Below are 72089 nucleotides of genomic sequence, written 5' to 3' on the forward strand. Positions count from 1 at the left end.
GAGCATACGCACTAAACAATGTTTATATAGAGTATGCACACTAGACAGCGTTTATGTAGAGAGCATGCACAGTAGACAGCGTTTATGTAGAGAGCATGCACACTAGACGGCATTTATGTAGAGTATACAAACAAGACAGCATTTATGTAGAGTATGCGCACTAGACAGCGTTTATCTAGAGAGGATGCACACTAGACAGCAATTATGTACAGAGTATACACACTAGACAGCATTTATGTAGAGAGCATGCACACTAGACACCATTTATGTAGAGAGCATGCACACTAGACAGTGTTTATGTAGAGAGCATGCACACTAGACAGCGTTCATGTAGAGAGCATATGCACTAGACAGCATTTATGTAGAGAGTATGCACACTAGACAGCGTTTATGTAGAGAGCATGCACAGTAGACAGCGTTTAGGTAGAGAGCATGCACACTAGACGGCATTTATGTAGAGTATACAAACAAGACAGTGTTTATGTAGAGTATGTGCACTAGACAGCATTTATGTAGAGAGGATGCACACTAGACAGGGTTTATGTAGAGAGCATGCACACTAGACAGCATTTATGTAGAGAGCATACGCACTAGACAGCATTTATGTAGAGAGCATACATACTAGACAGCAGTTATGTAGAGAGTATGTGCACTAGACAGCGTTTATGTAGAGAGTTTGCACACTAGACAGCGTTTATGTAGAGAGCATGCACACTAGACAGCGTTTATGTAGAAAGTATGTACACGAGACAGCGTTTTTGTAGAGAGTATGCACACTAGACAGCGTTTATGTCGAGAGCATGCACACTAGACAGGGTTTATGTAGAGAGCATGCACACTAGTCACCATTTATGTAGAGAGCATGCACACTAGACAGTGTTTATGTAGAGAGTTTGCACACTAGACAGCGTTTATGTAGAGAGTATGCACACTAGACAGGGTATATATAGAGAGCATACACACTAGACAGTGTTTATGTAGAGCGCATACACACTAGACAAAGTTTATGTAGAGAGAATACATACTAGACAGCATTTATGTAGAGAGTATGTGCACTAGACAGCGTTTATGTAGAGAGCATGCACACTAGACAGTGTTTATGTAGAGAGTATGCACACTAGACAGCGTTTATGTAGAGAGTATGCACACTAGACAGCGTTTATGTAGAGAGCATGCACATTAGACAGCGTTTATGTAGAAAGTATGCGCACTAGACAGCGTTTATGTAGAGTATACACACTAGACAGCATTTATGTAGAGAGCATAGACACTAGACAATGTTTATGTAGAAAGCATACATACTAGACAGCATTTATGTAGCGAGTATGTGCACTAGACAGCGTTTATGTAGAGAGTTTACACACTAGACAGCGTTTATGTAGAAAGTATGCGCACAAGACAGCGTTTATGTAGAGAGCATGCACACTAGACACCATTTATGTAGAGAGCATGCACACTAGACAGTGTTTATGTAGAGAGTATGCACACTAGACAGCGTTTATGTAGAGAGTATGCACACTAGACAGCGTTTATGTAGAGAGTATGCACACTAGACAACGTTTATGTAGAGAGTATGCACACTAGACAGCGTTTATGTAGAGAGTATGCACACTAGACAGCGTTTATGTAGAGAGCATGCACACTAGACAGTGTTTATGTAGAGAGTATGCACACTAGACAGCGTTTATGTAGAGAGCATGCACACTAGACAGTGTTTATGTAGAGAGTATGCGCACGAGACAGCGTTTATGTAGAGAGCATGCACACTAGACAGCGTTTATGTAGAGAGTATGCACACTAGACAACGTTTAAGTAGAAAGTATGCGCACTAGACAGCGTTTATGTAGAGTATACACACTAGACAGCGTTTATGTAGAGAGCATACACACTAGACAGTGTTTATGTAGAGAGCATACACACTAGACAACGTTGATGTAGAGAGCATACATACTAGACAGCATTTATGTAGAGAGTATGTGCACTAGACAGCGTTTATGTAGAGAGTTTACACACTAGACAGCGTTTATGTAGAAAGTATGCGCACAAGACAGCGTTTATGTCGAGAGCATGCACACTAGACAGCGTTTATGTAGAGAGCATACGCACTAGACAGCATTTATGTAGAGAGTATGCGCACTAGACAGCGTTTATGTAGAGAGCATGCACACTAGACACCATTTATGTAGAGAGCATGCACACTAGACAGTGTTTATGTAGAGAGTTTGCACACTAGACAGCGTTTATGTAGAGAGCATGCACAGTAGACAGCGTTTATGTAGAGAGCATGCACACTAGACGGCATTTATGTAGAGTATACAAACAAGACAGCATTTATGTAGAGTATGCGCACTAGACAGCGTTTATCTAGAGAGGATGCACACTAGACAGCAATTATGTACAGAGTATACACACTAGACAGCATTTATGTAGAGAGCATGCACACTAGACACCATTTATGTAGAGAGCATGCACACTAGACAGTGTTTATGTAGAGAGCATGCACACTAGACAGCGTTCATGTAGAGAGCATATGCACTAGACAGCATTTATGTAGAGAGTATGCACACTAGACAGCGTTTATGTAGAGAGCATGCACAGTAGACAGCGTTTAGGTAGAGAGCATGCACACTAGACGGCATTTATGTAGAGTATACAAACAAGACAGTGTTTATGTAGAGTATGTGCACTAGACAGCATTTATGTAGAGAGGATGCACACTAGACAGCGTTTATGTAGAGAGCATGCACACTAGACAGCATTTATGTAGAGAGCATACGCACTAGACAGCATTTATGTAGACAGTATGCGCACTAGACAATGTTAATGTAGAGAGCATGCAGACTAGAGACCATTTATGTAGAGAGCAAGCACACTAGACAGCGTTTATGTAGAAAGTATGCGCACTAGACAGCGTTTATGTAGAGTATACACACTAGACAACATTTATGTAGAGAGCATACATACTAGACAGCAGTTATGTAGAGAGTATGTGCACTAGACAGCGTTTATGTAGAGAGTTTGCACACTAGACAGCGTTTATGTAGAGAGCATGCACACTAGACAGCGTTTATGTAGAAAGTATGTACACGAGACAGCGTTTTTGTAGAGAGTATGCACACTAGACAGCGTTTATGTAGAGAGCATGCACACTAGTCACCATTTATGTCGAGAGCATGCACACTAGACAATGTTTATGTAGAGAGTTTGCACACTAGACAGCGTTTATGTAGAGAGTATGCACACTAGACAGGGTATATATATAGAGAGCATACACACTAGACAGTGTTTATGTAGAGCGCATACACACTAGACAACGTTTATGTAGAGAGAATACATACTAGACAGCATTTATGTAGAGAGTATGTGCACTAGACAGCGTTTATGTAGAGAGCATGCACACTAGACAGTGTATATGTAGAGAGTATGCACACTAGACAGCGTTTATGTAGAGAGTATGCACACTAGACAGCGTTTATGTAGAGAGCATGCACATTAGACAGCGTTTATGTAGAAAGTATGAGCACTAGACAGCGTTTATGTAGAGAGTATACACACTAGACAGCATTTATGTAGAGAGCATACACACTAGACAATGTTTATGTAGAGAGCATACATACTAGATAGCATTTATGTAGCGAGTATGTGCACTAGACAGCGTTTATGTAGAGAGTTTACACACTAGACAGCGTTTATGTAGAAAGTATGCGCACAAGACAGCGTTTATGTAGAGAGCATGCACACTAGACACCATTTATGTAGAGAGTATGCACACTAGACAGCGTTTATGTAGAGAGTATGCACACTAGACAGCGTTTATGTAGAGAGTATGCACACTAGACAGCGTTTATGTAGAGAGTATGCACACTAGACAGCGTTTATGTAGAGAGTATGCACACTAGACAGCGTTTATGTAGAGAGCATGCACACTAGACAGTGTTTATGTAGAGAGTATGCACACTAGACAGCGTTTATGTAGAGAGCATGCACACTAGACAGCATTTATGTAGAGAGTATGCACACTAGACAGCGTTTATGTAGAGAGCATGCACACTAGACAGTGTTTATGTAGAGAGTATGCACACTAGACAGCGTTTATGTAGAGAGCATACACACTAGACAGTGTTTATGTAGAGAGCATACACACTAGACAACGTTGATGTAGAGAGCATACATACTAGACAGCATTTATGTAGAGAGTATGTGCACTAGACAGCGTTTATGTAGAGAGTTTACACACTAGACAGCGTTTATGTAGAAAGTATGCGCACAAGACAGCGTTTATGTCGAGAGCAAGCACACTAGACAGCGTTTATGTAGAGAGCATACGCACTAGACAGCATTTATGTAGAGAGTATGCGCACTAGACAGCGTTTATGTAGAGAGCATGCACACTAGACACCATTTATGTAGAGAGCATGCACACTAGACAGTGTTTATGTAGAGAGTTTGCACACTAGACAGCGTTTATGTAGAGAGTATGCACACTAGACAGCGTTTATATAGAGAGCATACACACTAGACAGTGTTTATGTAGAGCGCATACACACTAGACAACGTTTATGTAGAGAGAATACATACTAGACAGCATTTATGTAGAGAGTATGTGCACTCGACAGCGTTTATGTAGAGAGTTTGCACACTAGACAGCGTTTATGTAGAGAGTTTGCACACTAGACAGTGTTTATGTAGAGAGTATGTGCACTAGACAGCGTTTATGTAGAGAGCATGCACACTAGACAGTGTTTATGTAGAGAGTATGCACACTAGACAGCGTTTATGTAGAGAGTATGCACACTAGACAGCGTTTATGTAGAGAGCATGCACATTAGACAGCGTTTATGTAGAAAGTATGCGCACTAGACAGCGTTTATGTAGAGTATACACACTAGACAGCATTTATGTCGAGAGCATACACACTAGACAATGTTTATGTAGAAAGCATACATACTAGACAGCATTTATGTAGCGAGTATGTGCACTAGACAGCGTTTATGTAGAGAGTTTACACACTAGACAGCGTTTATGTAGAAAGTATGCGCACAAGACAGCGTTTATGTAGAGAGCATGCACACTAGACACCATTTATGTAGAGAGCATGCACACTAGACAGTGTTTATGTAGAGAGTATGCACACTAGACAGCGTTTATGTAGAGAGTATGCACACTAGACAGCGTTTATGTAGAGAGTATGCACACTAGACAACGTTTATGTAGAGAGTATGCACACTAGACAGCGTTTATGTAGAGAGTATGCACACTAGACAGCGTTTATGTAGAGAGCATGCACACTAGACAGTGTTTATGTAGAGAGTATGCACACTAGACAGCGTTTATGTAGAGAGCATGCACACTTGACAGTGTTTATGTAGAGAGTATGCGCACGAGACAGCGTTTATGTAGAGAGCATGCACACTAGACAGCGTTTATGTAGAGAGTATGCACACTAGACAACGTTTAAGTAGAAAGTATGCGCACTAGACAGCGTTTATGTAGAGTATACACACTAGACAGCGTTTATGTAGAGAGCATACACACTAGACAGTGTTTATGTAGAGAGCATACACACTAGACAACGTTGATGTAGAGAGCATACATACTAGACAGCATTTATGTAGAGAGTATGTGCACTAGACAGCGTTTATGTAGAGAGTTTACACACTAGACAGCGTTTATGTAGAAAGTATGCGCACAAGACAGCGTTTATGTCGAGAGCATGCACACTAGACAGCGTTTATGTAGAGAGCATACGCACTAGACAGCATTTATGTAGAGAGTATGCGCACTAGACAGCGTTTATGTAGAGAGTATGCGCACTAGACAGCGTTTAAGTAGAGAGTTTGCACACTAGACAGCGTTTATGCAGAGAGCATGCACACTAGACAGCGTTTATGTAGAAAGTACGTACACGAGACAGCGTTTTTGTAGAGAGTATGCACACTAGACAGCGTTTATGTCGAGAGCATGCACACTAGACAGCGTTTATGTAGAGAGCATACGCACTAGACAGCATTTATGTAGAGAGTATGCGCACTAGACAGCGTTTATGTAGAGAGCATGCACACTAGACACCATTTATGTAGAGAGCATGCACACTAGACAGTGTTTATGTAGAGAGTTTGCACACTAGACAGCGTTTATGTAGAGAGTATGCACACTAGACAGCGTTTATGTAGAGAGCATGCACACTAGACAGCGTTTATGTAGAGAGCATACGCACTAGACAACGTTTATGTAGAGTATGCACACTAGACAGCGTTTTTGTAGAGTATACACACTAGACAGCGTTTATATAGAGAGCATACACACTAGACACCATTTATGTAGAGAGCATACGCACTAGACAGCATTTATGTAGAGAGTATGCGCACTAGACAAGGTTAATGTAGAGAGCATGCACACTAGACACCATTTATGTAGAGAGCATGCACACTAGACAGTGTTTATATAGAGAGTATGTACACGAGACAGCGTTTTTGTAGAGAGTATGCACACTAGACAGCGTTTATGTCGAGAGCATGCACACTAGACAGCGTTTATGTAGAGAGCATGCACACTAGACAGTGTTTATGTAGAGCGCATACACACTAGACAACGTTTATGTAGAGAGAATAAATACTAGACAGCATTTATGTAGAGAGTATGTGCACCAGACAGCGTTTATGTAGAGAGTTTGCACACTAGATAGCGTTTATGTAGCGAGTTTGCACACTAGACAGTATTTATGTAGAGAGTATGCACACTAGACAGCGTTTATGTAGAGAGTATGCACACTAGATAGCGTTTATGTAGAGAGCATGCACATTAGACAGCGTTTATGTAGAGAGCATACGCACTAGACAACGTTTATATAGAGTATGCACACTAGACAGCGTTTATGTAGAGAGCATGCACACTAGACAGTGTTTATGTAGAGAGTATGTGCACGAGACAGCGTTTATGTAGAGAGCATGCACACTAGACAGCGTTTATGTAGAGAGTATGCACACTAGACAACGTTTAAGTAGAAAGTATGCGCACTAGACAGCGTTTATGTAGAGAGTATGCACACTAGATAGCATTTATGTAGAGAGCATGCACACTAGACAGCGTTTATGTAGAGAGTATGCACACTACAGTGTTTATGTAGAGAGCATGCACACTAGACAGTGTTTATGTAGAGAGTATGCACACTAGACAGCGTTTATGTAGAGAGCATGCACACTAGACAGTGTTTATGTAGAGAGTATGCACACTAGACAGCGTTTATGTAGAGAGCATACACACTACACAGTGTTTATGTAGAGAGCATACACACTAGACAACGTTGATGTAGAGAGCATACTTACTAGACAGCATTTATGTAGAGAGTATGCGCACTAGACAGCGTTTATGTAGAGAGTTTGCACACTAGACAGCGTTTATTTCGAGAGCATGCACACTAGACAGCGTTTATGTAGAGAGTATGTGCACTAGACAGCGTTTATGTAGAGAGCATACGCACTAGACAGCATTTATGTAGAGAGTATGCGCACTAGACAAGGTTAATGTAGAGAGCATGCACACTAGACACCATTTATGTAGAGAGCATGCACACTAGACAGTGTTTATGTAGAGAGTATGCACACTAGACAGCGTTTATGTAGAAAGTATGTACACGAGACAGCGTTTTTGTAGAGAGTATGCACACTAGACAGCGTTTATGTCGAGAGCATGCACACTAGACAGCGTTTATGTAGAGAGCATGCACACTAGACAGTGTTTATGTAGAGCGCATACACACTAGACAACGTTTATGTAGAGAGAATAAATACTAGACAGCATTTATGTAGAGAGTATGTGCACTAGACAGCGTTTATGTAGAGAGTTTGCACACTAGACAGCGTTTATGTCGAGAGCATGCACACTAGACAGCGTTTATGTAGAGAGCATGCACACTAGACAGTGTTTATGTAGAGAGCATGCACACTAGACAGCATTTATGTAGAGAGTATGCACACTAGACAGCGTTTATGTAGAGAGCATGCACAGTAGAAAGCGTTTATGTAGAGAGCATGCACACTAGACGGCATTTATGTAGAGTATACAAACAAGACAGCATTTATGTAGAGTATGCGCACTAGACAGCGTTTATCTAGAGAGGATGCACACTAGACAGCAATTATGTACAGAGTATACACACTAGACAGCATTTATGTAGAGAGCATGCACACTAGACACCATTTATGTAGAGAGCATGCACACTAGACAGCGTTTATGTAGAGAGCATGCACACTAGACAGCGTTTATGTAGAGAGCATGCACACTAGACAGCATTTATGTAGAGAGCATACGCACTAGACAGCATTTATGTAGAGAGTATGCGCACTAGACAATGTTAATGTAGAGAGCATGCACACTAGACACCATTTATGTAGAGAGCATGCACACTAGACAGCGTTTATGTAGAAAGTATGCGCACTAGACAGCGTTTATGTAGAGTATACACACTAGACAGCGTTTATATAGAGAGCATACACACTAGACAGTGTTTATGTAGAGCGCATACACACTAGACAACGTTTATGTAGAGAGCATACATACTAGACAGCATTTATGTAGAGAGTATGTGCACTAGACAGCGTTTATGTAGAGAGCATGCACACTAGACAGTGTTTATGTAGAAAGTATGTGCACGAGACAGCGTTTTTGTAGAGAGTATGCACACTAGACAGCGTTTATGTCGAGAGCATGCACACTAGACAGCGTTTAGGTAGAGAGTTTGCACACTAGACAGCGTTTATGTAGAGAGTATGCACACTAGACAGTGTTTATGTAGAGAGCATGCACACTAGACAGCGTTTATGTAGAGAGCATACACACTAGACAATGTTTATGTAGAGTATGCACACTAGACAGTGTTTATGTAGAGTATACACACTAGACAGTGTTTATGTAGAGCGCATACACACTAGACAACGTTTATGTAGAGAGCATACATACTAGACAGCATTTATGTAGAGAGTATGTGCACTAGACAGCGTTTATGTAGAGTTTGCACACTAGACAGCGTTTATGTAGAGAGCATGCACACTAGACAGCGTTTATGTAGAGAGCATACGCACTAGACAGCATTTATGTAGAGAGTATGCGCACTAGACAGCGTTTATGTAGAGAGCATGCACACTAGACACCATTTATGTAGAGAGCATGCACACTAGACAGTGTTTATGTAGAGAGTTTGCACACTAGACAGCGTTTATGTAGAGAGTATGCACACTAGACAGCGTTTATGTAGAGAGCATGCACACTAGACACCATTTATGTAGAGAGCATGCACACTAGACAGTGTTTATGTAGAGAGTTTGCACACTAGACAGCGTTTATGTAGAGAGTATGCACACTAGACAGCGTTTATGTAGAGAGCATACGCACTAGACAGCATTTATGTAGAGAGTATGCGCACTAGACAGCGTTTATGTAGAGAGCATGCACACTAGACACCATTTATGTAGAGAGCATGCACACTAGACAGTGTTTATGTAGAGAGTTTGCACACTAGACAGCGTTTATGTAGAGAGTATGCACACTAGACAGCGTTTATGTAGAGAGCATGCACACTAGACAGTGTTTATGTAGAGAGCATACGCACTAGACAGCATTTATGTAGAGAGTATGCACACTAGACAGTGTTTATGTAGAGAGTTTGCACACTAGACAGCGTTTATGTAGAGAGCATGCACACTAGTCACCATTTATGTAGAGAGCATGCACACTAGACAGTGTTTATGTAGAGAGCATACGCACTAGACAGCATTTATGTAGAGAGTATGCGCACTAGACAGCGTTTATGTAGAGAGCATGCACACTAGACACCATTTATGTAGAGAGCATGCACACTAGACAGTGTTTATGTAGAGAGTTTGCACACTAGACAGCGTTTATGTAGAGAGTATGCACACTAGACAGCGTTTATGTAGAGAGCATGCACACTAGACAGTGTTTATGTAGAGAGCATGCACACTAGACAGTGTTTATGTAGAGAGTATGTGCACGAGACAGCGTTTATGTAGAGAGTATGCACACTAGACAGCGTTTATGTCGAGAGCATCCAGTACACACTAGACAGCATTTATGTAGAGAGCATGCACACTAGATAGCGTTTATGTAGAGAGCATCCAGTACACACTAGACAGCGTTTATGTAGAGAGCATCCAGTACACACTAGACAGTGTTTATGTAGATAGTATGTGCACTTGACAGCATTTATGTAGATAGTATGCGCACTAGACAGTGTTTATGTAGATAGTATGCGCACTAGACAGCGTTTATGTTGAGATCATGCACACTAGACAGCATTTATGTAGAGAGCATGCACACCTAGACAGCGTTTATGTCGAAAGCATGCACACTAGACAGCGTTTATGTCGAGAGTATGTTATGCACAACCTGTCAACCTCGATTACAATTTCCTATCTCTGTATTGGCCTAATTTAATGTTTTAAAGTCATTATTTTTTTTGACTAAAATGAATGACTGACTAAAACTGGACTAAAACCCTTTTAGTTTTCGTTGACTAAAACTAGACCAAAACTATCAAGGATGGAATTGACTAAAATGTGACTAACACTAATACCCATTTCGTCCATAAGACTAAAGCTAAATCAAAAATGGCTGCCACAAACAACACTGTGCTACAGCCACCCTTGTATATGTATATACTGTTTACCCTCAGAACATATTTACAAGAAAAAATGTCTAAAGACAAGGTTTTGTTCATATCAGTTTTCTCCTTCATTATGTTGAAACAATCATGACATATCATACATTTTTGAAAAGAGGGCATGACACAGAATACAAAAATCACTCATAAAGTTATGTTTCAACATTCACCAACTCACAGGTAGTATCTGAAAGGTGAGTAATACCTGTGTGAAAACCAATCTTCATATTTTACCTGAAGAATTCATGTCAAATGGTGTACAATAAATGATTACTGCAACTTTACAAAGATGCTTTATATAAAGTTGTTCAATTATCTTTTCAAAATTCATACATTTTAGCATAAATATTCACCTGGGATACCTGTAAAGGGTAAAATACGTATGTAGAGGCAAATTCAGAGTCGTCAAATGTCGTCATTATGGTGCATACACGCTGGCGTCATATGTCGTCATTATGGGATATACACGGGGCCGTCATATGTCGTCTGTGGCAGCGGGGGCATGGTCAAGCGCCGATCTGTGACAGGAGGGTGGAGTCAGGGAAGGTAAGTGGCAGAATCACTACACTTGACATCAATTAACCTGTGCTTGTGTGTGTCTTCTCAGTGACTGTGCCCTATTTAAAGAGGGAGAGCAGAGAGCAGAGAAGAGCTCATCCCCGTACAAGACGCCAGTTGTGTGTGTGTCTAGTCAAAGTAAAAATTGTTAAACTGAAAAGTGTAGCAATAAACGCTATTGTTAAACCCAATCTCTGTCCTGCCGTCCTCTGTGCTCCACCCACCAACACTGAACTACTACATTGGTGCTGAAACCCGGGAGAATTGGAGCACCAACGCCGAACCGCCCCATGGAGTCTTCCACGTTCGCCGACCTGGTCCACGCCCTCGCCACAGCCCAGCAAAGCCAGCACCAGGCCCTAGTCATGCTCCGTAAGGAGCAGGAGCAGCGCTTCGAGGCCCTGGTGTTGGCCCAGCAAGAGGACTGACAGGCGTTCCAGCACCTCCTCGCGTCGGCGGGGACAACCGACGCTTCCATCGCGGGCCTGTCCCCCCTCACCCTGACAAAGATGGGCCCGCAGGATGACCCCGAGGCTTTCATCACGCTCTTTGAGCAAGTCGCGGAGACCTCGGGATGGCCAATGGATCAGCGCGTGGCGCGCCTCCTCCCCCTGCTAACGGGAGAGGCACAGCTGGCTGCGCTACAGCTCCCCGCCGACCACCGGCTGGCCTATGCGGACCTTCGCCGGGCCATCCTCCAGCGCGTGGGGTGCACCCCCGAACAGCAGCGCCAGCGCTTCTGCGGTCTGCGCTTGGAGGAAGTCGGCCGGCCATTCGCGTTTGGCCAGCAACTCTGGGACACCTGCTGGCGGTGGCTGAGGGCCAACAACCACGACGCCGAGGAGATCGTCAATCAGGTGGTGCTGGAGCAGTTCATCGCGTGCTTGCCGACAGGAACAGCAGAGTGGGTCCAGTGCCACTGCCTGGCGCCGCTGGATCAGGCCATCGAGCTGGCGGAGGACCATTTGGCGGCTGTTCCGGTGGCAGGACAACAGACCGCCTCTTCTCTTCTCTCCTCTTCTCTCTCTCTCCCCCTCCTCCTGTGTCCCGTCCTCGCCCCACTCCCCCACCGCAGAGGCGGAGGCGGGGGCCGGCACCACCCCAGCCGGCCCGCCGCATCTGCGGTGCCCTCCCGTTTCTCCCTTCTGTGTCTGTCTCTCACCCCCCTCAGGTGAGTGAGACCCAGAACACCGGTGCAGAGAGGAAGCCCGGGCCGGTTTGCTGGCGCTGCGGGGAACCGGGCCACCTCCAACAGCAATGCACGGCAATGGAGGTGGGCGCGGTGGTTCGGATCCCCGACGCGCCAGAAGCTGCCCTTGATCGGGCCGGAGCGTATCGCATACCGGTGAGTATTCAAGGGGATACATATCAGGCGTTGGTGGATTCTGGTTGTAATCAGACCTCAATTCACCAAAGCCTGGTACAAAACAAGGCATTGGGGGGAGCACAGGGGGTGAAGGTGTTGTGTGTGCATGGGGACGTTCACAGCTACCCTTTGGTGTCAGTCCACATTTTTTTCCGAGGGGAAAAATTTATAGTGAAGTCGGCGGTTAATCCTCGCCTTACCCACTCTTTAATCTTGGGGACTGATTGGTCGGGATTTCGGGACTTAATGACACGCTTAGTAAAGAGTGGGTCCTGCCATTTAACGGGGGAGGTCCCGGTGTCGCTTTGGCGGGAGCAGCTGTCACAGAGCCGTCTACGTCATCTCCGCATCAGAGTGAGGAGCCACCGGCCCCTCCTCTCTCTATTGGGGAATCCCTCGCAGATTTCCCATTAGAGCAGTCGCGAGACGAGACTCTGCGACATGCGTTTGACCAAGTGAGAGTAATCGATGGTCAAATGCTCCCGCCGAATGCCACCCTGTCCTTCCCCTACTTCGCATTATGAAGGATAGGTTATACTGAGTGATGCAGGACACTCGAACTAAAGAGCAAATCACGCAACTTTTAATTCCAAAGAGCCACCGGGCATTGGTATTCCAGGCGGCTCACTTTAATCCCATGGCTGGACACTTAGGGCAGGATAAGACACTAGCCCGAATAATGGCCCGATTCTATTGGCCGGGGATTCGCGGCGATGTTCGTAGGTGGTGTACGGCGTGCCGCGAATGCCAGTTAGTAAATCCGGCGGCCATTCCAAAAGCGCCTTCGTGCCCTCTACCATTAATCGAGACCCTGTTCGAAAGGATTGGGATGGATCTCGTCGGGCCATTAGATCGGTCAGCACGAGGGTACCGCTTTATATTAGTTCTGGTGGACTATGCAACACGATACCCGGAAGCAGTGCCTCTGCGCAATATCTCAGCATGCAGTATTGCGGAGGCGCTCTTCCGCATTATCTCCCGAGTTGGAATCTCGAAAGAGATTCTGACTGATCAAGGCACCACATTTATGTCACGGACACTGCGCGAACTGTATGGGTTATTGGGGATTAAGCCGATCCGCACTAGTGTGTATCACCCACAAACAGACGGTTTAGTCCATTCAATTCAATCGCACCCTCAAGAATATCATTAAAAAATTTGTAAGTGAGGACGCACGTAATTGGGATAAGTGGCTCGAGCCCTTGTTGTTTTCAGTGCGAGAGGTCCCCCAAGCCTCCATGGGGTTCTCCCCATTCGAATTATTATATGGGCGTAAGCCGTGCGGCATTCTAGACGTGCTGCGGGAAAATTGGGAAGAGGGACCTTCACAAGGTAAGAACGAAATTCAATACATTATGGACCTGCGTGCAAAACTCCACATGCTCACCCACCTAACCCAGGAGAATTTGCTGCAGGCCCAAGAACGGCAAGCCCGCCTGTACAACAAGGGTACGCGCCTTAGAGAGTTCACACCAGGAGATAAGGTACTCGTACTGTTGCCCACATTGAGCTCCAAATTGATCGCTAAGTGGCAAGGACCCTTTGAGGTCACACGGCGAGTCGGGGACGTCGACTACGAAGTGAGGCGAACGGACAGGGGTGGGGTGCTACAGATTTACCACCTCAATCTGCTTAAACTCTGGAACTAGGACGTCCCCGTGGGGTTGGTGTCGGTGGTTCCGGAGAAGGCGGAGCAGGGGCCGGAGGTTCAAAAAGGGACATTGGCATCACGTACCTCTCCGGTCCCCTGTGGAGACCACCTCTCCCCGACCCAACTCATGGAGGTCGCCCAGTTGCAGACCGAGTTTTTGGATGTGTTCTCGCCCCTGCCCGGTCGCACTAACCTCATAAAGCACCACATAGAGACGCCCCCAGGGGTGGTAGTGCATAGCTGCGCTTACAGGCTACCCAAACACAAAAAGAAAGGTGGTTCAGGAAGAACTTGAGACCATGCTCGAAATGGGCATCGTCGAGGAGTCCCACAGTGACTAGAGCAGCCCGGTGGTCTTGGTACCCAAGGCTGACGGGTCGGTCCGGTTCTGTGTGGACTATCGAAAAGCCGGTGTCTAAATTTGATGCGTACCCAATGCCTCGTACTGATGAGTTGCTCGATCGACTCGGCACTGCTTGCTTTTATTCGACACTGGATTTGACGAAGGGATATTGGCAGATCCCCTTGAATCCACTATCCCGAGAAAAAACGGCCTTTTCCACGCCATTTGGTTTACACCAATTCATCACACTTCCGTTTGGGCTGTTTGGGGCACCCGCTATGTTTCAGAGGCTGATGGACAGGGTCCTCCGCCCCCACGCCACCTATGTGGCCACTTATCTTGACGACATCATCGTCTATAGCAATGACTGGCCGAGGAAACTCGAACATCTAAGGGCCGTCCTTAGGTTGCTGAGGCGAGCGGGTCTCACCGCCAACCTGAAGAAGTGTGCGATTGGGCAGGTGGAAGTACGGTATCTGGGCTTCCACTTGGGCAACGGGCAGGTGCGTCCCCAAATTAACAAGACCGCAGCAATTGCGGCCTGCCCGAGGCCCAAGACCAAAAAGGGGGTGAGACAGTTCCTGGGGCTGGCTGGCTATTATCGGAGGTTTATACCTAATTATTCGGACGTCACCAGCCCGCTGACTGATCTCACTAAAAACGGGGCACCAGATCCGGTCCAGTGGACGGAGCAATGCCAGCGGGCTTTTTCTGAGGTTAAGGTTGCACTGTGTGGGGGGCCACTTTTACACTCCCCTGACTTTTCTCTCCCCTTTATATTGCAGACCTATGCGTTGGACAGAGGGCTGGGGGCGGTTTTGTCCCAGGAGGTGGAGGGGGAGAACCGCCCTGTCCTGTATATCAGCAGGAAGCTGTCGGTGCGTGAGGGGCACTACAGCACCATAGAGAAGGAGTGTCTGGCCATCAAGTGGGAGGTCCTCGCCCTCCGGTACTACCTGCTGGGGCGCCCTTTCACCCTCTGTTTGGACCATGCGCCCCTCCAGTGGCTCCACCGCATGAAGGATGCCAACGCGCGGATCACCCATTGGTATCTGGCACTCCAACCCTTTAATTTCAAGGTGGTCCACAGGCCAGGGGCGCAGATGGTCATGGCGGACTTCCTCTCCCGTCAAGGGGGGGGAGTCGGCTGCAGGCCGGACGGCCGCCCGGCCTGAGTCGGGCGGTGGGGGTATGTGGCAGCGGGGGCGTGGTCAAGCGCCGGTCTGTGACAGGAGGGCAGAGTCAGGGAAGGTAAGTGGCAGAATCACTACACCTGACGTCAATTAACCTGTGCTTGTCTGTGTCTTCCCAGTGACCGTGCCCTATTTAAAGAGGGAGAGCAGAGGAGAGCTCATCCCCGTACAAGACGCCAGTCGTGTGTGTGTCTAGTCGAAGTAAAAATTGTTAAACTGAAAAGTGTAGCAATAAACGCTATTGTTAAACCCGATCTCTGTCCTGCCGTCCTCTGTGCTCCACCCACCAACACTGAACTACTACATCGTCATTAAGGGGTAAAGAGTTAATCATTTAACCAATTACCTAAACATTCACACACAAAAAAATTCACAATTCAAATGCTAGAATATTTAGACCTACCTAGAGGAAACCGTAGTACCATAAAACCAAAGTACTAGCGTTAGCTAGTTCACCAAAGTTCAAGACCAACTCAAATCAAGTAATGAAACACTGGAGAGGCTCTTCTCAATTTGTTTTTGAAGACTCAAAAGAATTCAAAAGCAGTCATCATAAGAAATCAAAATAGTTTAAAGAAAAAGTTCAGCCTCTATCTTAATAAAGTTAGAACTTGGTTTTCAAGCTCCTGACCCATTGGGAGCAAGTGGAGAAGAGTTCCATGAAGATGTGCTGAATAGTTTTTAAGGTGCACCTGTGTTCTTTTGGGGTAGGCAGATGCAGTGAGGTCTGGAAGATCTGTGAGGACACTGTCCACTTCCAACAGGATGGCAATATTCATCAGAGATGAACCCAAAGAAAGTACACAAATGATGGAAAGCCTGTTAGGACTAGGACTGTTTTGGCCTCTAGAGGCCGCTGTTATTCCCTTTTCATGTCATGTTTATTTTGGCCTCTAGAGGCCGCCACTCTTCCTGTGTTTTGTGTTTTTGTTAATTGCCTGTTTGTCCTGATTATCTTCACCTGTGTCCTTAATTAGTTTGTGTATTTATACCCCTGAGTTCAGTCCTCTTGTCACGGAGTCTTTGTGCTGTTATGTTTATCTCCAGTTTCCTTTGTACTGTGTTCTTGGTTTTGCACTTTGCTTTCTTTTGGATTTAGTAGTGACTGTTTTTGGATCTTCTGAGCTTTTGCATTTTTGCCTTTTCCTTTTTGGACCTTAAACTTTTGATATTTTATTTTTCCCTTTGTCTTCCCAGTGTTAGATTATACTCTTTGTTGTTTTTTGTTTTGCCCTGTATATAGTGTATATAGTATAAATAAACCTTTTGATTCTTTTTCTACTTCCGCCTCACGCCTCTGCATTTGAGTCATCCCCCTGGTGGCCTAGTGGGGGTTTGCTGGATCATCACACCAACGAACCAGGTTCGAATCCCAGCAAAACCCTAACAGAAAGACTCCGTCATGACCGACTCAGCAGAGGCTACTTCAACTGTCTACCTGGCCAACCTTCAGGGAATTATGGCAGCTCCGACACGCTTCGGAGCAACCATGGACGCTCATGGACGTACGCTCACCAGCCAATGTGAGGCCCTTGCTCGCCACGAGGAACTGCTTCAGCAAATCGGGAAAACCCTGGCACAGCTGACATCTCTGCCTGCATCTCCTGATCCAGCCCCAGCTCCAGCTCCCGCTCCTGCTCCTGTGCCTCCTGCCATGCTGCCTTCTTCACCTCGCAAACCCAGCCTTCCTGCACCACAGAGGTACGACGGCAAGCACAGTGAGTGCCGAGAGTTCCTTACCCAGTGTCAACTCACCTTTGAGCTTCAGCCTACCACCTACACTACGGATCGCCGCAAGATTGCCTTTGTGATCACCTTATTAGCTGGTAAGGCGCGAGCCTGGGCTACTGCTATCTGGCAAAGACAGGGACCTGAGTGCCTTGATTTCCAGCGGTTCTCTGAAGAGATGCTTCGGGTCTTCGATCAGGCGGACATCAGTACCGACACAGCCCGAAAGCTCATGTCCATCCGGCAAGGAGGAAGCGTCGCAGATTATGCCATCTCGTTCCGAACGCTCGCAGCAGTAAGTGGATGGAACGAGACTGCCCTGGTGTCAGCCTTCCACCATGGTCTGTCTGACCCCATCAAGGATGGTCTGGCCTCTATTGGATGCCCAAGTGACCTCGAAACCCTCATCTCACATGCTATTCGTCTGGACAACAGGATGAGAGAACGCCACCAAGCCTTGAGCCCCCCCAGCCTCCCTACCTCTACCTGGAGACCGTCTACCTCCTTCAGTGACTGTCCAGAACCCATGCAAGTGGGTCGTACTCGCCTCTCCGCATCTGAGAGGGAGCGCAGAAGGAGGGACAAGTGCTGCATCTACTGTGGCAAGCCGGGTCATTTCCGAGCATCATGTCCCGAACTCTTGGGAAAAGGACCACCCCATCCAGCCGAGGGAGGGTTGTGACGGGGCCTACCCTCTCTCCCGGACTCCCTGGCCAAGGAATCTACATCCCGGTCTCCATCTCCTGGGGTGAGTCTGTCCACTCTTGTCAAGCTTTGTTAGACTCAGGGGCGGCTGGGAACTTTATGGATATTCACTTCGCCCAAAGCATCAATATTCCTACTGCACCTCTTGAAGTCCCACTGTCTGTGTCTGCCCTCGATGGCCAAGCGTTAGGTGATGGAAGAGTCACCCAAGTTACTTCTCCAGTCTTCCTCCAGTCTCAAGGTCACAAGGAAGAAATATCCCTGCACCTGATTCCTTCACCTGAGTTCCCAGTCATTCTAGGCCTTCCTTGGCTTACTCGCCACAACCCTCGCATAGACTGGGTAACAAGCCAGGTTGTGGAATGGGGCCCTGCATGCCATGCCTCTTGTCTGCTCTCTAGCTCTCCTGTGTCTCCTGCTGAGCCCCCTGATCTCACCGAGTTATCTCAAGTTCCCACAGAGTACTGGGATCTCAAGGAGGTATTCAGCAAGAGCAGGGCCGCCGTTCTTCCTCCGCACCGGGCCTACGACTGTGCCATCGACTTGCTCCCTGGGACTACCCCTCCTCGTGGCAGACTGTTTTCCCTCTCTCAGCCGGAACGCAAGGCCATGGAGGAATACCTCAAAGTTGCTCTGGTCTCTGGGTTCATTCGACCCTCCACCTCACCTGCTGGAGCCGGCTTCTTCTTTGTCGGCAAGAAGGATGGGGGGCTCCGACCATGCATTGACTACAGGGGCCTGAACAAGATCACTGTGCGCAACCGATATCCCCTTCCGCTGATGTCCACTGCTTTCGACCTGCTCCAAGGCTCCACCGTCTTCACCAAGTTGGACCTACGGAACGCATACCACCTCATCCGTATCCGACAGGGAGACGAGTGGAAGACTGCCTTTAACACCCCGTCTGGGCACTACGAATACCAGGTGATGCCCTTCGGACTCACCAACGCACCAGCTGTTTTTCAGGCCCTAATCAACGACGTCTTAAGGGACATGATTAACCTGTACGTTTTTGTCTACCTCGACGACATCCTTATCTTTTCCAAGACCATGCAGGAGCACCGCCACCATGTCCGCCAGGTTCTCCAGAGGCTGCTACAGAACAATCTGTTCGCCAAGGCCCAGAAATGCGAATTTCATGTTCCCGAGGTCTCCTTTCTGGGATTTATTGTTCGGACAGGCCAGCTCCAAATGGACCCTGCCAAGACCCTGGCCGTCCGGGATTGGCCTACTCCCAAGTCCGTTAAGGAGGTTCAGCGGTTCTTAGGTTTCGCTAACTTCTACCGCAAGTTCATCAGGAACTTCAGTTCTGTGGCAGCACCCATGTCAGACCTCACCAAAAGGACAGGTGGATCTTATGTCTGGTCTCCTCAGGCAGAAAAGGCGTTCAAAGACCTCAAGGACCGCTTCTGCATGGCACCCATTCTGGTCCTCCCGGACACCTCCCAACCATTCATCGTGGAGGTGGATGCCTCGGACAGTGGTGTCGGTGCGGTGCTCTCTCAACGTTCAGAAGGAAAGCTGCACCCCTGCGCTTACTTCTCCCACCGCCTGCGTCCTGCGGAGTCCCGGTACGATGTGGGGGATTGAGAACTGCTAGCGGTCAAACTGGCACTTGAGGAGTGGAGGCACTGGCTGGAGGGAGCGCAACATCCATTCCTGGTTTGGACTGACCACAAGAACCTGAAGTACCTCCAGCAAGCCAAGAGACTGAACCCTCGACAGGCTAGGTGGGCCCTGTTTTTCAGTCGGTTTGACTTCACCCTCTCGTACCGCCCCGGCTCCAAGAACACCAAACCTGACGCACTGTCCAGGCTGTTCTCTGCCACTAATAGGGAGAATGAAGTTGGGCCTATTATCCCGGTGTCCCGGATTGTGGCCCCTGTCCGCTGGGGTATTGAGGAGGCTGTTCGACGAGCCCAACGCCAGGACCCCGGTCCTGGGATGGGGCCGCCGGGCCTCTTGTATGTCCCACATCAAGCCCGGGCCAAGGTTCTCCAGTGGGGTCACTCTTCCCCTCTCACCGCCCACCCGGGAGCTCGAAGGACCCTGGACTTCCTGAAAAGACGCTTCTGGTGGCCTAACATGGAGAAGGAAGTAAGGTCATTTGTCCTGTCCTGTAAGGTTTGCACCAGAACCAAGAACCCACGACAGTGTCCCCAGGGTCTCCTGCATCCTCTGACCATTCCCCGGCGTCCCTGGTCCCACGTGGCAGTCGACTTCATCACGGGTCTCCCTGAGTCACAAGGTAACACGGTCATTTTGGTCATAGTTGACAGATTCTCCAAGGCCTGCCGCTTCATACCACTGTGCAAACTCCCCTCTGCTCTTGAAACAGCTAAACTTATGTTCAATCATGTCTTCCGAGTCTTTGGTCTTCCACAGGACATCGTCTCAGACCGAGGGCCCCAGTTCTCCTCCCGAGTGTGGCACGGGTTCTGCAAGGTCATCGGAGCCACTGCCAGCCTCTCCTCTGGGTTTCACCCACAGTCCAATGGTCAGACGGAGAGGCTCAACCAGGACCTGGAAACCACCCTGCGAGGCCTGGCTATGGATAACCCGACATCGTGGAGCACCTGGCTGCCATGGGCAGAGTACGCCCACAACACCCTGCAGTCATCGGCCACCAAGCTGTCGCCATTCCAGTGCCAATTCGGGTTCCAGCCACCTCTGTTCACGGACCAGGAGGAGGACGCGGGGGTGCCCTCGGTCAACCAATATGTGAGACGGTGTCGCAAGACCTGGAGTAAGGTCAGGAAGACCCTCATACAGACCTCCAGAACCAACCAGACTCAGGCCAACCGCCATAGAAGACCTGCACACACTTTCCACCCTGGGCAGCGGGTTTGGCTGTCCACTAAGGACCTTCCGCTGCGGGTGGAGAACCGCAAGCTTGCTCCTCGCTACATTGGCCCCTTCAAGGTGGTGAGCAGGGTGAACCCTGTCTCCTACCGGCTCCAGTTGCCCCGGACTCTGAGGATCAACCCCACTTTCCATGTTTCCCTGTTGCGGCCCGTACTGACGTCTACGTATGCCCCTGCCCCTAGGAACCCCCCACCCCCCCGCATCTTCCAGGGGCAGACTGTGTTCACTGTGCATCGCCTGCTTGACTCCCGCCGGGTCCGCGGCGGGTTGCAATATCTGGTGGACTGGGAGGGCTATGGTCCTGAGGAGCGCTGCTGGGTTCCTGCTCGGGATGTCCTGGATAAAGAACTATGTCGGGACTTCCATTCGGCCCATCCGTATCGCCCTGGGAACGTCAGGAGACGCTCCTGGGGGGGGGGGTCCTGTTAGGACTAGGACTGTTTTGGCCTCTAGAGGCCGCTGTTATTTCCTTTTCATGTCATGTTTATTTTGGCCTTTAGAGGCCGCCACTGTTCCTGTGTTTTGTGTTTTTGTTAATTGCCTGTTTGTCCTGATTATCTTCACCTGTGTCCTTAATTAGTTTGTGTATTTATACCCCTGAGTTCAGTCCTCTTGTCACGGAGTCTTTGTGCTGTTATGTTTATCTCCAGTTTCTTTTGTACTGTGTTCTTGGTTTTGCACTTTGCTTTCTTTTGGATTTAGTAGTGACTGTTTTTGGATCTTCTGAGCTTTTGCATTTTTGCCTTTTCCTTTTTGGACCTTAAACTTTTGATATTTTATTTTTCCCTTTGTCTTCCCAGTGTTAGATTATACTCTTTGTTGTTTTTTGTTTTGCCCTGTATATAGTGTATATAGTATAAATAAACCTTTTGATTCTTTTTCTACTCACGCCTCTGCATTTGAGTCATCCCCCTTGTGGCCTAGTGGGGGTTGGCTGGATCATCACACCAACGAACCAGGTTTGAATCCCAGCAAAACCCTAACAAAGCCAGTAGTCTTTTCAAATACAAGAATTTCTTTTTGAGTCATAGCAAAGTTAAAATCTCCCATGTCCTGCAAAAAGGCTCATATCTCAAAGATCAGAAAAAAAATAAAATAAATGAAATTAAAAAATATGTCAGAGAAAAAGAGAAGCCTCTAGCTTAAAGTAAGAGCTTTGTTTTCAAGCTTTTGACATGCTGTGAGCAACTGGTGAAAAGTTCCATGACAATGTGCTGAATAGTTTCAAAAATGTACTTGTGTTCTTTCAGGAACTCCATGTTCAAGGCATAGAGCAGGCCAAAAAGGTAGGCTAATACAGTGGGGAGGTCTTGAAGATCTGTGAAAACAATAGTCTCCTCCAGCACAATGGCAATATTGATAACTGTGGGCAGTGTGTTAGGTGCATCATCATCTTCAAGAATGGTGAGTACACCCATTTGGACACCTCTGGTCTGTTTATCATCTGGATCAGTTGCCTGTTAAAAGCAGAAAGATTGAAATACTGCTGTATGATAAAAACTCGAAGAAAAATAAAGTGTAAAGACAATATGTGTATGATTTCCTTTCAGCTATCTCATTTAATGCATGTTATTAACAGGTCTAGTGTTTATTAGGAGAGTCTAGATACATTTTAATGCAGAGAGAATTGTCATACAAGGTACACTGCACATGCATGATGGTTAATGTGCATCCATGATTGAGGGAGAAACTCATGCTTTACTCACCAGGCATGTCAAGAAAAGCCTCTTCAAATCCTCATGGAGAAATATGGGAAGACCTTTCAGAGTTGTTCTCCTTCGATGCAGTGCAATGTTATGAATGCAGTGAATGTCTAGACATTCAGGTGCGGTAGGGGTGGGGAGATAGAATTTTGGTAAGCACTGTGAATATAAAGGCCAGTTTCAGCATATTAAGTTAGTCTGCATTTGTGACTTCTCTATCATGGTGCTGGTTAGTAGATAAAACAATTCTGCTGATTGTGTTAGCAGTTTATTTTAATCCTACGTAGCAAACAGAAAAAAATAGTCTGGGCCAGGTAGACATTCACTGCAACAATAAATATAATATCTACCTGTTCATCAAGTTTTACCAAGAGATCTTCCATGTCTTTACAAAAGGCGCCTTTCCTGGCATGATAAGGTTTCAGGAGTCGAGGGGAGTACTTCTCTAGAGCTGTTCTAAAGGTCCCCAACAGTTCCTTGGTGGTGACACAGTTAAACTCCTGGCAAATCTGTATAACACAAATGCAACACAAAAACAGAAACCTAAAAAGATTTAATGATTGTGCTTTTAATAATGCAGAAATTCAGTTACTTTCAAATCTATTATTCTGAATAAGCAACTGGAACTAAACCAAAACTCTCTAAAATCATAAATTATAAAGAAATGTCAAGTCAAGTTTATTTGTATAGCGCTTTTAACAATAAACATTATTGCAAAGCAGCTTTACAGAATTTGAACGACTTAAAACATGAGCTAATTTTATCCCAATCTATCCCCAATGAGCAAGCCTGTGGCGACGGTGGCAAGGAAAAACTCCCTCAGACAACATGGGGAAGAAACCTCGAGAGGAACCAGACTCAAAAGGGAACCCATCCTCATTTGGGCAACAACAGACAGCATGACTATAACATTAACAGTTTTAACATGAGGACAGTTTCATTGATGTTGTAACTCTTCATTGATGGAAACTTGAGTGCAAAACTGTTCATGACAACTGCAGTCCTAAAGTTAGCAAGTCAACTGTAGTCCTCAGCCATAAAAGCATTACTGTAAGAGTCCAGAGCGTCCTCCAGGTGTAACTTTCAACTGTCCTCATGGGGCCATCCTTCACAGGAGTGATGCGATAAGACGCCAACCAGACACAGGGCACCAGGATGGATCAAGCAGGTCTGAGGGGCAGAAGAGGTCAGCATCTTGATCCCAGGACCGACGTAACTCAGAGGGACAGATTGGGGGGGGGGGGGGACACAGGTTGTTAGGTATGCCCTAAAAATGACACAAGTAGTAAGTCTGTGTGGTAGGCTCGCAGAGATGAGAGTCTTGACATCAGGCATAATACACAACAGTGGCATGTTAATATGGTTAAAAAATATCATGACCTGCTCTGGCTGAATGCTTGGGTGATGGGAGCACACTCCTCAGCAATGATGGGCAGGGCCGCGTTAACCCTTGCCGAGGCCCTGGGCAGACACCCCCCAAGGCCCCACCCCCGCCTGTTGTCAACTACGCTCAGCAAATTCACCCCCTCAGACGTGCCTGCCTAACTAGACACAGAAACTTAAATAATGACAGTGGCACAATTAGAAATACTATTGAACGATAAAACTTTATATCCATCAACACCTATTTAATCGAGAAAAAGCAATGGTGAAATAGACAATTGCATGGTGAAAAAATCCATCAGACATCACGGTTAACAAGTCTGGTTAACTAAAGTTTAGCCTCAAGAGGCCTTTGAATGAGTGAGTCAATGAACAACATGTCGAGAACATAACCTAGGCCTACAACAGTTTCTTTAGTATTCAGAACAAGAACATTCATTTGGTATATAACCATTCGTTTTCATTTTGGAATCCAGGCGACTTTTAACTTGTGAAAACAAAGAGCGATAACAAAGAAAGAAAATGATCTTGCTAGAGGTCTGCGAGGGACAGAATTTTCAGTCCCGCTCCCGCCCGCTCCCGCATTGTGCAGTCCCGCTCCCGCCCACTCCCGCAAAGAATTATGATTTTCAGTCCCGCTCCCGCCCGCCATATTTTGTCCCGCTCCCGCCCGCAAATCCCGCATGATGCAGACGTTCGCGTTATTTCTCACAAAAGTTCTTGTCATTGGCTTGGGGAATTAAACATGCTGAACTTAGCTGAGCTCTCCACTGACCGATCCCTCACCTAGCGCACATAGCGAGGGTGCACGTTGCTAGGTGGCATGCGCAGCTGAGGCTTTACAGAGATACCCAACACACCTACCAAAATCTACAGTGGATATTAAGAATATTGTACATTGCAAATAGCTTATATGTCACTCCTCACATTTACATTCTAGGAAATACAAGTAGGCCTATAAGAAATGAATATAATTTAAAGACACAGCGTGATGGTGCCCCGCCCCCTACTTTGAGTGGATTTGAGCATAAATATCTACAGCTCACATTCAGTGGTGCGTTTCAAGCAATGTACCTCTTTTTAAAGCAGCACTTACTTCTGAAGCACTGTGAGCTTCACTAGAGGAGCTCTGCTCTTCTGCCATGATCGGAGATCTCAAACACGGAAGAGTGGAAAGGAATCGGAAACGTACGCGAGATTAGACCACATCCGCAAATTTAGGCATCTTAAAATGTTTTTATTAATGCCAAATAAAATATCCAGCACAAATTATATATGATAGACATAAATTAATAATTTATAAATTTTATTTTAAACACATTTTTAGTTAGCGGGACTGCAGCGTATCACCTCTCCCGCCCGCTCCCGCATTGTGCACTCCCCCTCCCGCCCGCAATGAGCTTTCAAAATTTGTCCCGCGCCGCACTGCTTTGCGTCGGGTCCTGCGGGACTCCCGTGGGAGTGCAGGGCTCTATATCTTGCTTCTCAGAAATAAATCTCAAAATGTTAGGCTATGTGAAACATTTCATCCTTTCACACATGTAATGTCCCAAACAGCAGTGGCACACAGCTTTGCGCATTCAGTTTGACAGCCATGGGTCAACTTACAAGGGCATTTTCCTACTTTTCTGGAAAGCGAAGCTATTAATTAAATAATTGAACTCAAGCTGGTGTAGCGTGTGAAGACATGGTGGACAGTGATCATATTGACAATGACGGGTGATTTATGCGACGGGACAAGGTGGGCTTCCTTACAGGTGGCAAAATGCATCAAAAATGTTATCAATATGATCAAAACTTCTGAAAATATCGTTTCATATTTTCCAATCTCGCTACCTCCGAGGCCCCCTAGTGGCCGAGGCCCTCGGCAGCTGCCCATGAAGCCCATTAGGATAACGCATCCTTGATGATGGGATGCAGATGGCTGGGCTGGCCAAGACAATTCAGTTACATTTCACCGGGTCTGGGACATGCGACAGAATGTCTGACGGCCGATTCCCTGCAGGCTACGATAGCCAGTCGAGGTCTCCACCCTCTCCACCAAAAGATTTCCTGTTGACTCCATGTAACTCAGAGGGACAGATTTGGGGGGAGGGGGTGAGAGAGAGAGGGAAAGAAAACACAGGTTGTTAGGTATGCCCAATGTCAACTGAATAAGTAGGAACAGTATACATATTGCACCGAGTACAAGCAGGGACTCCGGCAACTAACTGTGACAGCATAACTAAAAGGGGAGAGCCAGAAGGTAACACAGGCATGAGGGAGCCCTGGGACATAAAGCAGCCAGCCACTACACCGTCAACAAACTCAAGTGAGCAAGCAAGTGGGGACTGACAGCATCCATACATCCCAGTTTACCAAAACACTATGTCTGAGGACCCTCCAGATCTACATCTTTACCTCATAAACACCATTAACAAAAGGCTTGACTAAACAGATATGTTTTCAGCCTAGACTTAAACACTGAGACTGTGTCTGATTCCCGAACATTACTTGGAAGGCTGTTCCATAACTGTGGGGCTTTGTAAGAAAAGGCTCTGCCCCCTGATGTAGCCTTCACTATACAAGGTACCAGCAGTAGCCTGCACCTTTTGATCTAAGTAGGCGTGGCGGGTCATAGAGGAGCAGAAGTTCATTCAGGTACTGGGGTGCGAGACCATTTAGTGCTTTAAAGGTCAATAGTAGTATTTTATAATCAATACAAAATTTGATTGGGAGCCAATGCAGTGTGGATAAGACAGGTGTGATGTGGTCATATTTTCTAGTTCTAGTAAGGACTCTTGCTGCTGCAATTTGAACTAACTGGAGCTTGTTTATGCACTTATTGGAACATCCAGACAGTAAGGCATTACAATAATCCAACCTGGAGGTAACGAAAGCATGAACTAGTTTTTCCACATCATGTAGTGACATTAAATTTCTTATCTTAGCAATATTTCTGAGAAGAAAGAAAGCTATCCGGGTAATGTTATCAATGTGGAGTCAATAATCACCCCGAGGTATTTTACTGCTGCATGTGAAGAAACAGAAAGGCCATCCAGAGTCACTGTGTAATCAGAAAACTTACTTCGAGCTGTATGTGGTCCTAGTACAAGTACTTCAGTCTTGTCAGAGTTAAGCAAAAGGAAATAAATAAGCATCCAGTGTCTAATGTCCTTCACACATTCCTCAATTCTATTAAGCTGGTGTCTCTCATCAGGTTTTGCAGAAACATACAATTGTGTGTCATCAGCATAACAGTGGAAACTAATACAATGTTTACGAATAATATCACCCAGAGGTAACATATATAAAGAAAAAAGCAGTGGACCCAAGACAGAACCTTGTGGAACACCAAACTTTACCTCAGTACGTCTAGAAATATCACCATTTATATCAACATACTGATAATGATCAGTTAAATAAGAGCTGAGCCAGGAGAGGGCCGTTCCCTTAACTCCCACAACATTTTCTAGTCTATCCAGAAGAATGGAATGATCAATGGTATCAAATGCTGCACTAAGGTCAAGCAACACAAGCAGTGAGACACAGCCCTGATCAGACGCCAACAGTAGGTCGTTTACTACTTTAACCAAAGCTGTTTCTGTGCTGTGATTAGGTCTAACTCCTGACTGATACATTTCATGGATGTTATTCCTCTGTAAATATGAGCATAACTGCTGTGCCACAGCTTTTTCAAGCATCTTGGAGATAAAGGGGAGGTTTGAAATTGGCCTATAATTGGACAGCTGACAGGGATCAAGGTCAGGTTTTTTAATCAGGGGTTTGATAACTGCTAGTTTAAATGATTTGGGTACATAGCCAATCATGAGAGAAGAATTTATTATTTTTAGAAGCAGTTCAATTACTTCAGGTATTATCTGTTTGAATAGACGTGAAGGTAAGGGATCTAGTACACAAGTTGAGGCTTTTGATGCCAAGATTAATGAAAGTAATTCAGTTTCTTTAAGGAGAGTAAAATATTCTAATTGATCTGATAGAGTTATATGGTTAACTACAAGGTCACTTTCATTGTCTGACCTTAAATTAGTAGTTTTCATTTTTTGTCGGATATTCTCAATTTTGTCATTAAAAAAATTCATGAAATCATTACTATTATATACTGCAGGTGTGCATGTGTCTATAGTGGACTTATTCCTGGTTAATTTTGCTACAGTATTAAATAGAAATCTAGGATTATTTTTGTTATATTCTATTAGGGAGGAGAGATATGTTGATCTCGCAGCACTAAGAGCTTTTCTATACTTCAGGAAGCTCTCCTTCCACGCTAATTTGAACACTACCAATTTTGTTGGACGCCATTTACATTCCAATTTTCAAGTGGTCTGTTTTAATGTGCGAGTGTCATCATTATACCAGGGTGCTAATTTTTTGTCTCTGACCATTTTCCTATTTAGAGGAGCTACATTATCTAAGGTATGGCGGAATGTTGACTCTAAGCATTCAGTTGCCTGATCAAGTTCTGCAGGGGCTGACAGTGACCCAATCAAAGTTGATAACTCTGGGACATCATTTATAAAGCTCTGTGCAGTAGTTGACGTGAATGTATGTTTAATACAGTAGCATGGTGAGGTGCATATATTATTACTCAGACATAGTTTGAATGAGATGAGATAATGATCTAAGATAACTTCAGACTGTGGAAGTATGACTATATTGTCTACGTTTAACCTGAATGTTAGTATTAGATCAAGGGTGTGACCACCATTATGGGTCGGTCCTATGACATTCTGATTAATCCCTACTGAATCTAAAATGGACACAAACACTGTTTTCAAAGAGTCTTCTGGGTTATCGAAGTGAATATTAAAATCTCCGACAACTAAAGCTTTGTCTAAGGAAATAACCAGATCTGAGATAAAATCTGCAAATTCAGAAAGAAACTCAGAATATGGCCCCGGGGGCCTGTAAATAATAAGCAATGGAAATAACTGGGTAGACTTATTTTTCGAGGCTACATACATTATATGAGTATGAAGAACTTCAAATGTATTAAATTTATAACCAGGTTTTTGTGTTACACCTAGATAATCATTATAAATAACCGCAACACCTCCTCCTCTGCCAGTTTGACGAGGCTGGTGTATATAACTGTATCCAGGAGGACTCGCTTCATTTAATGTTATATATTCATTTGGCTTAATCCATGTTTCAGTTAAACAAAGTACATTAAACTCCTGATCAGTAATGAGTTCATTAACCATTAGCGCTTTAGATGTAAGAGATCTAATATTTAATAGCCCCACCTTTAGATCAAAGGTGCTAGCAGCAGCTGTACAGTCAGTATGATCTAATTTTATATTGATTAGGTTACTGGCGTAAACTCTCTGAAAATTTCTATCTTTTTGTTTTGCCTGGGGAACAGACACAGTCTCAATGTAGTGGACCCTGAGTGACGACTCTGTGCAGCTAGCAGACAGTCAGTTTAGCCTGTTCGTCTGCTCCCTGGCCTTGGCTCTGGATTGTCAGGAATTAACTAGGCCTGTCCTGAGACTATGACCTATGCTGCAGGAAATGAGAGCAGCACCTTCCCAAGTGGGATGGATATCGTCCCGCCCTAACAGGCCAGCAGTGCCCTCAAAATTAGCCCAATTATCTATAAAGCCCACACTGTTTTCAGAGCACCACCTGGACAGCAGTTCAGCGACCATAACCTGCTGTAAGCTACATCGCCACTCTGCATTGGGATGGAGCCAGAGCATACTACAGCATCAGACATCGCCTTTGCTAATTTAAACACATCTACAAAGTTACTCTTAGTAACCTCAGACTGACAAAGGTGTATATCATTAGCTCCTGCATGGATAACTATCTTTGAGAACCTGTGCTTGCCTACAGTAGGACCCTAAGATTACCTGCTATGTCTGGCACCCTGGCTCCCGGTATACACCTGACTAAAGCTGCTGGTGCCCCTAAAGGCTGAGCTAATTTCACGTGCCATATGATAGAGTCCCCTATAACCAGAGCTCTTTCAGGTTTCTCAGCGGGTGCATCACTAAGGACCAAACCTGTTCGACACGTGACACAGAGAGGAATGGTGCTCCCGTGGGCGAGCCTCAGCAGTAGCTTTGGCTCTACGCTTATGCCGCCGAGTCATCACCCATTCGCCCCGCTGTAAGGTCTCTAATGCCGGAGTTGGGGGATTACTAACTCCACCTAGGGCATCCAGACTTTCCCCTACAGAAACTACACTCTTCTCATGCTCACTAACCTTCTCTAAAGCCTGGACACGTGCTTCTAGCACTGTAATCTTCTCCGTCAGAGAGCTAACTAATCTGCACTTATCACAAATAAAGGTATCGCTAGCGATGGAGGAAGAATGACTAAACATCCTGCACTCAGCACACTGCATAGGCTGAAGGTGTGCCATGATGAAAAGATTCATGTACCTTAATTGAAGAGCTGTTGATATTAAAGCAGATCCGATGTAGATGGCCTCCGCTCGTGGTCTTTACGCAGGACAGGATTCTGATGGTTTCATAAGTCACCTAAGAAAGTGCAAGCCACAGTGCAAGCCATAGTGGAGGCACCAGCTAATTAACTATTATGCATGTTTCATATCCAATCTGGCCACCATTCTAAGCCCATTGAATGCCTTACTGTGCAAGAGAACACAGTGGCAGTGGTCAGACGACTGTGATTCAGCTTTCAGGGAGGCAAAGGCACAGTTTGTGTGAAACAAAGTCTTGACACATTGTGATCTACAGAACAGCATCCGATTGGCATGTGATGTGTCACTATATGGGATTGGCGCGGTCTTTTCCCATATACTCCCAGGGGGAAAAGAAAAACTAGTAGCCTTTGCATCACGAATGCTCAGCAAAGCCAAACAGAACTATGCACAAATAGAGTGTAAGGCTTTAGCAATCATATTTGGAGTGAGAAAATTCCATCAATACCTCTACGGAAGGAAATTCACTCTACTTACTGATCACCCACTTACCTCCATCTTTAGTACAGGGAAAGGGGTTCCAACCATGGCCACAGCATGCATGCAAAGGTGGGCTTTAGTGCTTGCTGTACATAATTACACCATAGAATACAAGAAGGGAACTCACAATGCCAGTGCAGACGGACTGTCGCGATTGCCACTTGCAGTGGAACATGACAGCAAGGTTGACACAGTGGATGTGTTCTACCTAAAACAAATAGAACCACTACCTGTGACTTCTACAGAAATCTGTTGTGAGACATGGATTGACCCCATCTTGTCAGCAGTCCTGACATTGGTGGCAGAAGGAAATCAGGCAGTGGATACTGTTTGTAAGCTTTAATTCTCCCCTTTCTTGTCTAGATGCTCTGAATTGTCTGTGCAGCAGGGATGCCTACTGTGGGGCATGAGAGTTATTGTCCCACCAAAGCTATGTCTACAAGTCCTTGAAGAGCTTCACACTGGCCATCCAGGTGTTGTAAGAATGAAGGCTATAGCACGCAGCTATGTTTGGTGACCTGGTCTTGATAGTGACATTGAGCGACAGGCTAAGAGCTGCCACTCTTGCCAACATGCCCATAAAATGCCATGCCATGCTCCCCTCCATCCCTGGGTCTGGCAAAGGATTCACATGGAATTTGTGGGACTACAGTGGGGCAAAAAAGTATTTAGTCAGTCACCAATTGTGCAAGTTCTCCCACTTAAAAAGATGAGAGAGGCCTGTAATTTTCATCATACAGTGGTGCTTAAAAGTTTGTGAACCCTTTAGAATTTTCTATATTTCTGCAAAAATATGGCATAAAACATACTCAGATTTTCACACAAGTCCTAAAAGTAGATAAAGAGAACCCAGTTAAACAAATGAGACAAAAATATTATACTTGGTCATTTATTTATTGAGGAAAATGATCCAATATTACATATCTGTGAGTGGCAAAAGTATGTGAACCTTTGCTTTCAGTATCTGGTGTGACCCCATTGTGCAGCAATAACTGCAACTAAATGTTTCCGGTATCTGTTGATCAGTCCTGCACACCGGCTTGGAGGAATTTTAGCCCATTCCTCCATACAGAACAGCTTGTGTTGGTGGGTTTCCTCACATGAACTGCTCACTTCAGGTCCTTCCACAACATTTTGATTGGATTAAGGTCAGGACTTTGACTTGGCCATTCCAAAACATGAACTTTATTCTTCTTTAACCATTCTTTGGTAGAACGACTTGTGTGCTTAGGGTCGTTGTCTCGCTGCATGACCCACCTTCTCTTGAAATTCAGTTCATGGACAGATGTCCTGACATTTTCCTTTAGAATTCCCTGGTATAATTCAGAATTCATTGCTCCATCAATGATGGCAAGCCGTCCTGACCCAGATGCAGCAAAACAAGCCCAAAACATGATACTACCACCACCATGTTTCACAGATGGGATAAGGTTCTTATGCTGGAATGCAGTGTTTTCCTTTCTCCAAACTTAACGCTTCTCATTTAAACCAAATTGTTCTATTTTGGGCTCAGCCATCCATAAAACATTTTTCCAATAGCCTTCTGGCTTGTCCATGTGATCTTTAGCAAACTGCAGACAAGCAGGAAGTTTTTTTGGAGAGCAGTGGCTTTCTCCTTGCAACCCTGTCATGCACACGATTGTTGTTCAGTGTGCTCCTGATGGTGGACTCATGAACATTAACATTAGCCAATGTGAGAGAGGCCTTCAGTTGCTTAGAAGTTACCCTGGGGTCCTTTGTGACCTCACCAACTATTACACGCTTTGCTCTTGGAGTGATCTTTGTTGGTCGAACACTCCTGGGGAGGGTAACAATGGTCTTGAATTTCCTCCATTTGTACACAATCTGTCTGACTGTGGATTGGTGGAGTCCAAACTCTTTAGAGATGGTTTTGTAACCTTTTCCAGCCTGATGAGCATCAACAACGCTTTTTCTGAGGTCCTCAGAAATCTCCTTTGTTCATGCCATGATACACTTGCACAAACATGTGTTGTGAAGATCAGACTTTGATAGATCCCTGTTCTTTAAATAAAACAGGGTGCCCACTCACACCTGATTTGTCATCCAATTGATTGAAAACACCAGACTCTAATTTCACCTTCAAATTAACTGTTAATCCTAGAGGTTCACATACTTTTGCCACTCACAGATATGTAATATTGGATCATTTTCCTCAATAAATAAATGACCAAGTATCATATTTTTGTCTCATTTGTTTAACTGGGTTCTCTTTATCTACTTTTAGGACTTGTGTGAAAATCTGAGGATGTTTTGGGTCATATTTATGCAGAAATATAGAAAATTCTAAAGGGTTCACAAACTTTCAAGCACCACTGTAGGTATACCTCAACTATGAGAGACAAAATGAGAAAAAAAATCCAGAAAATCACATTGTCTGATTTTTAAAGAATTTATTTGCAAATTATGGTGGAAAATAAGTATTTGGTCAATAACAAAAGTTCATCTCAGTACTTTGTTATATACCCTTTGTTGGCAATGACAGAGGTCAAACATTTTCTGTAAGTCTTCACAAGGTTTTCACACACTGTTGCTGGTATTTTGGCCCATTCCTCCATGCAGATCTCCTCTAGAGCAGTGATGTTTTGGGGCTGTTGCTGGACAACACAGACTTTCAACTCCCTCCAAAGATTTTCTATGGGGTTGAGATCTGGAGACTGGCTAGGCCACTCCAGGACCTTGAAATGCTTCTTACGAAGCCACTCCTTCATTGCCCAGGCGGTGTGTTTGGGATCATTGTCATGTTGAAAGACCCAGCCACGTTTCATCTTCAATGCCCTTGCTGATGGAAGGAGGTTTTCACTCAAAATCTCATGATACATGGTCCCATTCATTCTTTCCTTTACACAGATCAGTTGTCCTGGTCCCTTTGCAGAAAAACAGCCCCAAAGCATGATATTTCCACCCCCATGCTTCACAGTAGGTATGGTGTTCTTTGGATGCAACTCAGCATTCTTTCTCTTCCAAACATGACAAGTTGAGTTTTTACCAAAAAGTTCTATTTTGGTTTCATCTGACCATATGACATTCTCCCAATCCTCTTCTGGATCATCCAAATGCTCTCTAGCAAACTTCAGACGGGCCTGGACATGTACTGGCTTAAGCAGGGGGACACGTCTGGCACTGCAGGATCTGAGTCCCTGGCAGGGTAGTGTGTTACTGATGGTAGCCTTTGTTACTTTGGTCCCAGCTCTCTGCAGGTCATTCACTAGGTCCCCCCATGTGGTTCTGGGATTTTTGCTCACCGTTCTTGTGATCATTTTGACCCCACGGGGTGAGATCTTGCGTGGAGCCCCAGATCGAGGGAGATTATCAGTGGTCTTGTATATCTTCCATTTTCTAATAATTGCTCCCACAGTTGATTTCTTCACACCAAGCTGCTTAACTATTGCAGATTCAGTCTTCCCATCCTGGTGCAGGTCTACAATTTTGTTTCTGGTGTCCTTTGACAGCTCTTTGGTCTTGGCCATAGTGGAGTTTGGAGTGTGACTGTTTGAGGTTGTGGACAGGTGTCTTTTATACTGATAACGAGTTCAAACAGGTGCCATTAATACAGGTAACGAGTGGAGGGCAGAGGAGCCTCTTAAAGAAGAAGTTACAGGTCTGTGAGAGCCAGAAATCTTGCTTGTTTGTAGGTGACCAAATACTTATTTTACCAAGGAATTTACGAATTAATTCATTAAAAATCCTACAATGTGATTTCCTGAATTCTTTCCCCCCATTCTGTCTCTCATAGTTGAAGTGTACCTATGATGAAAATTACAGGCCTCTCTCATCTTTTTAAGTGGGAGAACTTGCACAATTGGTGGCTGACTAAATACTTTTTTGCCCCACTGTATATGAAGGTCTTGTGTACATGGTTATTGTTGATGCCCATTCAAAATGGCCAGACATGTAGATCATGAACTCCACAACCACAGACAGAACCATCCAAGTGCTGCAAAACTTTTAGTCATTATGGGATGCCAGACATTCTAGTTAGTGACAATGGACCCCAGTTTTAACCACAGGAGTTTGCTGCATTCCTGAAAACAAACAATGTAAAGCATATTCGCTCTGCCCTGTACCACCCAGCCAACAACAGGCAGGCTGAGAGATTTGTACAAACCTTCAAGCATGTGTTGAAATCCTCCAAGGGCTCTAAGACTGTTCAACAAAGGCTAGACACGTTTCTTTTGGTCTACTGCAATACCCCACACCCGACAACAAATGAATCACCATCCATGCTGTTTTTGGGCCATAAGCTGTGCACATATCTAGATGCTCTGAAGCCCAGTGTGGAGAATGCCGTGAGGAACACAAGGGATGCACAAATCCTCCACCAGCCTACACGATCAAAGCATAGACAGTTTGCGGTTGGTGATGCAGTGCTTGCTTGAGATTACAGGGGAAGTGAGAGATGGACACCAGGGTTTGTGACTGCTCAGAGTGGCTCTGTCTCTTACAGCATTGATGTTGGCATGTCTGAGGACTGGAGACATCATGTTGATCAACTTCTGCCTCATGTGACCCAACCAGGCTCAGGACAGTTAGCTGCTCCAGAGTTGCCATCCTTACCGGATATAGTCGCGACACCATCTACAACTGCAGGTGGAAGCTTTTCCACAGCAATGGGAACAGAGCAAGGCACCTAATCTGGGTGACACTCAAAAAGCCATTCCCACTCCTTATGACACCGACACATCCAAGGAAGTTGGGAGGCATTACCCAGTACAGAAAACTAACCACCAGATTGTTTGACACTGTAGAAAAAGTAACTGCAAGGACAAAAACAAAGAAAGAAAAAAGGAAAAAAAGAAAACAACAAAAAGACTGTATGTAGTTATCTTAGTATGTGTGTTCCAAGAGGAGGGCAGAATAATCCCTTGAACTGGCTCTAGGCTAGGGGTAGTCTACCCTCTACCACTAGATAAGTTTAGTGTTGCCCAAACAAAGACAGAAATGTTACATTTTTAATGTATTTTCTTTATAAGGGGGAGGAAAGTGTTATGTATTGATTTTGGCTATTATTGTGCCGTGCCAATAGGTGGCGCTGTTACTTCTCTGTTACTTCTATGCTTGTAAAAAAAAACTTCAGACAATATAGAGGATGTGCAGTCACGTGACCCATCCGTGTTTACTCCGCCTACTCCGCCATATTGGACGGCTTCAGGATTGTTTACCTTGCGCGAGTGTAATGGATCCAGGGAGTAATCCCCAAGAAAATTTGGAAAATACCCCATCTACATCGCGCGATTACTTGTCTAAGTTTGTTCAGCATCTTGAAGGTGACGTGAGGCAGCGTTACGTGGAAAAGTGTTCCAGGTTGGGGATTGCAGATCCGTACAACTTGCTGCAATCCTTGTTCAGGGAAATTCGGACCTGCGGTGCTGGCGATTTGCCCGATCTGGCCTACCACGACATTTACAATTTTCTCATTAATCGTGAATCGTGTTACACTGGCAAAGCCCTCAAAGCTTACAAGAGCCTGGAAGCTTATAAATATTTTGTTGCGGGATGGATATCTCAACTATACCTCTGGAAGGTCCCGAAGAAGAATGTCTACTTGATAACCTCATGGGTAAGTGGCATTAAGATGTTTATCATAAAGAGACTATGCAGGACGTTTTATCTTAAGAATGTTCTAAATCTAAACTCAGTTCCAGATAATGACAGGGTTGTAAATATGTATGTTTTTGTCTGAAAAACAGTAAATCAGAAAGCTGCGCACGTTTGCGCAGAAGCTGCGCAAATGTGCGCAGCTTTCTGATTTACTGTTTTCTTCTCATACTAATACTTCCTATGTTGCTTATTTAGTAATTTTAATACAGAATTTACTCTGATGAAATTATTCAGACACTCCAACGCCCCCCCCCCAAAAAAAAATCGGATCTGCGCGATTCAGCCGTGAAAAAGGCAGCATCCGCCGTTTGCATCCCTGTTTAAACTCATAGGTTAACCAACTTTAACCAGCTAATGAGGCTCAATGGTCAGTCAACATTTTTTTTTTAGTTTTCGCCATCCCGACTATGGATTGGCCTTTCAAAGGCATATATGAGCCAAAAAGATAAAACATTGTCATAGACTAGGCCAGGGTAGTAGGGCTAGGCATAGCCATTTTAAACGTTAGAGACTGTCTAGTTTCTAAGTATGCAGTTATCATTCAATCCGAAAATCAACTTAACAGATGTACTAGGAGTATTGAATTAGAAGATTACACCTACCTGATATGAAGTGTTCACTACAAATTCGGCTGGTAGAACTGGGGTACCAGTTTTCTCTTCGCACAGTGGACACCCATTTTGCACGTCTCTCCTCGTCTGCGGGGAATCTATAAAATGACAGGCCCTCCTTTTGGCCCTGTCTATTAGTACAACCAAATGCTGAACAAGATATAACCATTGTAGGTACAGTCCCTTTAGAAACTACATTTCCCATCAGCCCACTTCCGCGTTGACCTGCGTCACGCCGGGGCGGGATCACCACCACGTCCTCGCTGAAAGCATAAGACAAAGAGAAACGCCCAGCCCTTCCTCTTTCCGTCGGGACCAGAGGTCTGCAGACATAAAGAGAAAGCTCGCTCCGCGAGTAAATTTAAAACCACCTCTTTCTTGCAAGATCCACGATTTAGTGTGATTTCTTTCTTACCCTTGGCCAAGGTAAACTCCAGAGTCACACGATCTTTAAACTCAACCTGAGTTACAGCCGGTTCATTCGTATTAGAAGTGACATCACGACTGCCGCCCAAACGCAGTTTTAATTTGTAATTAGGAGCGACCAGAATTCCTCCTGATTGAAGCGCTGTGCACATTAATTTTAATCAGAGACTTTCCTTTCATCACGAACGACGCGTCAGATCAAGAGAAGTTCTCTGTCCACGGAATCGACTCACGGAATCGACTCACGTGCTCCACATCGGCGAACCTCCGAAGTCTCAGAAAATCTTTCCATAATCCTGTATAGAAACGGGATATTAAGTAAGACTTTGGCATTTGGGCATAATAAAGATCAGTCTTTAGGAATTTAGCTTTTATTGAAATAGTGTGAATTTAAACCCAGGTTTATCTGTTACACTGTTAAACACGCAGCGTGTTGATTTATTTTGTTCTATGTTCTCTCAATTGTTTTATTAGATAGGCTGTGCATGCTTCTCTTATTCCTTACTAATATCCTCACTTTCATTCTTATTATACACCTTGACCACATCAAGACTTCAGTGGATTTAGTAGTGTTATGAACTAGCATTCCTTTGTCTACTTAGCAACACAAAGCTAATCTAGGCCTCAACACACAGTCTCAAGGGATCACAAGGCCTTCACCACGTGTAGCTAGCTACATGAGGCTAATCCAGGCCTACCCAGACACGTGGCCACCAGGCCTGAAAAGCACATGTTAGCTAGCCTTCCTTTGTCTAGTTAGCACACAAAGCTAATCATTTGTCTACACACACATGCTAGATAGCTTTCCTTTGTCTAATTAGCCTTCAAAGCTAATCTTTTGCTTACACACACTCATATATATATATATATATATATATATATATATATATATATATATATATATACTCTGTTTACAGAAGATTTCATCTGCTGTTTATTCAATTTTTTTTCCTTTTTATTTTATTTTTTTATCTTTGTTATAATAAATTCCATTATTATTAAAATTGTGTGTTTGTCTGCTGTTCCGATACTCCTGGAAGTCGCCCACATCGCAAAAGAACTCTAAGGTGTATATGAATATTATTAGCTGCAGCTTAGTAAGTGATCAAAATTCTGAATCATATCAGATACTGGTATGATTCACTAAATGATTCACTAAATGATTCACTGAATGATTCACTGAATGATTCACTTGAATGATTCATTTCAAACGATTCAATGAGACTGAATCCATGGTATGATTCAATTCAGATGAGTCAAATTAAATGATTCAATGGGATTGATTCAATTTAATTATTAAAGATTGATCACTTAAAGGGCCCATGGCATGGTGGTTTGTTGATGCTTTAAACGGGCTCGTGGAGGCTTCCGGATGTTATATCCGCAGCCTTTCTCGAAATGAACCCTCGGTACGTAGATATAGCCTCCTGGGAGAAAGCCCCATTTCAGCGCTTTTCCCAGTGCGTCGTTTTGCTAATGAAAAGCAGGAGGTGGGGAAGGGTAGACGGTGGGGGCATGCCATGGGGGGAGGGGCTGCCGTCTGCCTCCCAAGCCGGCCACGAGCGCTCCTCGTCGGGCACGGCCAGGCGGGCGAATGCCCTGGTCCGTCCGCCCTGTCTAAAAAAATGGTACAACTCGAGCCCATGTACCTGGCTAACTGCAGGAAGTGGTTAGCTGCACAGCTAATGTAGCCATTGCTAGGCTAACGCACCAATTTTAAAACACGGCAAAACGACCAGTTATACACTTACTTGTTCGGTGTTTGTTGCTGATGCGGCAGGGATGCTTGGCACAGACCCAGGCTTCAGTGACAGTTGATGTGCAAAACCTGCCCTACTGTCCCAAGTTGTGGAAACATTCATCAGGAAAATGCTTCTGACAAACATACACCGTCTTAGGTAGACTCGACGGCGTATTATTGAAGTAAATAAAATTAAGCCACTGCGTCTTCAGGGGCTCTCCCGTCGGCAGTAAAAACAGACTCCTTTCTGTGTTGTCACATCCATGTACAGCACAATTTCCATGTTGTCTTTTCTATGGGCTCCTCACTACAAAATGTAGTCATGTGTTCTGCGCATGCGCAGTAGGCTTAGTAGGACAAACAGCAACTTTTGAGTTGGGCAGGCAATCCATACAGTGGGTGGGAATCCAGAGGGGGGCATGGGGATCATCTCCCTTGCTGACGTAGGCAAGGGAAGAGTTTATCAACACGCCGTTTTGACGCGCCATTCTCAAATGTTGGGCATAGTTTGATTTACACATTATGAAATTTCTAGCCACTGGGGTGACTTAAGAAGGTCAGAGGAACTCATTTTAACGTTAAAAAACCTCAGAAAGTGAAAATTTCATGCCATGGGACCTTTAACACCAATCTACATACACATAAGCATAATACACCTACACCATTCTCGAAAGATCTACTCCCACACACTTGATAATTAGAATGGGTTCGTCTAAGTTCTATGTGCGACCTTGCCGCCCAAAATGGCGGATAAACAAATATCACATGACCTCGTGACGTCACATGCATGCTCTCTATAGAAGCACTGTTCATGCACCATTTTCACGTGTCAGCTGCGTTATTGAATGCAAAACTTATGTTATCCAAGACATAACAAAATATATCACATTTTCACTTTCTTAAAGAGCTGTTGGAAAATATTGAACTTTTTCATGATATTCTAAGTTATTGAGATGCACCTGTAAATGTATAGAACCATGGAATTCCCATGTCTGTTGTTCCTGTCTGTTTTACCGACAGTTGAAACTGTTGATGGAGTCATGTACAATATTTAATCAACTGTTCTATCTCCATTTTTAAAATATACTGTTCTATTTATATTGTATATTTAGTACAATAAAACAAATTTCTTGCACATCTTTGGTCAAATCATTAGAGTGTATAAAAATAATAATAAATAATTTATTATTCATGTTTAATAATGATTAGTAATAAATAAATAATTATTAGGCTAATAGCTAAGAGGAACAGAGGGCAATAATGACTCATAAATTAGGTAAATATAACCCAGCACTACAATATAACCAAAATATTTGGTTGAAAAAGAAACCCAACCATTATGTAAATTTAACTTAACAGACTTGTTAAGGTAACCCAACACTTTGGTTAAATCTGTAACTCAACCTGCCGGTTTAAATGCACACCCTATTTTGCTTTGTCAAGAAAACCCAGCATTGTGTTGGTGTTTTGCTGGGGATCAAACCCAGGTTGCTGGTGTAGTGATCCAACAAACCCCCACTAGGCCACCAGGGGAATGACTCAAGTGCAGAGGAGTGAGGTGAAAGTAGAGTAGAAAAAACAGTTTATTTACAAAATCCCAGGCAAAAACAAAAGTATAATCCAGACGCTCAGAAGATATACGAGAAAAATAAAAAATCCAAAAGTTGAAAGTCAAAACAAAAAGCCAAAGATAAGAAGAGAAAAGGCAAAAATCCAAACGCTCAGAAGATCCCAAAATGGTAAACACAAAGTCCAAAATGTCCACAAGAAAACAAAGTACAAAAGACCACAAAGGCAAGGAACTTGGAACAGAGATCTCAGGTGATAACATAACAGCACAAAGACTCCGTGACTAGGGACCAAACTGAGGAAGTATTTATACACAGGGCAATTAGAACTAGGCGGGGCAGGAAATAAGGAACAGGTGAGGCAAAAGCACATGAAAACAAAGGCTGTCAAAACAAACACAAAACACAGAAAACAGTGGCGGCCTCGAGAGGCCAAAACAAACATGACAAGATAAAGCAATAACAGTGGCCTCTAGAGGCCAAAACAGTCCCCAGTCCTAACAGGACCCCCCCCCCCCCCCCAAGGAGCGTCTCCTGACATTCCCAGGGCGATCCGGATGGGCCGAATGGAAGTCCTGACAAAGTTATTTGTCTAAAATGTCCCAGGCAGGGACCCAACAGCGTTCCTCAGGGCCATAGCCCTCCCAGTCCACAAGATATTGAAGCCCGCCACGGACCCAGCAGGAGTCCAGCAGAAGGCGCACGGTGAACACAATCTGACCCTGGAAGATGCAGGGGGGGTGGGGGATTCCTAGGGGCAAGGGCATACGTGGATGACAGTACGGGCCGCAACAGGGAAACATGGAATGTGGGGTTGATCCTTAGAGTCCGGGGCAGCTGGAGCCGGTAGGCGACAGAGTTCACCCTGCGCACAACCTTGAAGGGGCCAATGTAGCGAGGAGCAAGCTTGCGGTTCTCCACCCGCAGCAGAAGGCCCTTGGCAGACAGCCAAACCCACTGCCCAGGGCGGAAAATGTGGGCAGGCCTTCTATGGCGGTTGGCCTGAGTCTGGTTGGCCCTGGAAGTCTGGATGAAGGTCCTCCTGACCTTGTTCCAGGTCTTGCGACACTGTCTCATGTACTGGTTGACCGAGGGCACCCCAGTGTCCTCCTCCTGTTCTGGAAACAGAGGTGGCTGGAACCTGAACTGGCACTGGAACGGCGACAACCTGGTGGCAGATGACTGCAGGGTGTTGTGGGCGTACTCTTCCCATGGCAGCCAGGTGCTCCAAGATGTTGGGTTATCCATCGCCAGGCCTCGCAGGGTGGTTTCCAGGTCCTGGTTGAGCCTCTTGGTCTGGCCGTTGGACTGGGGGTGGAACCCAGAAGAGAGGCTGGCAGTGGCCCCGATGAGTTTGCAGAACCCCCGCCACACTCGGGAGGAGAACTGGGGCCCTCGGTCTGAGACGATGTCCTGCGGGAGACCAAAGACTCGGAAGACATGGGTAAAAATAATTTTGGCTATTTCAAGAGCAGAAGGAAGTTTGCACAGTGGTATGAAGCGGCAGGCTTTGGAGAATCTGTCGACAATGACCAAAATGACAGTGTTACCTTGTGAGTCGGGAAGACCCGTGATGAAGTCAACCGCCACATGGGACCAGGGACGCCGGGGAATAGGCAGAGGATGCAGGAGGCCCTGGGGACGCTGTCATGGGTTCTTGGTTCTGGTGCACACCTCACAGGACAGGACGAATGACCTCACTTCCTTCTCCATGTTTGGCCACCAGAAGCATCTTTTCAAGAAGTCCAGGGTCCTCCGGGCTCCTGGGTGGGCGGTGAGAGGGGATGAATGACCCCAATGAAGAACCTTGGCCCGGGCTTGACGAGGGACGTACAGGAGGCCCGGTGGCCCCGTCCCAGGGCTGGGGTCCTGGCGTTGAGCTTGTCGGACGGCGTCCTCAACACCCCAGCGGACAGGGGCCACAATCCGAGACACAGAGATAATAGGCCCAACTTCACTCTCCCTGTTGTTGGGTGAGAATAGCCTTGAGAGCGCATCCGGTTTGGTGTTCTTAGAGCCAGGGCGGTACGATAGGGTGAAATTGAATTGGCTAAAGAACAAGGCCCATCTAGCCTGTCGTGGATTCAGTCTCTTGGCTTGCTGGAGGTACTCCAGGTTCTTGTGGTCCGTCCAAACCAGGAATGGATGTTGTGCTCCCTCCAACCAGTGCCTCCACTCCTCAAGGGCCAGTTTGACTGCGAGCAGTTCCCGATCCCCCACATCATACCGGGACTCCGCAGGGCTCAGGCGGTGGGAGAAGTATGCACAGGGGTGCAGCTTTCTCTCCGAACGTTGAGAGAGGACCGCGCTGACGCCACTGTCCAAGGCATCCACCTCGACGACGAATGGTTGTGATGTGTCTGGGAGGACCAGGATGGGTGCCGTGCAGAAGCGGTGCTTTAGGTCCCTAAACGCCTTTTCCGCCTGAGGAGACCAGACAAAAGATCCACCTGTCTTCTTGGTGAGGTCCGATATGGGCGCTGCTACAGAACTGAAGTTCCTGACAAACTTGCGGTAGAAGTTAGCAAACCCTAAGAACGGCTGAACTTCTTTAATGGACTTGGGAATGGGCCAGTCCCGGACGGCCAGGGTCTTGGCTGGATCCATCTGGAGTTGTCCCGTTCATACAATAAAGCCCAGAAAGGAGACCTCGGGAACATGGAACTCACATTTCTGGGCTTTGGCAAACAGATTGTTCTGTAGCAGCCTCTTGAGAACCTGGCGGACATGGTGGCGGTGCTCCTGCATGGTCTTGGAAAATATTAGGATGTCGTCGAGGTAGACGAAAACGTACTGATTGATCATATCCCTCAAGATGTCATTGATAAGGGCCTGAAACACTGCTGGCACATTGGTGAGTCCGAAGGGCATAACTTGGTACTCGTAGTGCCCAGACGGGGTGTTAAAGGCAGTCTTCCACTCATCTCCCTGTCGGATGCGGATGAGGTGGTATGCATTCTGTAAGTCCAACTTGGTGAAGACAGTGGTGCCTTGGAGCAGATCGAATGCTGTGGACATCAGCGGAAGGGGATAGCGGTTGCGCACAGTGATCTTGTTCAGGCCCCTGTAATCAATACATGGCAGGAGCCCCCCATTCTTCTTGCCGACAAAGAAGAAGCCGGCACCAGCAGGTGAGGTGGAGGGTCGAATGAACCCAGAGGCCAAGGCGTCCTTGATGTACTCCTCCATGGCCTTGCATTCTGGCTGAGAGAGGGAAAACAGGCTGCCACGAGGAGGGGTAGCCCCAGGGAGCAAGTCGATGGCACAGTCGTAGGCATGGTGCGGAGGAAGAACAGCAGCCCTGCTCTTGCTAAACACTTCTTTCAGATCCCAGTACTCTGTGGGAACTTGAGATAACCCGGTGAGATCAGGAGGCTCGGCAGGAGACACAGGAGAGCTAGAGAGCAGACAAGAGGCATAGTATGCAGGACCCCATTCCACAACCTGGCTTGTTACCCAGTCTATATGAGGGTTGTGGCGGGTAAGCCAAGGAAGGCCTAGAATCACCGGGAACTCTGGTGAATGAATCAGGTGCAGGGATATTTCTTCTTGGTGACCTTGGGACTGGAGAAAGACTGGAGACGTAACTTGGGTGACTCTTCCATCACCTAAAGCTTGGCCATCCAGGGCAGACACAGACAGTGGAACTTCAAAAGGAGCAGTAGGGACATTGATTCTGCGGGTGAAGTGGACATCCATAAAGTTTCCAGCCGCCCCGGAGTCTAGCAAGGCCTGGCAAGAGTGGACGGACTCACCCCAGGAGATGGAGACCGGGATGTAGACTCCTTGGCCAGGAAGTTCAGGAGAGAGGGTAGGCCCTGTCACAACCCTCCCTCGGCTGGATGGGGCGGTCCTTTTCCCGACAGCTCGGGACATGATGCTCGGAAATGGCCAGGCTTGCCACAGTAGATGCAGCACTTGTCCCTCCTTCTGCGCTCCCTCTCAGATGCGGAGAGGCGAGTACGGCCCACTTGCATGGCCTCCGGACAGTCACTGGAGGAGGTAGATGGGCTCCATGTTGAGGCAGTGAGGCCAGGGAGGCTCAGGACTTGGCGGTGCTCTCTAATGCTGTTGTTGAGACGAATGGCATGTGAGATCAGTGTTTCAAGGTCACTTGGGCATCCGATAGAAGCCAGACCGTCTTTGATGGGGTCAGACAGACCATTGTGGAAGGCTGAAAGCAGGGCAGTCTCATTCCATCTACTGATTGCTGCGAGCGTCCGGAATGAGATGGCGTAGTCTGCAATGCTTCCTCCTTGCCGGATGGACATGAGCTTCCTGGCTGCATCCTTACTGGTGTCTGCCTGATCGAAGACACGAAGCATCTCCTCCATAAACAGCTTGAAATCAGAGCACTCGGATCTCTGTCTCTGCCAGATAGTTGTTGCCCAAGCTCGTGCCTTACCAGCTAACAAGGTTATAACAAAGGCAATCTTGTGGCGATCCATAGTGTAGGTGGTAGGCTGGAGCTCAAAGGTGAGTTGGCACTGGGTAAGGAACTCCTGGCACTCACCATGCTTGCTGTCATACCCCTGTGGTGCAGGAAGGCAGGGCTCGCGAGGTGAAGAGGGCAGTGTGGCAGGAGGCACTGGAGCAGGAGCAGATGGTGGAGCAGGATCAGGATATGGGGACAGAAGGGTCAGCTGTGCCAGGGCTTTCCCAGTTTGCTGAAGCAGTACCTCGTGGCAAGCAAGGGGATCAAACCCGGGTCGCTGGTGTAGTGATCCAGCAAACCCCCACTAGGCCACTAGGGGAATGACTCAAGTGCAGAGGAGTGAGGCGAAAGTAGAGTAGAAAAAACAGTTTATTTACAATATACAAAATCCCAGGCAAAAACAAAAGTATAATCCAAACGCTCAGAAGATATACGAGAAAAATAAAAAATCCAAAAGTTCAAAGTCAAAACAAAAAGCCAAAGATAAGAAAAGAAAAGGCAAAAATCCAAACGCTCAGAAGATCCCAAAATGGTAAACACAAAGTCCAAAATGTCCACAAGAAAACAAAGTACAAAAGACCACAAAGGCAAGGAACTTGGAACAGAGATCTCAGGTGATAACATAACAGCACAAAGGGTGTTTTCACACTTGGTCCCTTTCAGCCATCTAACCGAACTCAGATCAATGACTCAGCATTTTTTGCGCATATGTGAACACTCCAACCGTACCCAGACCCCTTTAAAGCAAACCGAACTGAGACCACCTCAGGAGGTGGTCTCAGTACGGTTCGCTAAAAATCAACAGTACAGTTCGCCTAATCTGCGCATTGTGAACAAAAAGCGCACCGGGTTCACTTCGCCTTTTTCACTGGAGTTTAACCTTCTTCGATTGCCGTAGTTGGTCACGTGACTGTAGCAGGGAAACTCAACTTCCTTTTGGAACTTACCACAGCCGCTTTACAGTTCTCTGAACTTACTGACTGATGAATCGGCCACAATAATATAACTATATTATATATATATATATATATATATATATATATATATATATATATATATATATATATATAATATAATACATTTATTTTCCTTATTCCGCACTATTTTGATCAAAGAATACAGCAGGGCAAGCATGGCAGCAGACATTTTGATTCAAGAGAAAATTACCCAGAATTCCGTGCACTGGGGGTCTGAGGGCTCTAGAGGACCTGGTGTGAACAGAAAGAGAACTGAGGCCCCATCAAAGCTTAACTGGACCAGAAAGAGAACCCAGTCCTCTTTGTAATAAATTCACAGTGTGAACACAAAAAGAACTGAGTTCTTTTTCTGTTGGTCCACTTTTTGGTCCACTTAAAGAGGACTGAGTCTGGTTCCTTTAAAGGGGACCAGGTGTGAAAACACCCAAAGACTCCGTGACTAGGGACCAAACTGAGGAAGTATTTATACACAGGGCAATTAGAACTAGGCGGGGCAGGAAATAAGGAACAGGGGCCTCATGTGCAAAGCTTGCGTACGCACAAAAAAGCTACGTACGTCACTTTCTGCGCAAACATTCGTATGTACAAAGATTGACTTGGCGTGGAAAAGTGCGGTACTCTATGCAAACCTCATGGCTGGCGTACGCACATTTCTGGTGCATCTTGGTACTTGGCGACACTTAGAGGCAGAGCAACACAACTACATTTAGGCCTACTCGGTCAAGAGTCATGACATGGCGATAAGAGGCATCCAAAAATGCATCGGAACATCAGGATGCGTGAATTGAAATGTATGTCAGTCATACGACATTGTCGAGACACATAATGCGAGACTGTTGGGTAAATGCCAACAGATCCATCAACCATCCCTTCCATATTGTAATTACGGGAAATGAGAAACCCCAGCAATATCATTTCGATATTATTCCTATTGACTATTGGTTAATTAATTAAATTAAAGAATGCACATGCAGGACCATGCATTGCAGCTAGCTTAATAGATCTTCCTCGCGCATTTGCCGCGAGGTGTCAGACTGAAATATTATTAGTTGATGTTGCGTGGGGTAGCCTTATCACATAATTACCAAGATCAATATATGAAACGATTTCCAAGTGCGTACAAATCAGACACAACCGCGGTGCGTGGCGTGTTACACAATGTGGCGCAGCGGCATGGCGTGCCAATAATGGAGCGAGACCTGCCGGAGGACCCAGACCCTGGGCCTCACAACGAGGTGCCACAGCGACATGGCATACAAACCCGGCAGCGCTTAATAGCCACAATGTGTAAAGGTAAGGACAGACAGGACACAGGACACCATTCATTTTTTAAGATATTCTTTTAATGTGTTATTCAGTTCCTTCAATTCCTCGCGGATTCCCTCGAGGTTGTCGTTAATCGCCTCTATCCCCTTTAAAATTTCCCCCTGCGACTCAAGGGCCACGCGCGTCAGCACCCAGCCTGTGGACCCGGCGACAGGGGCAGGCGGTGGAGAAGGGGGGCAGGTGACAGTGACGCTGGATCCGCTCGGCTGGGGGTCCTCTTCCTGCTCAGGTGGGATGGACTGGGGGCCTCCTGTTGTTCCCTGGCACCCTGCTAGAATACATTTGTCATTAAAATCCTATTGTGGAAAATATGTGCACGTTTTATTTCTGGTTACATGTGGCTAGGAATATTGGGCCTACTAAGAGAGGAAGACATTTCCTCAAATACAGGGTGTCCCCGAAAAAATGTACACATTAGAGCACTAAAGGTGTTTTTTTGTTTTCAAAACCCATGTAACTCAAATAGACACTCATTGTGGCGGAGGCACTGCGGACCATGCGAATCATACCGTTATCTTGGTATAGGCTACATTCACATTCAGTGGCATACAATCAGTGACCGTTGCATGTCTCATAGCATACATTTTGAACATCACTTTAATTGGAGGTCACAGAACAATTAAGTGATGTATGTGAATTCTATTACACTGTGCTAAAGGCAGGGATTTCAGTTCACACATACTTTATGGCCATTTAGAGTATAGGCTACATTTTCCGGGATGCCCTGTATGAAAATGATTACAGCACCTGTGAGATCCTGCTGGGCCAAGTCGGAGTCCCCCTCTTCGGGCGGAACCACGCCGACTAATGCATGGTCACCGAGGACCGCGGTCACCCTCTGGTCGAAAGGGGAGAGGGCCTCGACCCCCGGCCCGCCACCCGTCTTCATTGTGCTCCTGTGCTGCGCAGCCATCCTCCTTTTCACATCTACTTTGATGTCCAACCATTTTTTTTTAATGTCGGCTGTGGATCGATTGTTGGCCCCGACTTGATTGATGACATGAGTTATTTGCTCCCAATTCAGATGTTTGGTTTTGGTGCTGATTCCGGAGGAGAGGCTTCCAAACAAGATCTTGTGTCTTACCTCTACCTCCGAAATCAGCGCCTCCACCTCGCAATCTGTGAAATTTCTTTTTCGAGATTTCGCCATGTCTTTTACCTAACACGGGCCTTACTGCAGGTCTATTTATACTAATTAACATATTCAGTGTGGAATAATTGAGGGAGGATACGGGGCGGGGAACGGGGCTCGTGCATGTGCGCCGAATTCCACGTTGATTGGGATGTACAACAGGAGAGTGCATGGAAACCTTCGTACGCACTGATTGATATATCCGGATTTTTTTGGTCGTACGCAAATTTCCCGATTTTGATGTGCGCACATATTTAGTGGGAAATCCACGCAGGTCTTTGTACATGAGGCCCCAGGTGAGGCAAAAGCACATGAAAACAAAGGCTGTCAAAACAAACACAAAACACAGAAAACAGTGGCGGCCTCTAGAGGCCAAAACAAACATGACAAGATAAAGCAATAACAGCGGCCTCTAGAGGCCAAAACAATCCCCAGTCCTAACAGTTGGTCCAATATATTTACCCATTATTTCATGGATGTACTATAACATTAACTATGACTACAAATTAACTAAATTTGACTGTGGCTAAAAAAAATAAAAGAAAATAAAAGAAAATAAAAATTAAAAAAAGATATTTTCTAAAATAGTCAAATTCTGCTTCACATCATGTCACAGAAGAAAAAACAAATTATTCATCACACATACATTTGTGGGCGGCACGGTGGTGTAGTGGTTAGTGCTGACGCCTCACAGCAAGAAGGTCTGGGTTCGAGCCCTGTGGCCAGCGAGGGCCTTTCTGTGCGGAGTTTGCACTTTCTCTCCGTGTGGGTTTCCTCCGGGTGATCCGGTTTCCCCCACAGTCCAAAGACATGCAGGTTAGGTTAACTGGTGACTCTAAATTGACCGTAGGTGTGAATGTGAGTGTGAATGGTTGTCTGTGTCTATGTGTCAGCCCTGTGATGACCTGGCGACTTGTCCAGGGTGTACCCCGCCTTTCGCCAGTAGTCAGCTGGGATAGGCTCCAGCTTGCCTGCGACCCTGTAGAACAGGATAAAGCGGCTAGAGATAATGAGATGAGATGAGACGTACATTTGTTAAATTCCTTTCTGAATTTTAACTCATCTGAATCAGTGAACACACACATAACCAGACTAGTGAGTAGCCATGCTAACAGCGTCCAGGGAGTAGTTGGGGGTTAGGTGCCTCGCACAAGGGCATCTCAGCCTAAGGCCACTCCATGTTATCCTAACCGCATGCCTTTGAACTGTGGGGGAAACTAGAGCACCCAGAGGAAACCCATGCAGACACAGGGAGAACATGCAAACTCCACACAGAAAGGCCCCCATCAGCCACTGGGCTCGAACCCAGAACCTTCTTGCTGTGAGGCAACAGTGCTAACCACTACACCACCATGACGCCAAAACTATATTCAACTATGTCGTTGAATATTTTCCAGTAACAGTGCATCTGTCCTGTTTTATTTCTTACTGAACATAGTAGCACGTACATACACTCTTTATGGCCCCTTTAATAGGAGCTTGTTCTTGATTCTAACATTTCATTTCTTGGCTGGCAGGAGTGGAATCCAATGTGGTCTTCTGCTGTTGCATGCTGAGTTGCTTTTCTGCTCACCACGATTGTAAAGAGTTGTTATGAATTGTTATATCCTTCCTGGCAGCTCAAACCAATCTGGCCATTTTCCTCTGACCTCTCTTATCAACATGGCGATTCCACCCACAGAACTGTTGCTTACTCGATATTTTTGTTTTTTGTACCATTCTGTGTAAACTCTAGAGACTGTTATGTGTGAAAACTTCAGGAGATCAGCAGTTTCTGAAATACTCAAACCAGTTCATCAACACCCATGCCACAGTGAAAGTCACAGAGATCACAAATTTTCCCATTCTGATGTTTGAAGTGAATTTAACTGAAGCTCTTGACTTGTGTCTGCATGATTTTATGCACTGTGCTGATGTCAAGGGATTGCCTGATCAGATAACTGCATAAAACAGCAGGTGTGCAGGTGTTCCTAATAAAGTGACCAATTAGTGCATATATTACTGTTGAAACATGTCATGTCATAATCTCATCTCATTATCTCTAGCCGCTTTATCCTGTTCTACAGGGTCGCAGGCAAGCTGGAGCCTATCCCAGCTGACTACGGGCAAAAGGCGGGGTACACCCTGGACAAGTCGCCAGGTCATCACAGGGCTGACACATAGACACAGACAACCATTCACACCTACGGTCAATTTAGACTCACCAGTTAACCTAACCTGCATGTCTTTGGACTGTGGGGAAAACCGGAGCACCAGGAGGAAACCCACGCGGACACGGGGAGAACATGCAAACTCCACACAGAAGGGCCCTCGCCGGCCATGGGGCTCGAACCCGGACTTTCTTGCTGTGAGGCGACAGCGCTAACCACTACACCACCGTGCCGCCCCATGTCATAACCATTTAAAATAAAAAAGAGACAAATGGGCAGTGAATCCAGTGAACTCATGATTTCAACAAATTTCTGATCGTTTTTGATAAATGATTAAATCAAGGCAGTGTTTGGAAATGGACTGTCGTATTTCCGTTATGTTGTATTTCCTCTGAGATCATGATTTAAGGTGTTGCTCAGTCACATACATCTGCAGAAAGACCAAATCTAGTCTCTATCTTTCATCTGTACTCGTACTGTCTCCTCCCATCTGTGGATTATAGAGATAAATAATTCATCATCATCTGGTAAAGACATTAAAAAAAAATGTGTGTGTGTGTCCTGAAAGAGGGAACCTAAGTGGCAGAATATCTAAATGTCTCACTGCAGGAATACCTCCACTGTCTGCTACCTGCTGTGAACTCCAATATTCTACTAATATTAAGGCCCTCTAAGAGCATTTTACCTTGCCTGGGAATGGCATGGTTATGACTCATACCGTTTTTACTGACAGAAAGGAGGAGAAGGCTCCAGAAACAAGCTCCAGAACTTTTTGACATTGATGAATGTGAAAGGGAACATATTGTACTAGAAAGTGACGAACGTCGGAGTCTAAACGTCAAAGTTCTTACCCGAAGATTATTCTTTTAACTCTCTTGTCTCCTGTGTTTGCTGTATGTGCTTTGGTGGCCCAACTCTCAGAAAATCCCAACATCCCAGAGGCGGTGATTACAAATAAAAGAGAGATTTCATCCATTTCAATTGTATAGTATTACATTTCACTCTCTGAATTAATTATATAAGCCCATGCAATGCACTGAGTTTGGCAGCCTAACTGAGTCATTAGGCAAGACTTTTTCTGTCTTGCCTTCAAATTGAACTATATAGCAACTGCAGTAATATTGCTACAAACTTATTAACATAACTTTGTATCTGAATTGCCTTAATTACTAAACATTGTGTACTTTTGTTTGTTTTGGTTTCCTGATATTGCTTTGTTGTCTGAATGTGGTCACCTCTTCTGTGTTGGTCCCTGTTTCTTTGTAACATCACAAAGTTTTATTATGCTTATGTTTCATCGCCAATCCTTGATTTCTGTCTTCACCCCATTTACTGTTTCCTCGTTTCTGATGATGGATTCCATGGTTCATTTTGCATGCCTGTTTTTTGACCTCTTTGATTATAATTATTGGATTTACTGCAATCAAGCATATATCCTTTCTTGCATCGCATGTTACAACCTGGCTTGTATAGTCAGAAACAGGAGCAGATTGGAAACCTCATAATGGCCCCTGTATTTCAATCAATCAATCAATCAATCAATCAATAAAGGTGTGTGGCCCCTTAATTGTGATATTTTTTTCCTGTTTTCTTCCAGAAGCTGAGAGCCTAAAGTGGGAGGCAGGCTGGGGGGTGATTTCTTCCGGTGGTAGTATTTTTCTGTGTGCCATCTGCATTTTTACATCACTGTTCTTGACTTGAGGCTTTGGTTTTGATTTGATGTGACTTTCTATCTTTTAGGATGTCTTCTTCCTCTCCACCAGAAAGCCTCAGCTTGGATTTCTACTCTGTCCTTTTTTTATTTAGGTGTGATTGATTTTTTTTTCCTTTTTGCATACATTTTTGCTATTGTCAGTAAATTATTATTAATGGATGGAACCATGTCTCCTGCTTCTTAGTATAACAAACCTGAATGCCTTTTGGATTATTGATATTGGGTGAAGGTAAATGTTTCCCTGAGTGAAATTCCCAGCTTGGCATAGTGTGGTCTCTTGCATGGGACAGTGCCCTGCAATGCTACCCCTTGCCACATATAAATAAGAAAAATATAACCATTAATAACAAATTGCTGTGTGCAAAAACTAATTATTTATCTAAAACACAATTTTTTAAAAAGTATCTTTGAGGGGTCTTTAATGTTTTGTTTGATAATTACTGCCACTTAGCTTGCTAAAAAAGGATTTATTTGCATTCTTTCTCTTTTGTAGTATTCAACATAGACCCTTTTAGGGTTCTGCCAAGAGGACAACCAAACTGAACCTAAGGGATCTAAATTTTCTCAGACTACTGCACAGTTTGTCTCTTACTGGCCTGTGTAAAGGTTTCCTGATTTTAACAAATCTGTTTAATGATTTCTTAAATAAAGCACTGACATGATCGATAAGCAGTTTTCTGCTGCTAAATGATTTTAATGCAGGGAACAAAATACTTCATCTGGTAGTAGTGGAACTCCCATTTCAGAAAACTAAGAAACCAAAAATTCAGAAAACATCAACCAAAGTGTCTGGGGCAACAAAATACAGTACACATGCTCAAATCTTTATGAGGCTCTAAGCAGAATTTGATTCCCCCCCCCCCCAGAACAAGCACAGGACAGTCTGATGAAGAAGCCTTTATTTGTCAGATTATACATTACTTTTCTTTGTATATGTCAGTAATGCTAGAAATTTGAGGGTCAGAGCATAGGGTCAGCCATGATACAGCATCACTGGAGCAGTTAAGGGCCTTGCTAAAGGACCCAACAGTGGCAGCTTGGCAATGCTGAGGCTTAAGCCCTTGACCTTCTGATCAGTCACCCACAGCCTTAACCACTGAGCCACCACTACCCTCTTGTCAGTTTTTGAGCAAATAACTCAAACCTATCACAAATCAGGTCTCTGGGACACTCTAGAGGGTTTCAAACAAGGTAACTGTCACTGACCACATATTTCTATGCATCTTTAATGTTATCATGGCTGTTAATACATCCACTAGAGGGCAGCTCAGAGTCAAAAGTTTCTGATGACAACAAACATGGTGACAGTAGATCATAACATTGTACCTGTTAAGAAAGAGGCAAAAAAGAGAGGCAGCATCATACACACTGTAAACATCATATAGATATTTAAAATTTCTTACTCAACCATATAATCTCTCCTCAAATGGTTCCACCATTTTTAAAAATGTCTTCTGTCCCCATGATCTCTGGTGGAACTGCTCCATTTTGTCTGTATCCATAAGCTTTCAGAAAACATGCACAAATACAGATAAAATGAATGCAGATGATGGACAGAAGGCTCCATCTGTGTCTGGATCCATATTTAATGTTGACCATAAAGGAGATGTAATGGGAACATTCCCAAACACCCCAATGGCCAGACCACCATTGCTCTAAACTGCTACAGTAACACCCTTCAGAATGTAAAATCTGAATAGCTGTAAATCCCTAAACTGGAACATATCATGCTTGCAGAACATGATGTTCAGTCAGCAGGAATCTCAAGTAATGAAGCTTCTCCCAGATATATCTTCTCTCTAACCCCAGCATCTGTCCTAGTTTAAAACTGAACATCTGCCATATGGCCATGCCGAATTATGCTAAAGTAAAATTGCTATCCATCAAGTCAAAACACATGAACAAATGAACAAGGAAGAGGCTTTGGCTTAGAGCTCTTGTACAGTTTTAACTTTGTACATCTTTATTCATGAAAAATATTAGAAAGAGTTGTGTCTTAAGGCTGGTGAGACTGAGTGAGTTTGAAATTGATAATAGTAGTAATAATACTGAGAAGCAGATTGAATCATTCAAGAGCAATGATAAATAAATGAGCATCATTAGGTATCAGACCATTTACTGCATATAGGATATGCTTTTCCATTTAGACAGTCATATTTTGAGCAACGAGTGTGTGACTCATTCAGTAATGCTGCTTCAATTAAAAGAATATGTCCCATTGGATGACTTTCAGGCATACTTATGAATGGCATACTGTCTTGGGATTTTCATACAAAACAGTCTCTGGAGTTCACAGAGAATGATGCAAAAAACAAAAACTTCCTGTAAATGTTCCCTGCGTGTGGGTGGAGCACAGAGGACGGCAGGACAGAGATCAGGGTGAACAGAAGGCTTTATTGCCGTACTTTTCAGTCTGACAATTACATAAACAATCAGAGAGACACACACACACACACTATAGTCTCCTCTGGGGAAGCTCCCTTCCGCTCTCACTCTCCTTCCTTAAATAGGGCACGGTCACTGGGAAGACACACACAAACACAGGTTAATTGCCGTCAGGTATAGTGATTCTGCCACTTACCTTCCCTGACTCCGCCCGCCTGTCACAGACCGGCGCTTGACCACGCCCCCGCTGCCACACTTCCAAAGGTGTTTTGTCCCTTGTGCAAGGATGGATGTACACTGTTGATGGACAAGGTCAGTGAAGAATGGCCAGAATGGTTTGTACTGATTGAAAGGTGACATTAACTCAATGTATCACTCTTGTGGTTCTTGGGAAAATGAGGAACCAAGAGACAGGCTTGTGACAACTTGGAGTGAGTTTATTTTTGTTATTGATCTTAATATGAATATAATATTTAATGCTCCACACATGTGTGGACACATACACACACAGCAGTGTGTTGGATCTCTCTCTGCTCACTGGCTTTTCTGCAAGCACACGGAGAAAACACACATTAGTGGTGATTAGACAGAGGTGATTAGATACAGGTGAGACTCATCACATGTTGCCTGCTGGTTCTACCTGACTCCTTGCTGCCCACAGCTGATGCTTGATCCCTCTGCCACATACCCCCATTGCCTGACTCAGACTGTGGAGCTGTCTGGCCTGCAGCTGACTCCCACCTGGCGGGAGAGGTAATCTGCCACCACCATTTGCACTCTTGGCCTGTGGACCACCACAAACTTAAAAGGCTGAAGCACCAAGTACCAACTGGTGATTTCCACACTGGCATCCTTCTTTCAGTGGAGCCTCTAAAGCGGGATGTGGTTGGAATAGAGAGTGAAAGGGCATCCCAGCAGGTAGTATTGGAGGGTGAGGACCACCCATTTGATGGCCAGACCACTTCTTCTCAATCATGTTGTACTTATTCTTCTGCACAGAGAGCTTGTGGCTGACGTACAGCAAGGGGCACCCCTACCTCCCCAGCTTCCAGCCCTCTGTCCAATGCATCAGTCTGTAAGATAAAAGGGAGAGAAAAGTCAGGTGAATGCAACAGTGGGCCCATACACAAAACTGCTTTTACCAGGCAATTAGCATTGCTCCATCCACTGGACCAGATCTAGTGCCCCTTTTAGTGAGGTCGGTTAGTGAGCTGGTGGCATCCAAAAAATTAGGTACAAGTTTCTATAATAGCCAGCCAGCCCCAGGAAATGCCTCACTCCCTTTTTGGTATTGGGTCTTAGGCAGGCTGCAAGCTCTGTGGTCTTGGACACACTTGCCCATGACCCAAGTGGAAGCCCAGATACTGTCTTTCAACCTGCCCAATTGCACAATTGTTTGAGTTCACTGTGAGTCTGGCTTATCTCAAGGATCTCAGGACAGCCCTCAGATGTTGCAAATGCCACTGCCAGTCATTACTGTAAATGTTATGTTATCTAAATAGGCAGTGTCATATGCACTGTGTGGGTAGAAGATTCTGTCCATGAGATGTTCAAATGTAGGTGAGGCTCCAAACAACCCAAACAGAGGGGTGATAAACTGGTGTAAGCCAAACAGAGTGGAAATGGCCATTTTTTGGGACATTGGAGTCAAGGGAATATGCCAATTTCCTTTAGTCAAATCCAATGTTGAATAAAAGCGAGCCACACCTAACCAATTGAGCAGTTCATTAATGCAAGGCATCGGATATGCATCAAGTTTAGACACTGTATTGACTTTTCTAAAGTCCACACAGAAACAGACTGACCCATCAGTCTTGGGCACCAGACCACCAGGCTACTCCACTTGTTATGGAATTATTCCTCGATTACCCCCATGTTGAGAGTAGCCTTAAGTTCATTCCAAACCAGATTTATTTTGTTCAGGTAACCAAAATAGGTGGCTGTGTACCACCAACCTTTGGATGCATACCACTGAGGAGTCTCAATATGGTGCTCTAGCAGGTTAGTGTGACTGGGTAGAGGTGAAAGCACATCAGAGAATTTCTCCTGCAACCTGGCAAGCTTTGCTCTCTGTGATGGTGAGATGTGGTCTCCACAGGGGCTCAGGGTGGATTATGGCTGTGCTTTTTAGACTCACCCCAGTCCCAGCTCCTCCCTCTCAGGAACCACCATTGCCAGAGTCACAGGAACCTCCTGTCTCCATGGTTTCAACATCTGTTCACCTTCATTCTATCTGTTCTATCTGTTTGCCTGAACTCATAGTCGATTTCCCTGATTCTTTGTGTGACCCCAAAAGGGTCCTTGCCATTTCATGAGTAATTTAGAACTTGACATGGGTAGTAAGATGAGTGCTTTATCTCAAAGTGAAAATTCCCATTACCCAGACTCATTATAAGACTCAGTATGAGTTAAGCATAACATCATAAGACCTACTCACAATGGTGGTCACACTCTAGAATGTTTTACTCCCCTTGGAGAAATTGAACTAACTTCACTAATTTCCACATCAAAATCTTCAAGTTGTGTACTAGATCCCTTACCTGCATGACTCTTCAAACAGATAATACCAGAAGCAATTGAACTTCTTCTAAAAGTAATCAATTCTTCCCTTAGAATCGGCTATGTACCCAAATCCTTTAAACTAGCAGTTATCAAACCCCTGATTACAAAACCTAACCACAACCCCTGTCAGCTGTCCAATTATAGGCCAATATCAAACCCCCTCTTTATCTCCAAGATCATAGAAAAAGCTGTGGCAGAACAGTTATGCTTATATCTACTGTACATAAGAATAACATCCATGAAATGTATCTGTCAGGATTTAGATCTCATCATAGCACAGAAGCAGCACTGATTAAAGTAGTAAATGACCTACTGTTGGCATCTGATCAGGGCTGTGTCTCCCTGCTTGTATTGTTTGACCTTAGTGCAGCCTTTGACACCACTGATCGTACAGTTTTCCTTGATCTCATCTCATCTCATCTCATTATCTCTAGCCGCTTTATCCTTCTACAGGGTCGCAGGCAAGCTGGAGCCTATCCCAACTGACTATGGGCGAAAGGCGGGGTACACCCTGGACAAGTCGCCAGGTCATCACAGGGCTGACACATAGACACAGACAACCATTCACACTCACATTCACACCTACGGTCAATTTAGAGTCACCAGTTAACCTAACCTGCATGTCTTTGGACTGTGGGGGAAACCGGAGCACCCGGAGGAAACCCACGCGGACACGGGGAGAACATGCAAACTCCACACAGAAAGGCCCTCGCCGGCCCCGGGGCTCGAACCCAGGACCTTCTTGCTGTGAGGCGACAGCGCTAACCACTACACCACCGTGCCGCCCAGTTTTCCTTGATAGAATAGAAAATGTTGTGGGAGTTAAGGGAATGGTCCTCTCCTGGCTCAGGTCTTATTTAACTGATCATTATCAGTTTGTTGATGTAAATAGTGATTTTTCTATCCATACTCAGGTAAAGTTTGGTGTTCCACAAGGTTCTGTCTTAGGCCCACTGCTTTTTTTCTTGATATATGTTACCTCTGGGTAATATTATTCATAAGCATGGTATCAGTTTCCAATGTTATGCTGATGACACACAGTTGTATGTTTCAGCAAAGCCAGATGAGAGACACCAGCTTAATAAAATTGAGAAATGTGTCAAGGACATTAGACTTTGGATGTTTATTAACTTCCTTCTATTTAACTCTGACAAGAGAGAAGTACTTGTACTAAGACCACATGCAGCTAGAAGTTGCTTTCTGATTATATCGTCACTCTGGATGGCCTTTCTGTTTCTTCTCATGCAGAAGTAAAAGACCTCAGGGTGATCATTGACTCCAGTCTTTCATTTGAAACTCATATCAGTAACATTATGAGGATAGCTTTCTTTCATCTCAGAAATATTTCTCAGATAAGAAATATGATGTCACTATATGATGCAGAAAACTAGTTCATGCTTTTGTTACCTCTAGGTTGTATTATTGTAATGCCTTACTTTCTGGATGTTCCAATAAGTGCATAAACAAACTCCAGTTAGTTCAAAATGCATCAGCAAGAGTCCTTACTACAACTAGAGAATATGACCACATCACCCCTATCTTGACTCCCAATCAAATTTCGCATTGATTATAAAATACTACTAGTGACCTTTAAAGCATTGAATGGTCTCATGCCACACTACCTGAGCAAACTTTACCTCATCCTTTATGGCCCGCCATGCCTGCTTAGATCAAAAAGTACAGGCTATCTCTTGATACCTCATATAGTGAAGGCTACATCAGAGGGCAGAGCCTTTTTTTTATAAATCCCCACAATTATGGAATAGCCTTCCAAGTCACGTTCAGGACTCAGACACAGTCTCAGTGTTTAAGTCAAGGCTATAAACACATCTATTTAGGCAAGCCTTTTTTTAATTATTATTATTATTAGGTGAAGGAGTAGATCTGGAAGGTCCTCAGGCATAGAGTGTAAACTGTGATGTATTCATACTGTCGACCCCCCACTCTCATGTGTTTCCTCAGGTCTGTTGACAGTGGAGTAGCTGGCTGCTTTATATCCCAGGGCTCCCTCATGTTTGTGTTACCTTCGGGCTCTTGCTTTTAGTTATGCTGTTATAGTTAGTCTTGCTGGAGTCTTCACTTGCACTCAGTGCAAAATGTATACTCTTCTTAATCATTAGGTGACACCAAGCATACCTAACCACCTGTGTTTCCCCTCTCTTTCTCCTCTCTCTCTCTTTATCTCCCTCTGTCTCTCTCCCTCTGTCGAGTTACATGTCCATCCTGAGACACCAGCGATGCTGACCTCTTCTGCTTTTCAGACCTACCTGATCTAGCCTAATGCCTTATATCTGGCTGGAGTCACATCACATCACTCATGTGGAGGATGGCCCCACATGGACAGTCGAAAGACACACCTGAAAGATGGTTCTGAACACTTAGTTTTGCTATAATGGCCAAGGGCTACAATTGCCATGATAACTTGAGGACTGCAGTTGTTATGAACAGTCTTGCACTCAAGTCTCCATCAATGAACAGTTGATAAATTCAACACAGTAGACTTCATGCTAAACTATAATAAATGTCCTGTTTACACAGTTGTACTCTGACATCATCAGCCAGCAGCCACCTTCAACAGGTGTCATGGAGCTGTTGGACAAAGGTGAACGGGCATCAGTGCTGAATCTCAGCAAGTGGAAGTGCTGATGGTGCTGTGCTGGGGTGCAGCAAGATGGCCCGCTACAGGTCCAGGTACTCCAGCAGGTTGATGACTGGGAGCTTTTGGGCTGTGAGCTGGAATTACCCCATCAGTAGCAGCAACAGGCAGAGTGCCCAGCCCACTGTCAGTCAAGTGCAGGTCTCTGTGGCATACTCCAGAGATCAATGAAGAACTCGGGGTCATCATGTAAACTTATCTTCATGAATGTGAGATGGTGCAGGTCCACTTTGGCTGCTGGGGCTGCTGATGGAGTACCCTTTAGCTAGACCTGCCTCTGGAGCACCTGCTGTTCTTCTGCCTGTGCTTGGAGCAGATCCTGGAAGCATGTTGGCATAGTTGGATGCCAGTTAGGGTTGGGTGAGTGTTTGGATGATAGGGGAAGCCCTGCTCATGGCCCAAAAGCTCACAGTCACCAACACTACTGGAGTACCTGGACCTGAAGTGGACTGTCTTGCCATACATAGGAACAGAACCTTCAACATTTGAGTTTGTGCACTGCCACACTCAAATAAGCACTCTGTACAATCCTGATGAGCAGAAAAGCTTCTCAGAATGCACAACATGTCAAATCCTGAGGCAAGTGATACCTGTCTGATTAACCACCACAGTAAATTATGGGTCTGGGGGCCAGATTCAAAATGGCAATCCTTCATCTTGTGTGTCACACTGATTTTATTTTTTTAGATATCCGAATACAATCCCATGTCAAACTGAACCCACCTGTCAGTCAAACACATAACAGAAGCAAGAAGAGACTGTGAAAATCAGGACAGCTGAAAAGTTTTGCTGCAATATTATTAATTCACATTATTGAAAGATCACCATGCCAGGCTCTGTTTTTTGAGAAAGAAAAAGAGCCACAGCAGTGAGCTGAATTAGCAGTCTGAGATCTGTGAGGTTGTTTGAGGCATTTAGCCTGATGACAAAAGAGCTGCTAAAGTGTTAAAGGGTTGTTAAAGGATTAGGGAGCTGGATAGCTCAAAGCTTTGTAGCCACCACAAATGGATATATGTTGTTACTATCACTTCATGGATTCTTATGTAAATACAATCATTTGTACAATTTCACTACACATCATAAATTTTGGATCAGGTAACTGCAGCAAGTACTACACAGGATTATGAGGCACTTTTTTTTAAATTAAATCTTCCAAGAACATGTGTAATTCAAGTGCAATTTATATCAGTATTAGTTAGGAATTGAGTTTAGGGTCCTGTGTGATACAGAAAGACAAGGCAAAGTCAAAATCTTATATTTATCATGTGCACATTATTTGCATCTAGGACATTTGTACATTTAAATGCTTGAGGTGAGCCTATGAACACAAAATGAACAAATGTGTAGCAGCGGGGGTGTGGCCGAGCGTCGGTCTGTGAATGGAGGGCGGAGTCAGGGAAAGTGAGTGGTCGTATCACTACACCTGTTGTCAATTAACGTGTGTTTGTGTGTCTCTTACAGTGACAGCGCCCTATAAATGGAGAGAGAGGAGGGGAGATCGGCGCCGAGAACTTGATGATAGTCTGTGTGTATTTGTGCTGAAAAGTAGAAATGTAAAATAACTCAGACGCAAACAACCGCTTGCCGTACTTCTGTGCTCTACCCACATCTGGAAATTGTCTACAGTGGTGCCGAAACGCCTGGAGGTCTTCTTGTTGGGCCAGCACCAACGCTTTGAACCGTTGTTCTTGCTCCTTTTGGAGGGCGATCAGTGCTTGATGCTGGTTCTGCTGTGCTGTGGCGAGGGCATGGATAAGGTCTTTGAACGGCGAGGACTCCATGGGACTGTTCCTTTCTGCACTCCCGGGTTTTGGCACCACTGTAGACAATTTCCGGATGTGGGTGGAGAAGTATGGCAGGCGGTTGTTTGCTTCTGAGTTATTTTTTTATTTCTGCTTTTCAACACAAACTATCATCAAGTTCTCTGCACCAATCTCCCCTCCTCTCTCTCCATTTATAGGGCACCATCACTGTAAGAGACACACAAACACACGTTAATTGACAACAGGTGTAGTGATACGACCACTCACCTTCCCTGACTCCGCCCTCTATTCACAGACCGACACTCGGCCACGCCCCCGCTGCCACAAAATGATGAAAGAACAAAACATACAAAACAAGAACAAATAGTAAACAAACACAAATAAATGACTGTAAATAAAATAAAATACAGGTGAAAGACAGTCTTGTTATTTGCTTTGGTCTTGCTCTGTGGGAATGCCTATCACCCCTCAGTGCCTTGAGGTCTCGAAGCATTCGTGATAATAAAGCACCTTCCTAACAATCTCTCTCTCTCACTCACACACACACACACACACACACACACACACACACATCCATCTCGGAGGTATAAAAACACTTGAGCAAGCTCAAATCTCACTGGTGCATTATTAATGCCTTGTTGAGCAAAAAGTTGTAAATGCAGAGCAAATTAAAGCCAAACACAGCCTTCTGGATCATAGTGGGCAAAAAGTGGGATCAGAGATCTGCTTTTTTTTTGCATTTCCTTCATCCTCACTTTCTTCCATCATTACACTGTACATGCACATCCAGATTTCTTGCTATTCTCGGCTTCACAGAGCATAAGAAGGTAAAAAGTAGCATGGTAAAAGCTGTGTAGTATAACTGAACCTAGCTAAAAGTGTTTGGTAGCAGCGACCAACCACCTGTTATATATGTCAGACACATACACACACAGAGGGCTGCTGTATTCTGTCAAACAAGGCACACTTCATGGCCAGTCAGTCACATCTTTTGGCATCACCTGGGCCATAGTATGGCTCGTCCTAGAAAATTACAAGAAAAGATTACACATGAGGAAACATAAGACAGCACATTAACACACAATCACACACTGCAGAGGTTTTTTTTTTAATTTATTTATGATGCTTTATATTTAAAGAGAGAAATGAGGCATGTTATGTTTTAACACTTTCAGGCAGTATCAAGGTGTCATTTCAACCATATATAGTTGGTACAGTATGCAGTTAAATGAAACAACACTTTTCCAGGACCATAGTGCTACATTAAACATCACAGGACTGCAAATCTACATATCATAACATAAAGTGCAAGAGTACAGTGAGTGAAAACATTGCAGACAAAAAAAATAATACACACAACATAAAGTGCAGACACTGACAACATAAAGTGCAGACAACAAGGACACTGCAAAAATGACAGCTAGCACAAACAGACAGTCCAGTGCCAACCAGTATCTGTTACTGTTAATGTGTGGAAAGTTGAGTGTGCATATGAGGTAGTATATGTAAGAAAGAAAGAAATATATGTAAATATTGTGTGTGTGATAAGCATTGTAAACATTGTAAAAAGTGATAGTACATTATTGTTCACTGTGCAAAGACTGTAGGGGGAGTGGTGTGTTCAACAGTCCGTGTGTTAAGCCAGTATCTCACTGGGCTGCGACAGCTTGCGACAAATTACGAACGCCATTCACGAGAGAGTTTCAAAAATGTCTTGAAACATTCGCGGGGCTTCTCAATTTCCTTGCATGAGTCGCAAAGTGTCACTCCTTCATCACTGAAATTTTGAACATGTTCAAAAAATTTGTGCGAAAAAATTTCTCTCAAAATAGCCGCAAATGCATCGCTGGTGTCACAAAGCCATCACAAACCCTTCTCAAGTCAGTATCCATGAGACAGGAAGTGCGAGTGTATCCCACTGGGCTGAGACAGCCTGCGACTTGTTGGAGACACAACAATTGCGATAAAATATGCAAATATCAATTCAGTGTGATTCCAAGTGAAAATTCGCATATTTTATCGCAATTGTGTCTCCAACTAGTCGCAGGTTGTCGCAGCCCAGTGAGATACTACCTTTATCAGTTCAGTATGACACTGAGGAGTCTGATGGCATGTGGAAAAAAACTGTTACAGAGCCTGGCTGTGAAGGCCTGAAGGTTTCTGTACCTTTTCCCAGATGGCAAGAGGGTGAAGAGATTGTGCGAGGGGTGTGTGGGGTCATCCACAATGCTGGTGGCTTTCCAGATACAGCATGTGGTGTAAATGTCCTTGATGGAGGGATGAGAGCCTCCTATAATCTTCTTAGCTGTCCACACTATCTGCTGTAGGGTCATGCGATCCGAGATGGTGCAATTCCCAAACCAGACCATGATGCAGCTACTTTGAATGCTCACAATACCCCCTCTGTAGAATATTGTGATGGGTGATGGGAGATGGGGTTTCCTCAGCCTGTGTAGGAAGTAGAGATGCTGCTGGGCTTTCTTGGCTATGGAGCTGGTGTTGAGAGACCAGGCGAGGTTCTCTTGCAGATGCATACCAAGGAATTTGATCCTCTTGATGTTCTTCACAAGTGAGTCATCAATGTACAGTGGAGAGTGGTCACTCCGTGTTCTTCTGAAGTCAACTGTCTCTGTTGTTTTGTCCATGTTCAGAGACAGGTTGTTAACTCTGCAACAGTCTGATAGCTGTTGCAGCTCCTCTCTGTATGCTGACTCATAGTTCTTACTGATGAGACCCACCACAGCCGTGTCATCAGCAAACCTGATGATATAATTAGAACTGTACATTGTTGCACAGTCATATGTCAGCAGCATGAGCATCAGTGGACTGAGCACACAGCCCAGGGGGGCCCCAGTGCTCAATATGGTGGTGCTAGAAGTTCTGTTCCCAATCCGGACTGAATGAGGTCTCTCAGTCAGGAAGTCCAGAATTCAGTTGCAGATGGAGGTTTTCAGGCCCAGCAGGCTCAGCTTTCCAATTAGCTGCTGAGAAATTATTGTGTTGAATGCTGAGCTGAAGTCTATGAACAGTATTTGAATGTATGTGTCCTTTTTGTCCAGGTGGCTAAGGGCCAGATGAAGGGTGATGGCCATGGCATCATCTGTTGACCGGTTACAGCGATACACGAAGTGCAGAGTATCCAGTGAGGGAGGCAGCAGAGTCTTTATATGCTTCATGATGAGCCTCTCAAAGCACTTCATAATGATGGATGTGAGTGCAACGGGATGGTAGTCATTAAGGCAGGTCACTGAAGACTTCTTCGGCACAGGGGCGATGATAGTGGTCTTGAAGCTCTTTGGAATGATGAAGTTGCTCAGGGAGATGTTGAAGATGTCAGTGAGAATATCTGCCAGCTGGTCCTCTGAGCACTTTACTGGGGATATTGTCTGGTCCAGCAGCCTTCTGTGGGTTGACTCTGCATTGAGTTTTCCTCACATCAGCTGGGGTCAGATACAGCACCTGATCATTGGGAGGAGGGATGATCTTCCTTGTTGCCATGCAATTCTGCACCTCAAACCATGCATAGAAGCTGTTCAGCATATCTGGAAGGGACGCATCATTGTCACAGGCAGGTGATGTTGTCCTGTAGTTTATGATGGCCTGAATTGACAGACATTGGAGAGTAGGATGGATGGGAGAGCCAGATGGCTAGGTTTAACTGTTAGCCTAGCATGGACACTTGCACACTTGCCACATTTCCATCTCCTTGCACACAGCTTCCAATTACTCCTCCCCAGGTCACTTGCCTCAGAAGCGGCTGAGGACTAGAGGCCTGTTCCTCGCAGAAGGCCAAGGTCACATAGTTTCTCCAGCAGATCATCCTTTGTGATGTTTTCTGCATGATTTTTTTACTAAAGGAGTGTCTGGTGAGGGCGGCACGGTGGTGTAGTGGTTAGCGCTGTCGCCTCACAGCAAGAAGGTCCAGGTTTGAGCCCCACCGCCGGCGAGGGCCTTTCTGTGTGGAGTTTGCATGTTCTCCCCGTGTCCACGTGGGTGTCCTCCGGGTGCTCCGGTTTCCCCTACAGTCCAAAGACATGCAGGTTAGGTTAACTGGTGACTGTAAATTGACCATAGGTGTGAATGGTTGTCTGTGTCTATGTGTCGGCCCTGTGATGACCTGGTGACTTGTCCAGGGTATACCCCGCCTTTCGCCCATAGTCAGCTGGGATAGGCTCCAGCTTGCCTGCGACCATGTAGAACAGGATAAAGTGGCTAGAGATAATGAGATGAGATGAGATGAGATGAGATGAGATGAGATGAGATGAGTGTCTGGTGATGGTAGACATGAACACCAGTTGATCCAATGTCCATGTGTTGTACAGGGTCAGGCAAAGGAACAAAATGACACAAAAAAGCACCATATTGGATCTGGAGAGGCCATTGCATGCTACTGCTGTACCACCATCTTAGATCACGTATGTCACTTAACCTTGTGGCATTCACTGCTGAGGGGGAAGACCACACACACAGAACCCATTTTGTCATTGCAGAAATCATGAAGTTTTATTTGAAAAGTTAGAGATGGAAAGTGAGCGTCACGGTGGTGTAGTGGTTAGCACTGCCGCCTCACAGCAAGAAGGTCCGGGTTCAAGCCCCGTGGCTGGTGAGGGGCTTTCTGTGCAGAGTTTGCATGTTCTCCCCGTGTCCACGTGGGTTTCCTCTGGGTGCTCCGGTTTCCCCCACAGTCCAAAGACATGCAGGTTAGGTTAACTGGCGACTCTAAATTGACCGTAGGTGTGAATGTGAGTGTGAATGGTTGTCTGTGTCTATGTGTCAGCCCTGTGATGACCTGGCGACTTGTCCAGGGTGTACCCTGCCTTTCACCCATAGTCAGCTGGGATAGGCTCCAGCTTGCCTGCAACCCTGTTGAACAGGATAAAGCGGCTAGAGATGATGAGATGAGATGAGATGAGATGAGATGAGATGAGAGATGGGATGTGCAAAGAGAGTGAAAGGTGCATTGGTGCAGTCTGTGCAGGCAGTGGGGAGCCCAAACTGGCCTAGAGCAAGGTCGTAGGTGGGGGCTGGCTGTGCTGGAATCATTTGGTGGTCTAGAAACTTCATGAGCATGGGCATTCGCTGGTGAACAGTGTGGGGTGCTCTGGCTCCTCCTCAGCATCAGCAAGATGGCCAATTCAAGGGTAGGGAGAGAGAGAGAGAGAGAGAGAGAGTGAAGTGGTGCACAGTGGGGTGCAGACTAACCTCTGTGAGTTGTAGTGCCTTTTTATACTCCCCAAACTGTTTGAGGAGGGTGAATTAAGGTGCCAATTATGCCGCTCCAGGCATGTGTGATCATCAGGCCAGACCTCGTGGCCACGCTGGGCTTTATCTTATCTGGTTCCCTTTTTTGGTCAGGTCTGAGAGGGGAAGGGCTGAAGAGGAGAAGGTGGGCACAAATCTATAGTAATACTGTCAGTGTGGTAGCCCAGGTATTATGCCTCAGTCAGCCCCAGATAGCACTTCTGGGGCTTGGCAGTAAGCCCTGCCTTATGCAGCTCCCCCAGGATGGAATTAAGGTGGTGTAGTTGATCAGCTCAGGTGGACGAATGGGTGATGTCATCCAGTTATTCAGTGAAGTCATGTTGGGGGTGCAGCATGATGTTCATGAGGTGTTGGAACATCATGGGTTCCATGGAGGCCAAAGGGAAGGATACAGTACTGCCAGTGGCCTGAGGCTGTGGTAAAGGTGGTCTTTGGATGGGTCTGGGCTGTCAGGGCCACCTGCCAGTAACCCTTGTTGAGGTCCAGCGTCAAAATGAAGCAAGCCTTCCCCAGCTGGTCAACCAGGTCATCTACTCTGGACAGGGGGTAGCTGTTGAAATCTGAGACTGTGTTGAGCTTCCTGAAGTCATTGCAGAGTCTCGGACTTCCATCAGGCTTTGGTACTGCCAGAGTAGGGCTCAACTAGGGGCTGTTGGATTCCTCAATGATGCCGGCCCATAGTATTTACATTGCCTCACCCTCAATCACACCATGGTGGGCCTCTGGAATGCGATAGGGGCTGAGTTGTTTGCAACGAGTCTTTCCTGCGAATGTTGGCGTTAATCACTAATCTTTTTTGATTTTCTCTACAAAATTTTTCCAGTATCCTTTTCATTTTTTATTGTACTTTCACTTTCGATTTCCTTTTTCTGCATTTTAATTTTTTTTTCGGAAGAACGCCAAGACTGGAAGCTTTCTTTTTTCTCCTCCTGCATAAAGACCACAAGCAGAAGCCATCCACATCAGATCTGCTTTAATATCAACAGATCCTCAATTAAGGTACGTGAATCCTTTCATCATGACACACCTTCAGCTTGTTCAGTGTGCTGAGTGTAGGATGTTTAGTCATTCTTCCTCTGTCGCTAGTGATAGCTTTAGTTGTGATACATGCAGATTAGTTAGCTCTCTGATGGAGAAGATTGCAGCTTTGGAGGTATGTATCCAGACTTTAGAGAGGGCTAGTGAGAATGAGAACAGTGTAGTTTCTGCAGAGGAAAGTCTGGATGCCCTAGGTGGAGTTAGTAATCCCCCAAATACGGCATTAGAGCCCTCACAGTGGGGCGGATGGGTGACGACTCAGCAGTATAAGTGTAAAGCCAAAGCTACTGCTGAGGCTCACCCATGGGAGAACCACTCCTCTCTGCTTCACATGTCGAACGGGTTTGCCCTCCTCAGTGATGCACCCGCTGAGAAACCTGAAAGAGCTCTGGTTATAGGGGACTCTATCATACAACACGTGAAATTAGCTAGGCCTTTAGGAGCGCCAGCAACTTTAGTCAGGTGTATACCAGGAGCCAGGGTGCCAGCATAGCAGGTAATCTTAGGGTCCTAGGCAAGCACAGGTTCTCAAAGATAGTTATCCATGTAGGACCTAATGATATATGCCTTTGTCAGTCTGAGGTTACTAAGAGTAACTTTGTAGAGGTGTTTAAATTAGCGCCGGTGATGTCTGATACTGTAGTATGCTCTGGCCCCATCCCAATGTGGTGTGGTGATATAGCTTACAGCAGGTTATGGTCACTGAACTGCTGGTTGTCCAGGTGGTGCTCTGAAAACAGTGTGGGCTTTATAGATAATTGGACTAATTTTGAGGGCACTGCTGGCCTGTTAGGGCAGGATAGTATCCATCCCACTTGGGAAGGTGCTGCTCTCATTTCCTGCAGCATAGGTCATAGTCTCAGAACAGGTCTAGTTAACTTCTGACAATCCAGAGCCAAGGCCAGGAGCAGACAAACAGGCTAAATGAACTGTCTGCTAGCGGCACAGAGTCGTCACTCAGGGTCCACTACATCAAGACTGTGTCTGTTCCCCGAGCTAAACAAAAAAGTAGAAATACTCAGAGTTTGTTCCAGTAGCCTAATCAATATAAAATTATATCATACTGACTGTACAGCCGCTGCCAGCACCTTTGATCTAAAGGTACCGGTAGGGCTATTAAATATTAGATCTCTTACATCTAAAGCACTAATTGTTAATGAACTTATTACTAATCAGGAGTTTAATGTACTTGGTTTAACAGAAACATGGATTAAGCTAAATGAATATATAGCATTCAATGAAGCTAGTCCTCCTGGATACAGTTATATACACCAGCCTCATCTAACTGGCAGAGGAGGAAGTGTCATGGTTATTTATAATTATTATCTCAGTGTAACACAAAAACCTGGTTATAAATTTAATACATTTGAAGTTCTTCATACAAATATAATGTATGTAACCTCGAAAAATAAGTCAATCCAGTTAATTCCATTACTTATTATTTACAGAGCCATATTCTGAGTTTCTTTCTGAATTTGCAGATTTTATCTTAGACTTGGTTATTTCCTTAGACAAAGCTTTAGTTGTCGGAAATTTTAATATTCACTTCGATAACCCAGAAGACCCTTTGAAAACAGCGTTTGTGTCCATTTTAGATTCAGTAGGAGTTAATCAGAATGTCATAGGACCGACCCATAATGGTGGTCGCACTCTTGATCTAATACTAACATTCAGGTTAAACATAGAAAATATAGTCACACTTCCACAGTCTGAAGTTATCTTAGATCATTATCTCATCTCATTCAAAATATGTCTGAGTAATAATGTATGCACCTCACCATGCTACTGTATTAAATGTCCATTTACATCAACTACTGCACAGAGTTTTATAAATGATGTCCCAGAGTTATCAACTTTGATTGGGTCACTGTCAGCCCCCGCAGAATTTGATCAGGCAACTGAATGTTTAAAGTCAACGTTCCGCTATACTTTAGATAATGTAGCTCCACTTAAAAGGAAAATGATCAGAGAGAAAAAATTAGCACCCTGGTGTAGCAATGACACTCACACTTTAAAATAGACCACTCGAAAATTGGAATGTAAATGGCGTCAAATAAAATTGGTAGCATTCAAATTAGCTTGGAAGGAGAGCTTTCTGAAGTATCAAAAAGCTCTTAGTGCTTCTAAATCAACATATCTGTCCTCCCTAATAGAAGATAACAAAAAGAATCCTAGATTCCTATTTAATACTTTAGAAAAATTATCCAGGAAAAAGACCACTATAGACAAATGCACACCTGCAGTATGTAGTAGCAATGAATTCATTATTTTTTTTTCAATGACAAAATTGAAAATATCCAACAAAAAAATTCAAACTACTAATGTAAGGTCAGACAACTTAAATGACAATTTAAATAACCCTGTAGTTAACAATATAACTGTATCAGATCAGCAATTAGAATGTTTTACTCCCCTTAGAGAAATCAAACTACTTTCATTAATCTCTGCATCAAAATCCTCGACTTGTGTATTAGATCACTTACCTACACATCTATTCAAACAGATAATACCAGAAGCAATTGAACCACTTCTAAAAATAATAAATTCTCCTCTTAGGATTGGCTATGTACCCAAATCCTTTATAAACCCCTGTTATCAAACCCCTGATTAAAAAACCTGACCTTGTTCCCTGTCAACTGTCCAATTATTGGCCAATATCAAACCTCCCTTTTATCTCCAAGATCCTAGAAAAAGCTGGCGCACAGCAATTATGCTCATATTTACATAGGAATAACATCCATGAAATGTATCAGTCAGGATTTAGACCTCATCATAGTACTGAGACAGCACTGGTTAAAGTAGTAAATTACCTACTGTTGGCATCTGATCAGGGCTGTATCTCGCTGCTTGTGTTGCTTGACCTTAGTGCAGCATTTGATACCATTGATAATTCCATTCTTCTGGATAGACTAGAAAATGTTATGGGAGTTAAGGGAACGACCCTCTCCTGGCTCAGTTCTTATTTAACTGATCGCTATCAGTATGTTGATGTAAATGGTGATTTTTTCTAGACATACTGAAGTAAATTTGGTGTTCCCCAAGGTTCTGTCTTAGGCCCACTGCTTTTTTCTTTATGTATGTTACCTCTGGGTGATATTATTCGTAAGCATGGTATTAGTTTCCATTGTTATGCTGATGACACACAGTTGTATGTTTCTGCAAAATCAGATGAGAGACACCGGCTTAATAGAATTGAGGAATGTGTAAAGGACATTAGACACTGGATGCTTATTACCTTCCTTCTGCTTAACTCTGACAAGACAGAAGTACTTGTACTAGGACCACATGCAGGTAGAAGTAGGTTTTCTGATTACACAGTAACTCTGGATTGCCTTTCTGTTTCTTCACATGCAGCAGTAAAAGACCTCGGGGTGATTATTGACCTCAGTCTTTCATTTGAAACTCATATCGATAACATTACCAGGATAGCTTTCTTTCATCTCAGAAATATTGCTAAAATAAGAAATGTAATGGGGTGGCACGGTGGTGTAATGGTTAGCGCTGTCGCCTCACAGCAAGAAGGTCCGGGTTCGAGCCCTGTGGCCGACGAGGGCCTTTCTGTGCGGAGTTTGCATGTTCTCCTCGTGTCCGCGTGGGTTTCCTCCGGGTGCTCCAGTTTC

The sequence above is a fragment of the Neoarius graeffei genome, chromosome 2 (assembly GCF_027579695.1).
Source record: "Neoarius graeffei isolate fNeoGra1 chromosome 2, fNeoGra1.pri, whole genome shotgun sequence".
Classification (NCBI taxonomy): Eukaryota; Metazoa; Chordata; class Actinopteri; order Siluriformes; family Ariidae; genus Neoarius; species Neoarius graeffei.